The sequence below is a fragment of the Chlorocebus sabaeus genome, chromosome X, assembly GCF_047675955.1.
Source record: "Chlorocebus sabaeus isolate Y175 chromosome X, mChlSab1.0.hap1, whole genome shotgun sequence".
In the NCBI taxonomy this organism is placed as follows: Eukaryota; Metazoa; Chordata; class Mammalia; order Primates; family Cercopithecidae; genus Chlorocebus; species Chlorocebus sabaeus.
The window spans coordinates 33,045,018-33,112,603 of NC_132933.1; the positions used below are offsets into that span (position 1 = coordinate 33,045,018).

The following is a 67,586-nucleotide window of genomic DNA, read 5'->3' on the forward strand; positions in this document are numbered from 1 at the left end:
CCCAGTCACACATGGCTAGTTTTTTGTATTTTTAGTAGAGACAGGGTTCTACCATGCTGGCCAGGCTGGTCTCGAACTCCTGACCTCGTGATCCACTGGCCTCAGCCTCCCAAAGTGCTGAGATTACAGGAGTGAGCCACAGCGCCTGGCCTCGAATGTATTTATTTTTTAAATTTACATGTAAAGTTGTTTATATTTATCGTGTACAACATGATGTTTTTGAAGTATATAAACATTGTAGAATGGTTAAATTCAGCTAATTAACAACTACAGAATCTCACATAGTTAATCATTTTTTTGCAGTGAAAGCACATAACATCAACTCTCTTTACATTTTTCAAGGATACAATATATCCTTATTAACTATAGTCACCTTGCTGTATCAGAGATCTCTTGAACTTATTCCTCCTATCTAACTGCAAATATGTATCCTTTGACCAACCTCCCCCCAACCCTTCTTCCTGTTAATCCCCCTAGCCACTGGCAACCACTATTCTACTCTACTTCTAAGGGATCCATTTGTCTTCCTGTGCCTGGATTATTTCACTTAACATAATATCCTCCAGATTCATCCATACTGTCACAAATGACAGAATTACCTTCTTTTTGGTGGCTGAATAGTGTTCCATTGTGTATACATACTGCACTTGACCCATTCATTCACTGTTGGACACTTAGATTGGTTCCATATCTTGGCTATTATGAATAGTGCTGAAATGGACATGGATGTCAAATATCTCCTCAACATACTAATTTGATTTTTCTTGGATAAATACCCAGTAGTGGGATTGCTAGATCGTATAGTAACTCTACTTTTAATTTTTTGAAGAACCTCCATACTGTTTTCTGAATTGAATTATTTTGAAGTAAATCCCAGACATCATATGATATAATCCAAGATTCACTATATATTTCTAATTACAATTACATACAATTATCTCAACTAAAAAAATATTTTTGAGGCAGGGTCTCACTCTGATGCCCAGGCTGGAGTGCAGTGGCAAAAACACAGCTCACTGAAACCCCAACCTCCTAAGCTCAAGTGATCCTCTCGCCTCAGCCTATCGATTAGCTGGGACCTCAGGTGCATGCTAATTTTTTAAATTTTCTGCAGGGACAGAGTCTTGCTATGTCGCCCAGGCTGGCCTCAAACTCCTAGGCTCAAGCAATCCTCCTGCCATGGCCTCCCAAAATGCTGAGATTACAGGCTTGAGCCTCCATGCCTGGCCGCCTAAAAATCAACATTAAGCCTGTAATGTAGTCAAATATCCATTAAGCATTTAAATGTTCTCAATCATTTACTTGTTTGTTTATAGTTGATTGTTTGAAGTCAGGATCCAAATAAGCAGATTCATTAAATGTTGGATTCTATCTGAAACAGTCATATGGAGATATCAAGCAGGCAATTGAAATTTCAGGTCCAAAACTCAAGGAAGACATAGAGGCCAGAAATACAGATTTGGAAATCATCCTCCCAGAGGGAGTAGTTGAAGCTATTTGACTAGATGAAGCTATTGAATAGATATCACAGGGGGAGAATATAGCAATAAAAATGAGCTAAGGAGAGAAATTCAGAATGACTATATTTGGGAAGAAGAGAAAGAGACACCAAGAATGGGGATGAGGAGGGAATCGTTTGAAAGAAAAGTTGAAAGGTTGGATTGGGTGCAGTGGCTCACGCCGGTTAATTCCAGCACTTTGGGAGGCCATGGTGGGAGGATGGCTTGAGGCCAGGAGTTTGAGACCAGCTTGGACAACGTAGTGTCTCTACCAAAAAAAAACTATAAACAAACAAGTAAATGATTGAGGAAGAAAAGAAAAGTTGAAAACAAGACGGTGGTGTTGTAACTGAAACCAAGGAATGAAATCTTTGCAGGAGGGAAGACCTGATTTCCATCAAAAGAGCCTTGGGCTAGGACTTACTCCCTGCTCTATTGTGTGACTTTCTGGATGTGTTATGTGTAGCAAATTGCCTCCCTACGGCCAAGATTCTTCAGATGTAAAAAATGAACAAAACCAGTCTTTCTGGTTAAAATGTAGCTATGAGGATCAAGTAAGAATGCATGTGAAGAAGGCCCTTGTTGGCTACAAAGCACTGGACAAATATGAGAGACTGTTCATTCATAGACCTTTATTATTATGTTTATAAACAATGTGAAAATGTAATTTAACTGTTGAATGGAGGATTTGAATATTGGAAAATTCTGAATCTGAAAGGCCGTAATTCTTCAAGAATCTCATGAGATACAGCTGGTTTTTATTGAGCATCTACCGTGTGCTAGGCACTGTTTTAAACCCCCTACATACCTTACCTTATTTAATCCTCACGAAAACTTTATGAGATAGGTACTATTATTGTTTTACAGATGAGGAAGCTATGGTTGAGAGAAGCAAACTGATTTGTCCCAGGTCACACAGCAAGGAAGTGGTAGGACCAAATATCAAAACCAAGTCTTTCCCATCTCAGAGCAGGACCTCTTAATCACAACCCTAAGCTTCCTCTTTAAAATATGCCTTGGAAAATTAGATCACCATATTGCAACCCTAGTGAATTACCAGTTTAGATATTGAGCATCAAAGGCAGCTATCATCACAAAGAGAGACAACCAGACATTATGTATCTCCTGAGTGAAACACACACCACCCGCTATGAAGCAGTTTTGCCTTTTAAAAAATGACTATGCGCGGTGGCTCACGCCAGTAATCCCAGCACTTTGGGAGGCCGAGGCAGGCGGACCACGAGGTCAGGAGATCGAGAGCAGCCTGGCCAACATGGTGAAACCCCATCTCTACTAGAAATACAAAAATTAGCCCAGCATGATGGCGGGCACCTGTAATCCCAGCTACTCAGGAGGCTGAGGCAGGAGAATCATCACTTGAACCTGGGAGGTGGAGGTTGCAGTGAGCCAAGATCATGCCACTGCACTCCAACCTGGGAGACAGAGCAAGACTCCATCTCAAAAAAAAGAAAAACCTGGGCAAGTTTGGTGGCTCATGCCTGTAATCCCAGCACTCTGGGATGCTGAGGCAGGAGAATCCCTTGAGCCCAGGAGTTCGAGAGCAGCCTGGGCAATATAGTGAGACCAGGGAGAGTTCGTCTCTACAAAAAATAAAACTAAAAAAATAGGTGAGTGTCTTGGCACATACATGTAGTTACGGCCACTCGGAAGGCTGAGGCAGGAGGATTGCTTGAGCCCAGCAATTTGAGGCTGCAGTGAGCCATGATTGTGCCACTGTACTCCAGCATGGGCAGCAAAGTGAGACCCTGTATCAAAAAAAATATTGATCCTGAATCTAGCATAGCCTTGAGATTAAGCTTAGTGTTGCCAGATAAAATTCAGGATGCCCAGTGAAAATTGAATTTCAAATAAACAAATATATATATATATATATAGAGAGAGAGAGAGAGAGAGAGAGAGGAGAGTTTATTTATATATTATATATTTCACATATTATATAATATATATATATATATTTTAGTGTAAGCACATCCCAAGCAATATTTAGTATGTCCCATACATTATATTTGGGACATGCTTATACTACAAAACCATTCATTGTTTATCTGAAATTAAATTTAACTAAGAGTCTTGCATTTATCTTTGCTAAATCTGGCAACCACACTTTACTTTTCTTTTTCTTTTTGTTTTTTTGAAACGGGGTCTCACTCTGTCGCCAGAATGGAGTGCAGTGGTGCGATCATAGGCTGAAGTTAGCTCACTGCAGCCTCCATCTCCTGGGCTCAGGCAATCCTCCCACCTCAGGTTCCCAAAGTGTTGGGATTACAGGCGTGAGCCACCATCACACCAGGCCCAGCCCTACTTAAGATCCAACTACCTGTTTATGAGGAACACAAAAGACAGAGAAATATATTAAAGGAACCAGGACGAGGCAATCAGCACTAGACTAGGTAAAGGTACAAGAAAACAAGGCTGGGTGCAGTGGCTCATGACTGTAATCCCAGCACTTTGGGATGCCGGGGCAGGGCGATCACTTCAAGCCAGGAGTTCAAGACCACTCTGGGCAACAAAGTGCATTTCTACAAAAAATTTTAAAAAACATCTGGGTTTAGTGGCACAAGCCTGTAGTCCCAGCTACTTGGGAGGCTGAGGCAGGAGAATCACTTGAGCCCAGGAGTTTGAAGCTGCAGTGAGCTATGTTTGCACCACTGCACTCCTGACTGGGTGACAGAGTGAAACCCTGTCTCTAAAACAAACAAAAAAGACAAACAACCAGATTTCTTCAATAAATACATGTCAAGGGGAGAAAGAGAGAGAAGAAACTTATAGACAACAGAGAGCTAAGAGACACAAAAACAATCACAATGTGAAGACTATTTGGATTCTGATTCAGACTGTTAAAAAATCACATTTGTGATATTGGTAATTTGAACACAGACTGAATGTTTGATTATATTGAGGAATTTTTTAGTTGTTCTAGTGGTATTGTGGGTTTTTCTTAAGAATTCCTTATGTCTTATAGAGACATAGAGAAATGTTTATGGATGAAATTATATAAAATTATATAACGTTCAGGAGACACTTTTGAATAATCTAGAAAGGAATGAAATACGGGTACAGGTATAACTAGACTGGCTTTGAGTTGATGATGTTAAATCTACATAAAAAGCGATTTCATTATAGTTTTTTTTCTACTTTTGTATATGTTTGAAATTACCCATAATAAAAAAGTTTAAATAATCTTTAACACAATGCTGGATGTATTGCAAACACTTAATATATGTTTACTGGAGGGTAAATGGGTTTGTTAATTTAAAAAAGAAAGCTCTGGTTGGGCGCTGTGGCTCACGCCTGTAATCCTAGCACTTTGGGAGGCCAAAGAGGGTGGATCACTTGAGGTCAGAAGTTCGAGACCAGCCTGGCCAACATGGTGAAACCCTGTCTCTACTAAAAATACAAAAAAATTAGCCAGGCAGGGTGGTGCACCTGTAATCCCAGCTACTTGGGAGGCTGAGATTCGAGAATCGCTTGAACCCAGGAGGCAGAGGTTGCAGTGAGCTGAGATGGTGCCACTGCACTCCAGCCTGGGCAACAGAGTGAGACTCTGACTCAAGAATAAAAAAAAAAACTCTCAGATGGCCACCAAATAAAAAAATTCTTTTTGAAATGAAATTACAAGCATGAATATGCCTGAGCACACAAATGAGATCCATTTAAAGATTATACTACACACAAATGGAAACAATAATACATTTGTTCAGACAAGAGAGTTTGTTTATTGAACATGAACAGTTGAGAAACTCTGGGCAGAAGAGGTACATATAGATACTTTATTAAGGTAATCACAGAAAACATTTTTAACCCTTCAAAAAGATGTTATGCAGAAAATTCACTGTAGATGTCCTTTAATATTTTTTATTCCAGTGAACTCTTGTGGAAAGCTGTCTTAATTTCCCAAAGGCCTTTGGGCAGATTTGAGTGCTCACTTGCAAGTGAATCACTAATTACTGGAAGTTAATGACCTCTCATGCTGAATAATGCATGCGCTTGATAGAAGAGCCTTACCCAAAATGCAGTGTTGTCAGTTTTTGATGCATTCTTGCCTTGCCTGCTGTGTACATGAAGGCAACCAAATTCAAAGCAACTCTCCCGCACAAGGTGTAGCTTACTGTGTTTAAGGAAGTGTTTAGTGCAGGTTAGTGAAATAAGCTCTCTATTTTGTGCTTAATATTCTATTATATGGATGTACCATAATAAATTCAAACATTCCCTTATTAATGGCTATTTCCCACTTTTGCTATTACAAATAAGAATATCCAGTTTCAATTTTCTGCATATGGCTAGCCAGTTATCCCAGCACCATTTGTTGAATAGGTAGTCCTTTCCCCATTGCTTGTTTTTTTTGTTTGTTTGTTTTGTTTTTTGCTTTTTGTTTTTTTTGTTTTAACTTTGCCAAAGGTCAGATGGTTGTAGGTGTGAAGCATTATTTCTGAGCTCTCTATTCTGTTCCGTTTCTCTATGTGCCTGTTTTTGTACCGGTACCATGCTGTTTTGGTCACTGTAGTCCTGTAGTATCGTTTGAAGTCAGGTAGCTTGGTGCCCTTAGCTTTGTTCTTTTGCTTAGGGTTGCCTTGGCTATTCAGGCTGTCTTTTGGTTCCATATGAATTTTTAAATTGTTTTTTCTAATTATCTGAAGAATGTCATTGGTAGTTTGTTAGGAATGACATTGAATCTGTAAACTTCTTTGGGCAGTATGGCCATTTTAACAATATTGATTCTTCCTATCTATGAGCGTGGAATGTTTTTCCATTTACTTGTGTCATCTCTGATGTCTTTAAGCAGTGTTTTGTAGTTCTCTTTGTAGAGTTCTTTCACCTCCCTGGTTAGCTGTATTCCTAGGTATTTCATTCTTTCGTGGCTATTGTGAATGAAGTTGTGTTCCTGATTTGGTTCTCAATTGGATGTTGTTGGTATATAGGAATACTACTGATTTTTGTACATTGATTTTGTATCCTGAAACTGCTGGAGTTATCAGATCAAGGAGCTTTTGGGCAGAGACTATGGGGTTTTCTAGATGTAGAATCATATCATCCACAAACAGGGACGGTTTGACTTTCTCTCTTCCTATTTGGATGTCATTTATTTCTTTCTCTTGCCTGATTGTCCTGCCCAGAACTTCCAATACTATGTTGAATAGGAGCGATGAGAGAAGGCATCCTTGTCTTGTGCCGGTTTTCAAGGGGGAATGCTTTCAGCTTCTGCCCATTCAGTATGATGGTGGCTGTGGGGCTGTCATATATGGCTCTTATTATTTTGAAGTATGTTCCTCTTCATTACACCATACACAAAAATCAACTCAATGTAATCCCAGCACTTTGGGAAACCGAGGCAGGCAGATCACAATGTCAGGAGTCTGAGACCAGCCTGACCAACATGGTGAAACCACGTCTCTACTAAAAATACAAAAATCAGCCGGGCATGCTGGCGCATGCCTGTAATCCAAGTTACTCAGGAGGCTGAGGCAGGAGAATCGCTTGAACCTGGGAGGCGGAGGTTGCAGTGAGCTGAGATTGCACCACTGCACTCCAGCCTGGGCGACAGAGCAAGGCTCCGTCTCAAGAAAAATAAAATAAAATAAAAAGAAAAATAATTAAACTCAAGATGAATTAAAGACTTAAATGTAAAACCTAAAACTATAAAAACCTGAAAGATAACCTAGAAAATACGAAATGGCATAGACCCTGGCAAAGATTTCATGACAAAGATGCCAAAAGCAATTGTGACAAAAACAAAAATTGACAAATAAGACCTAATTATCCAAACAGCTTCTGCACAGCAAAAGAAACTCTCAACAGAGTAAATAGACAACCTACAAAACGGGAGAAAATATTTGCAAACTATGTATCCAACAAAGGTCTAATATCCAGAATCTATAAGGAACTTAAATGAATGTACAAGCAAAAACCAACACCATTAAAAAGTGGGCAAAGGACAATGATATGGTTTGGCTTTGTGTCTCCACCCAAATCTCATCTTGAATTGTAATCCCCACATGTCCACGGAAAGACCTGGTGAAAGGTGAATGGATCATGAGGATGGTTTCCCCCATGCTGTTCTCATGATAGTGAGGGAGTTCTCACTAGAGCTGATTGTTTTAAATGTAGCACTTCCTCATTCTTCCTCTCTCTCTCTCTCTCCTGCCACCATGAGGAGACATGCCTTGCTTCCCCTTCACCTTCCACTATGATTGTATGTTTCCTGAGGCTTCTCTAGCCATGCAGAACTGTGAGTCAGTCCAGGCGCGGTGGTTCAAGCCTGTAACCCCAGCACTTTGGGAGGCCAAGGTGGGTGGATCACCTGAGGTCAGGGGTTCGAGACCATCTGGGTCAACATGGTGAAACCCCGTCTCTACTAAAAATACAAAACTTAACTGGGTGTGGTGGCATGTGCCTGTAGTCCAAGCTACTCAGGAGGCTGAGGTGGGAGAATTGCTTGAACCTGGCAGGCAGATGTTGCAGTGAACCGAGATTGTGCCACTGCACTGCATCCTGGGCAACAGAGTGAGACTGTCTTAAATAAATAAATAAATAAATAAATAAATAAATAAATAAAAGAAGGAGTGTGAGTCAATTAAACCTCTTTCCTTTATAAATTACCCAGTCTCAGGTAGTATCTTTATAGCAGTGTGAAAACAGACTAATACAAACATGAACAGGCACTTCTCAAAAGAAGACATACATGTGGCCAACAAATACATGAAAAAATGCTCATCACTAATCTTTACAGAAATGTACATCACAACCACAATGGGATACCATCTTGTGACAGTCAGAATGGCTATTATTAAAAAGTCAAAAATAACAGATGCTGGTAAGGTTGTGGAGAAAAGGTAACATTTATACGCTTCTGGTGAAAATGTAAATTAGTTGAGCAATTGTGGAAAGCAGTGTGGTGATTCCACAAAGCGCTTAAAACAGAATTACCATTTGACGTAGCCATCCCATTATTGAGAATATACCCAAAGGAATATAATTCATTCTACCATAAAGACATATGCATGCATATGTTTATTGCAGCACTATTCACAACACCAAAAACATAGTATCAACCTAAATGCCCATCAATGGTAGACTGGCTGAAAAAAATATGGCATGTATATACCATGGAATACTACACAGCCATAAAAAAGAATGAGACTATGTCCTTTGCAGCAACATGGATGGAGGTGAAGTCATTCTTATAAGCAAACTAACATAGGAACAGAGAATAAAAAATACCACATGTTCTCTTTATTTTTTGAGACAGAGTCTCGCTGTGTCACCCAGGCTGGAGTGCAGTGGTGCGATCTCGGCTTACTGCAACCTCTGTCTCCCAGGCTCAAGCAATTCTCCTGCCTCAGCCTCCCGAGTAGCTGGGACTACAGCTGTGTGCCACCATGCCCAGCTAATTTTTTGTATTTTCAGTAGAGATGGGATTTCACCATGTTGGCCAGGTTGGTCTCAAACTCCTGACCTCAAGCAAACCCCCGTCTTGGCCTCCCAAAGTGCTGGGATTACAGGCGTGAGCTACCATGCCGTGCCTTTTCTTTTATTTTTATTTTTATTTATTTATTTATTTATGTTTTTGAGACAGAGTTTCGCTCTTGTTGCCCAGGCTGGAATGCAACAGCGTAATCTTGGCTCACTGCAACCTCTGCCTCTCAGGTTCAAGCAGTTCTCCTGCTTCAGCTTCCTGAGTAGCTGTGATTACAGGCATGTGCCACCATGCCCGGCTAATTTTATATTTTTAGTAGAGACAGGGTATCACCATGTTGGTCAGGCTGGTTTCGAACACTTGACCTCAGGTGATCCGCCTGCTTTGACCTCTCAAAGTACAGGGATTACAGGCGTGAGACACCACACCTGGCCGCATATTCTCATTTATAAGTGAGAGTTAAACGAGAACACGTGACACAAAAAGGGGAACAACAGACACCAGAGATTACTTGAGGGTGGAGGGTGGGAGAAGGAGAAGATTAAAAAACTGACTATTGGGAACTATGCTTATTACCTGGGTGACAAAATAATTTGTATGCCAAACCCCCAAGACATGCGGTTTACCTGCCTAGGAATTGGAGGCTGTAGTGAGCCATGATTACACCACTACACTCCAGCCTGGGTGTCAGAATAAGATCCTGTCTCTAAACAAAAACAAAACAACAACAACAACAACAAAATAATGCATTTGCCCCTATTTCTGTGGGGGAGATTACTAGAATGGGTTTGCTAGGCCAAAAAGTATGAACATTTTAATTTTAATAGATACTAATTGCACATATTTTTAAAATTAGGGCTGAGATAAGGAATGTTGTTTAAAAAAATGCCATTACCGGCTGGGCGTGGTGACTCATGCCTGTAATCTCAGCACTTTGGGAGGCCGAGGCGGGTGGATCACCTGAGGATGAGAGTTCTAGACCAGCCTGACCAATGTGGTGAAACCCCGTTTCTACTAAAAATACAAAAATTAGCTAGGTGTGGTGGCATGCGCCTGTAGTCCCAGCTGCTTGGGAGGCTGAGACAGGAGAATTGCTTGAACCTGGGAGATGGAGGTTGCAGTGAGCCAAGATCACACCACTGCACTCCAGCCTGGGTGACAGAGTGAGACTCTGTCTCAAAAAAAAAAAAAAAAAAAAAAATCGTAAGTCAATCATTTCACTAACTTTATTTAAAATGCTAAGTATATTTATTTGTCAAGCAAAGAACTGGGTTCTTAGACAAGTTCTCATTAACAGCGCTTTTGATGTTGAAAATCCCATGGTTTATTCTGTTTCAGAGCATCTTGTGTCAATTTTTTTTTTTTTTGTGACGGAGTCTCATTTTGTCACCCAGGCTGGAGTACAGTGGCACTATCTCAGCTCACTGCAATCTCCGCCTCCCGGTTTCAAGCAAGTCTCCTGCCTCAGCCTCCGGAGTAGCTGGGATTACAAGCCTGTGCCACCACACCCAACTAATTTTTGTATTATTAGTACAGACGGGGTTGGCCAGGCTGGTCTCGATCTCCTGACCTCAGGTGATCCACCCGTCTCGGCCTCCCAAAGTGTTGGGATTATAGGCATGAACCACTGCACCTGGCCAAAAATGAATTTTACAAGACAGATCGGTGGCTCACACCTGTAATCCCAGCACTGTGGAAGGCCGAGGCAGGTGGAACACCTGAGGTCAGGAGTTCGAGACCAGCCTGGCCAACATGGCGAAACTCCGTCTCTATTAAAAACAAAAAAAATTAACCGGACATAGTGGCGCATGCCTGTAATCCTAGCCACTCGGGAGGCTGAGGCAGGAGAATCACCTGAAACCGGGAGACGGAGGCTGCAGTGAACCGAGATCCCGCCATTGCACTCCAGACTGGGCAAAAAGAGCGAAGAAACTCGGCCTCAAAAAAAAAAAAAAGACACATCACATCAAATATTTAGTGGAAAGAGAGCTCTGCACTTCCTAATTAGAAGATCTGAGGGCCAGGTGTAGTGGCTCACGCCTGTAATCCCAGCACTTTGGGAGGCCAAGGAGGGTGGATCACCTGAGGTCAGGAATTCAAGACCAGCCTGGCCAACCCTGTCTCTACTAATAATTCAAAAATTAGCCGGGCGTGGTGGCGGGCTCCTGTAATCCCAGCTACTAAGGAGGCTGAGGTAGAAGAATCGCTTGAACCCGGGAGGCAGAGGTTGCACTGAGCCAAGATCGCGCCATTGCACTCCAACCAGGGCACTAAGAGCGAAACTCCGTCTCAAAAAAAAAAGAGAGAGACCTGGATTCCAGTCACACCTCTGCCATTAACTTGCTGTGTGGCCTTTTGAAATTTCCTTATCCTTTTTAGGCCTGGTTCCTCAGCTGTAGTTCTACTATTCATTAATTCCACTAATATTTACTGACCACTGCGTGCTGGCACTGTGGTTAAGTACTAGAAATACTGGGGTGAATACTAACAGCCAGTACTTTTTAGTAAACGCTTACTCTAGGCCTGAAATTTTGCTAACGGAGTCATATGCACTATCTCATCTAATTTTCTATGAAATAGGCACTACTGTGACATTTTCTGTACTTTACAAATGAGGGAACTGAGGCACAGCGAGGTGAAGTAACTTTCCCAGAATATCAAAAGGTGTGGTGAAGACAGGATTGGATTCCAGGCAGTGGGGCTTCAGATCTCATTCCAGTAATCATAAGAAACCCCTGATGCCATAATTGCATGACTATTTCAGTGGCCTGCGTTTTGGTCTCAGCCCAGGAGTACTAGGGGAGTGGGCAATATGAGGGTTCAAGGACGCAGGGGTACATCAGAGAAACCATCAAGAGGTCTGATAACAAGCGACACTGGGAGCAAGAATCTCTCGCTCTCGCAATTTCCATGCCAGGAAGATGAAGTAGGAGGTGTCAGCGAGTCGTATGCACGACCTCCTCTCTGGGCGTTCCGTTGGGTAAAGGGGAGCGTACGGGTCACGTAGGCCTAAAGCACGTCTCTGAACTCGGTAGGGGGCGGGGAGAAAGGGCACGCAGTGTGAGCGCAATGTGCGCGCAGCGTGCGCGCCGGCCCTTCCGACGCCTGAGCGGGCGGGCAAACGGACGGCTCCGCCCAGCCGCGGGCTCCTTTGCCCCGCCTTCGCGGCGCCCGTTTCCTGGCCCTCCCCACCTTAAGCGAGACCAACGAGAGGACACCGCCTGCGGCTAGAACATCCCGGCCAGGAGCGCAACCGAGTGGCACGCCAACGTGAGAGGAAACCCGTGCGCGGCTGCGCTTTCCTGCCCCTAAGCCGTTGTAGACGCGGGTGAGTGGCGGGGCCTTGACCCCCACCCCGAGCGCTCCCTGACTCCCCTCCGTCTCTTGGGGGAGGCCTGGGCCCCAGCCCTCTCCCAGCATGCTCCACGCGGGATGCTTGGGCAGGTGCAGCGGGAGGCTTGTCAGCACAGGAGACCGAGAGCCTTCTTCCTGGGGGCGCTCTCTTGGTCCTTCAGAGGGATCTCTAGGTTACCATGTCCTCCCTCTCACTTTTCTTCCCTATTTCGTCTTCCTTTTCCGTACTTCACCTCAACTACCTTCACCCAAAAAGGTTCCTCTAAAAACCATTGGGGTAGTTTCAGTTTCATTTATGCTCGTGTGCAGTTTTAAATTTCCTTCTGCACAAAGTATCCTATCATATGCATCGCTACTGTTACATTTTTTGCCTCTCTGATGGGGAAAAAAATCTCCTTAGAATAATTTTTGCAAATTATTGTGTTTAAAATGTGTAGACTTACTGAGTTTTGATCCCTATTTTTGCAGCCAGGAGTAGGATCGCCATCAGGAAGAATTCTGACACATATAACATAATTGAGCAAAGAAACTGTGTGAATTATGTATTGGCCAGAAATAATGAAAACTGCGTGACATGAAATACAAAAATCCTATATAAATTAATTTTAGGGTACACCTAACAAATTTTTTGTTTGTTTGTTTTGAGACAGAGTCTCGCTCTTGTCGCCCAGGCTGGAGTGCTGTGGCGCGATCTTGGCTTACTGCAACCTCCATCTCCCGGGTTCAAGCGATTCAGCCTCCTGAGTAGCTGGGATTACACTCATATGTCACCATGCCCGGCTAATTTTTGTATTTTTAGTAGAGACAGGGTCTCACCATGTTAGCCAGGCTGGTCTTGAACTCCTGACCTCAGGTGATCCACCCGCCTCGGTCTCCCAAAGTGTTAGGATTACAGGCGTGAGCCACCGTCCACAGCCGACAATTCTAATATTATGCAGCACTTGTTTTCTGTCACTTCTCTTCTTAGAACTGTGTTTATTGACCAAGTTCTGTGAGTGACAGAGGAAAGCCTTCCTGCCTCTTGCGCCACCCACCACTCAGAAATTACATCTGTCAAGCTATTCCACACCTTGTCTTTCTGGTAAAGTCAAAATTCCATTTCCTCTAGAAGAAAACTATAGGAGTGGTTTCCTTGTAACAATATGGTGCTGTTGGGTGCAAAACATCAGTTATGGTCAACAGATCCCACTTTTTTTCCATTTGTATGAAAACAAGGATATTCAGTAACCCATTTATCAAACTCTAATGTGGTAGAAGCACTATGGCAATTATTCTGTAATGGAAAAAAAAACATTAAACTGATTCGAGAAATGTGGTTTCTAATCCACTTCTACCACTGTCTGACTGTGTGACTGAATCAGTTACTTAACCTCTGTGGACTTCCATTTCCTCTCTGTAGAATGAGAGAAGTGACTGACCTTGGGTAGCTTTCTAAGGCTCCTTTCAACCATAAGAGAAAACGGGGAAATCTAAGTAGCTCAATAGATCGCTTTTTTCTGAAGATGGAGGGAAGATTGGAAAATTCAGCCTTTACTAGAATAAATGGTTAACATACAATTTTTTTGAACAAGTGTATTTAATATCAGCTTTTAATTTCTTTTATTTATTTATTTTTTCTGAGATAGAATCTCACTCTGATGCCCTGGCTAGAGTGCCATGGTGAGATCACAGCTCACTGCAGCCTCCACCTCCCAAGTTCAAGAGATTCTTGTGCCTCAGCCTCCTGAGTAACTGGGATTACAGGCACCCACCACCACATCTGGCTAATTTTTTGTATTTTGGGTAGAGAGAGGGTTTCACCATGTTGCCCAGGCTGGTCTCGAACTCCTGAGCTCAAGGGATCCACCCACCTCAGCCTCCCAAAGTGCTGAGATAACAGCCATGAGCCACTGCACCCAGCTCTTAATTTCTAATTGAAATAAAAGTGTAAAGTTTTCCGTTTTTACTTCCCCAAAGAAGAAGAAAATTCGTTTTGAGGAAATAAAAATGTTTATTAATAGGCCCCAGATATGTCTATCAATATTCCTTTTTCATCCAAAAAATGTAACTTTTTATTACAGGCTTCTATTACATCAATAGTTGGGATACTGTATTGGAAACCATTTAGTTTTAGGAACAAAAGGGTAGATATTAACATATATGATGTTATTCTCAAGAAACTTGGTTTAGATTTACTCAGAACACTTAAGGACAGCAGCCATCAGTTAAAGAAAGCACTATGTTGAGAACAGAAATGTCAGCACAATACCATTGGTGATTTGCCATTTATAGGTGGTTTTATCTATTCAATCCAAGGTTTTGGTGTAAAAATCCATTATATTTTTAGAGGTATTTAAATAATGCAAGCTTGTGATGTGAAATTCTTTAAAGAGAACGGTGGATGGATAACCTCTGTAACACTGGTTTCAAGGGTTTATTAAATCCCCATAGATGAAGTGCAAAACAAATTCTCCATAGAGGAGTTGTTGCAAAGTTCCAGTTTATATCAAACAGTAATGAGATTCCATTGGAAGCTAAAGATTTTGAGAGTCTTTTGTACTATATGCAACTAACTTGATTTCAAGCTTGGGAACCTTTAAAAAAAAAATTAAGAGCAAAATGTAAGTATATAAGGAATACCAAATCAAATTTATAGACTAATCCTTTTCTATTAAGTATTTTAAGAGTCTTTTTCTTCTTTATAGGAAAAATGCTTTCTGAAAGCAGCTCCTTTTTGAAGGGTGTGATGCTTGGAAGCATTTTCTGTGCTTTGATCACTATGCTAGGACACATTAGGATTGGTCATGGAAATAGAATGCACCACCATGAGCATCATCACCTACAAGCTCCTAACAAAGAAGATATCTTGAAAATTTCAGAGGATGAGCGCATGGAGCTCAGTAAGAGCTTTCGAGTATACTGTATTATCCTTGTAAAACCCAAAGATGTGAGTCTTTGGGCTGCAGTAAAGGAGACTTGGACCAAACACTGTGACAAAGCAGAGTTCTTCAGTTCTGAAAATGTTAAAGTGTTTGAGTCAATTAATATGGACACAAATGACATGTGGTTAATGATGAGAAAAGCTTACAAATATGCCTTTGATAAGTATAGAGACCAATACAACTGGTTCTTCCTTGCACGCCCCACTACGTTTGCTATCATTGAAAACCTAAAGTATTTTTTGTTAAAAAAGGATCCATCACAGCCTTTCTATCTAGGCCACACTATAAAATCTGGAGACCTTGAATATGTGGGTATGGAAGGAGGAATTGTCTTAAGTATAGAATCAATGAAAAGACTTAACAGCCTTCTCAATATCCCTGAAAAGTGTCCTGAACAGGGAGGGATGATTTGGAAGATATCTGAAGATAAACAGCTAGCAGTTTGCCTGAAGTATGCTGGAGTGTTTGCAGAAAATGCAGAAGATGCTGATGGAAAAGATGTATTTAATACCAAATCTGTTGGGCTTTCTATTAAAGAGGCAATGACTTACCACCCCAACCAGGTAGTAGAAGGCTGTTGTTCAGATATGGCTGTTACTTTTAATGGACTGACTCCAAATCAGATGCATGTGATGATGTATGGGGTATACCGTCTTAGGGCATTTGGGCATATTTTCAATGATGCATTGGTTTTCTTACCTCCAAATGGTTCTGACAATGACTGAGAAGTGGTAGAAAAGCATAATATGATCATTGTATAAGACATGTGTTGTCATTATTTTTAGTAGTAACTACATATCCAATACAGCTGTATCTTTCTTTTTCTTTTCTAATTTGGTGGCACTGGTATAACCACACATTAAAGTTAGTAGTACATTTTTAAATGAGGGTAGTTTTTTTCTTTAAAGCACATGAACATTGTAAATGTGTTGGAAAGAAGTGTTTTAAGAATAATAATTTTGCAAATAAAGTATATATTAATATTATATTTATGTGATAAATTCTAAATTATGAACATTAGAAATCTGTGGCACATATTTTTGCTGATTGGTTAAAAAAATTTTAACAGGTCTTTAGCATTCTAAGATATGCAAATGATATCTCTAGTTGTGAATTTGTGATTAAAGTAAAACTTTTAGCTGTGTGTTCCCTTTACTTCTAATACTAATTTATGTTCTAAGCCTCCCCAAGTGCCAATGGATTTGCCTTCTCAAAATATACAACTAAGCAACTAAAGAAAATTAAAGTGAAAGTTGAAAAATATCCCTAAGAAAAAAAACTGAAAATTACTTACAAAATTGAGTAATTTTCCTGGAAGCTAATTTAGTGTCATTCCTCAGAGCATACGCAATTTCAGTGTAACTATCTGTACTTCAGCATGCAGATACTGACATTGGATTGGTGCCTATGAAGAATGTCATGTCATTTAATTGTGTTGTTTCTCAGTTAATCAAGCTCCCAGCTGCAATCTGGATAAAGATGTGCTCCTGCTGGGTCAGTGAGTTCTGTGGAAATTTGAAGAACTTGTTTTGGCCATCTGGCAATTTCACTTACCTGAGTTGAATCTGTTCTGTATTTTGTTTTGTTTTGTTTTTTTGACACAGAGTCTTGCTCTGCCACCCAGACTGGAGTGCAATGGCACAATCTCGGCTCATTGCAACCTCTGCCTCCTGGTTTCAAGCAGTTCTCTTGCCTTAGCCTTCCAAGTAGCTGGGATTACAGGTGCCCACCACCACGCCCGGCTAATTTTTTGTATTTTTAGTAGAGATGGGATTTCGCCATGTTGGCCAGGCTGGTCTCAAACTCCTGACCTCAGGTGATCTACCCACCTTGGCCTCCCAAAGTTCTGAGATTACAGGCATAAGCCTCTGTGCCCATCCTGTTCTGGATTTTGTTTCCTTGTTCAAGTTTAGGGATTTTTCCCATATTCACGGCTGTACCATATCTGTTTTCATTGTGGAGGTCCTAACCTATCTACTTTGCGTTATCATACCTTTTCCCAAATTTCAATGGCTACTCAGAAACTTAATCTAGTGGTAGATGCAATAGCTCCTGTACTGATAAATGTGTGAAATGCTTAGAGCTGACTTGTTCTATAATCCGGCCAGCACATGCTGTAAGTCCCCATAGAGTGTTAGAGCATGACATTTTAGAGATCAATATTTCCTGTAACGGGCCTCATGATGGTAATGGTCTCCCACAGCTTTAGCAAACCAGAAAGAAAATTTCCTTAAGAAGGCCTTGGGCTTGAAGTTATTGATCCTCAGGGTGGTGTGTAAAACTTTGGTTTATTTCTGATTTTTCTTATTAAGGGTTTTGGTTAAGATGAAGCGTTATTAGTTTTGAAGAATAACAAAACCCCTTTATGAAGCCCCCTAATATGTGGTCTCAGATGCAGTTACTACAATCAAATCATGTTCAGTGTGAGTATAGTAATAAACAGTATCTCTCAGAGTGTGACACAGCTTATGTGTCACCTCGCCCCCAACACCAGTATATTTAAAATTTTTCTATTGCATTTATCATCTTCACTTACATTAGTATATCAGAGTATCATAATAAACATGTCAGAATGCATTACATTATTTGTTCTGCTAATGAGTACTAAGATAACATTGCCTTTTAAACTAAATTGATGCTCTTGATTGTATCTTTATACATGAGTGGTTTTTTTGTTTGTTTGTTTGTTTGTTTTTTGGGGTTTTTTTTGAGACCGAGTTTTGCTCTTGTTGCCCAGGTTGGAGTGCAATGGCGCAATCTCGGCTCACTGCAACCTCTGCCTCCCAGGTTCAAGCTATTCTCCTGCCTCAGCCTCACGAGTAGCTGGGATTACAGGCATGTGCCACCACGCCTGGCTAATTTTGTATTTTTAGTAGAGATGGGGTTTCTCCATGTTGATCAGGCTGGTATCGAACTCCTGACCTCAGGTGATCCACACACCTCAGCCTCCCAAAGTGCTGGGATTACAGGCGTGAGCCGCTGCGCCCAGCCAATACGGAAGTATTTTTTTAACAAAATGTTAGGTGTCTCAAATAATATGCTGTCTCTCTGAACTTACTTGCAGCCAGTCTTGTAGATAAAATCTGAATCAATAACAGAAAATAGTACTACTGAGGTTGTGGTTACAGATTTGATCACCATATACGTCTGTTAGCTTTACGTAGAAAAATAATATATTCAGTAACCAAAAACAATAACCGTAACCCCACTCATGATGAGAGAGCTGGAAAGAATGGAGGTCTGATGGAAATTGATCGGGATTGTGAATATACTCTACATATGGCTAGTGGCTGTCATATTGGACAGCACAGGTCTAAGCAATTCTAAGTGTAAGATCCCACTCCTGACTGAGATGTGAATAAGAGAAAATGTGAAGTTTCCTTTAAAAGTTGTGTTTGTTTGTCTGGTTGTCTCAAATGCAATGGAAACCACAGCATGACTTTTAGCAGGCCCCAGACCATTGCCTTATGTGAGTTAAATCACTGGATCTTCCTTTTCAAAAGTAAAACATTGGATCTGGAGCAAAATATAGATTTAGACCCCTTGGCTGTTTTCTGGGGGCGGTGGGCTGGGGGGGGAGTAAGCTAAAAGGTTGCTTGTGTATCAAATCTGATTCATAATGCTCAGATTTTTCTATAATGCATTTAAACAAACTCAGTTATTGGATGTTCTTAAAGCAGAGCACACCTGTAATAGAAAAGTTGCTGAAAATAGAGTCTGTTGATGATGTACCACTAGTTTCCCTTTCATTTGTTAAGAATATTGTGTTCTGGCTGGGCATGGTGGCTCACGCCTGTAATCCCAGCACTTTGGGAAGCTGAGGCTGGTGGATCACCTGAGGTCAGAAATTCGAGACCAGCCTGGCCAACATGGTGAAACCCTGTCTCTACTAAAAATAGAAAAATTAGCTGGCGTGGTGGCGGGCACCTATAATCCCAGCTACTCGGGAGGCTGAGGCAGAAGAATTGCTTGAACCTGGGAGGTGGAGGTTGCAGTGAGCCAAAATCATGCCATTGCACTGCAGCCTGGGGGACAAGAGCGAGACTCCATCTCAAAAAAAAAAAAAAAAAAAAGTATATATATTGTGTTCCTTTTGGTATGGGCTGACTTTGATGCACTCAGTACTTGCCTGAGTGGTTATGTGAGAAGCATATGTTTATAGAAGTTAGCTTTCTTTTGGCATACAAAGACATTCAGCCATGTTTATCAACTCCCCCCCAAAAAAATATTGCCCCAAATTTTAAAAATAACTATACTTGACAGTTTTTACAAGTTTGAAAAAAATTACAAAAAATTACTCAATAATTCTAATATCCCTAAAAATAAAATACTATAAAGCATTTAAAGGGTAATGGGAAAATGACTTGTTTGGAAAGTATAAAATGATGAAATGGTGTATCTCTAGGGTCTCTACCATAATAAAAAAAAAATCCAGCTTTACTAGTGTGGCATCCATACACTATAATTTTGTGTATATTGGGTGTCTATGAGGTCAACAGTAGGCAGTAGGCCTGGTACTTTGTGGAAAGCAAAAGGAACCCAAACTCATAATTCATCATAGTCAAATAATCATTTCACATAAGCTTTGCATGAGCAGTAAGACAAACTGTAATTTAGTAATGTAGTATTAGAATATAGTGGTCAGCTCTGGATTTGATAGTTTTTTATTTGTTTTTTTGCCCAGACTGGAGTGCAGGCACGGTCTTGGCTCACTGCAGCCTTGCAACCTCTGCCTCCTGGGTTCAAGCATTTCTCCTGCCTCAGCCTCCCAAATAGCTGAGATTACAGGCATGTGACACCACACTCGGCTAATTTTTGTATTTTTAGTAGAGATGGGGGTTCACCATGTTGGCCAGGCTGGTCTCAAACTCCTGACCTCAAGTAATCCACCCGCCTTGGCCTCCCAAAATGCTGGGATCACAGGCATGAGCCACTGCGCCCTGCCTGATAAATGCTATTTCTTCTAACCCACATAGTTCCCATTTCTTTAGGTTTCTACTGATAACATGCAAGAATAGCCACATTAGTTATGCCATTGCTTTGGAAATTTGGCAAAAACCCTAGCAGAAAGAGCAGGACTTAAAAATAAGACTCAGGTTTTAGAGAGATAAATAGGAGGGATAACTGCCTTTAAAAAGTGACAGACTTCCATTAGAAAAAAAGAAAAAATGCTTTGATCTAGTGAGTGAATGATAGAGACATCCACCTAGTTTCCCCAAGTGTTGAATTAATAGAAATATTCCAGTAGTCAAAATACCACCCCTGTACCATCTGAGGGGAAGAGGGAAAAACTTCCTGGCTTGATGGAAGACTGAATGCTGGCACTGATCTTTTTCATACTTAACCACTTTAAAGCACTTGCCTGTAGCACGAAGCTTCAGGGAATACTGCCTATTCTTCAACCCATCGCCGTACAACAGATAAAACATGAGCCATATATAAACATGAAATATAATTTCACATTTTCTTTTTTCTTTTTTTTTTGAGACAAAATCTGTGTCGCCCTGGCTGGAGTGCAGTGGAGCGATCTCGGCTCACTGCAAGCTCCGCCTCCCGGGTTCACGCCATTCTCCTGCCTTGGCCTCCTGAGTAGCTGGGACTACAGGCACCCGCCACTACGCCCGCCTAATTTTTTTTTCTATTTTTAATAGAGATGGGGTTCCACCATGTTAGGGATGGTCTCGAACTCCTGACCTCGTGATCCGCCTGCCTTGGCCTCCCAAAGTGCTGGGATTACAGGCGTGAGCCACCGCGCCCAGCCTTTAATTTCACATTTTCTAATAGTCACATTTAAAAAGTAAAGACACAGGTGAAACTACTTTTAGTAATATATTTTATTTAACCCAAATATATCCAAAATATTATCATTTCAACATGTAACCAACAGGAAAGAATAGTTTACATTATTTATAAAGTCTTTGAAATCCAGGGTGTATTTTACAGTTAAGCACATCTTAATTCAGACTAGTCACATTTCAAGTATTCAGTAGCCACATACGGATGGGCAGTGGCTACCATATTAGATAGCATAGGTCTAAGCAAGTCCAGAAGTATGAGACCCCAAGGGCTAAATGTGAATGGGTGAAAACTTAAAGTTTCTTCTAAAAGTTTATTAATTTTTTTGATTTTCTTTAATGCAATGCAAACTGCAGCCTGACTTACAGCAAGCCCCAGGCCATCTCCTTGCATGAGTTCAATCACTGGATTTTTCTTCTCAAAATTAAATCATTGGATCTGGAGCAATATATAGATTAGGCCCCTCAATGTTTTTTCCCTTAAATTATAACTGAACCCAAACTCTTCCTGTCATTAATTTTAATATCTTTTTCTTTTTTTTTTTTTTTAGACGGAGTCTTGCTCTGTTGCCCAGGCTGGAGTGCAGTGGCACAATCTCAGCTCATTGCAACCTCCGCCTCCTGGGTTCAAGTGAATCTCCTCCCTCAGCCTCCCACATAGCTGGGATTACAAGCACACGCCACCACACCCGGCTAATTTTTTTTTTTTTTTTTGTATTTTTAGTAGAGACAGGGTTTCACCCTGTTGACCAGGGTGTTCTCGATCTTCTGACCTCGTGATCCACCTGCCTTGGCCTCCCAAAGTGCTGGGATTACAGGTGCGTGCCACCATGCCCAGCTAATTTTCTCTTTTTTTTTTTTTTGCGACAGAGTCTCGCTCTGTTGCCTAGGCTGGAGTGCAGTGGCATGATCTCAGCTCACTGCAAGCTCCACCTCCCAGGCTCATGCCACTCTCCTGCCTCAGTCTCCTGAGTAGCTGGAACTACTGGTGCCCACCACCATGCGCGGCTAACTTTTTGTATTTTTAGTAGAGATGGGGTTTCACCATGTTGGTCAGGCTGGTATTGAACTCCTGACCTCATGATCCACCCACCTTGGCCTCCCAAAGTACTGGGATTACAGGCGTGAACCACCGCACCCGGCCTTTCCCAGATATCTTCAGAGCAACTGCTAGTCCTATTACACTCTACATTCTCATTGCCCCACTTAACTAACCCTCCCTCATGTCCTTTTCTAAAGATGTAGAAAAGACTTTGAAATAGCATAACATTTAAATGGTCACAAATCCCCTGGCTTGAAAGTGACTAATAATAGGAAAAGCAGACCTCAGGACTGAGTTCAATTTCAAGATTCTCCTACTCTACTTTGCTATTTAAGAGGGAAACAGAAAAACATTACTCCAGCCGCACAAATATGATACTGTGCAAGCATCCCACTCTTACCTCATTCAAATCCTACCCATATTTTCCCATTGTGGAACACAGCCTTGCCAACTTATACCTCTCTCCAGTAACCCATAAAGATGGTGATTTGAATTTGGGCCAAGATTTAACATTTTATGAAATACAAGGGGAGTTTTCTGCAAAACACAGGATTTACATACAAGCAGACTTAGGTTCAAATTCCAGTTCTGCCATTTATTACCTCAGAGAGGTCATACAACTTTTCTGAAGTTGTATGACCTCTCTGAGCCTTAGTTTCCTCGTTTGTAAAATGAGAATTAAAATCTACCTCATGGATTCATTTCTAAGATTAAGCAAGATATATAAGTAGAGCTTGTGCACATGGTAGGTACTTGGGGAATGTTATTTCTCCTTCCCTCTTACTCATCTGGACAACCTTAGCATTCTAAATAGTTAAATATGTATCAATCTTTTGCATTAAATATCTTGATGGTAAAATATTAAAATATTGATGTGAATAACAGCTGGTATTGAATATTCAAATTAGGGGAACTCTTTCATTGTTTTAAGATAACATCTGTACATTTAATCTGTGCCATGCAATAAAACAGCTTTTCCTGAAATAGCCTTTTAAAAACTATTTTTAAGAAATTCATAAGTTACTTTTAAGAACATTAGCTTAGAACATCTTCCCCTTTCACAACAAATTAGACATTAGAGCCAAAATTGCCCAAATTGTTATGGTTTCTATCTCCCTACACTTTAATCAAGATATCTGTCTTTATATCAGCAAAAACCACTGCTTAAGTGAGATTCCTGCATCCCAATAACTGTATCTGGGCATTTGGTACTTGAGAGGATTGGGTTTGACAACACCCAGAAGCTAATGAGGCCATGTGCCTTCTCTCAGACCTTTGCATTCAGGAGCAAGAAAGCAGAAACACTTTGTGGGCTCCTTTTCAGACACTTTACAAAATATAAAATTTTAACCTTGTGAAACACAAAATAAATGCAGGATAAATGTCCGAACATTTTAGCCCCTGCTATTTTTGAAACTGAATAAAGCCATGCTAGTGAAAAATATTTTCCCGTCAGTGCTTTTTGGAAGCTATTTAGTAGATATTAATTTGATGGGTTAGAGATTGCTATTATCCGATTAAATGAAGCTGTTTCTACTTTATATTCAAATATATTTCAACTTGAACTTGCTTAAATCTAAAATGCTTACACAAGCAAACTGTAGAAATAATTTAGTCATGCAAAAGAAAACTTTTTCTTAATCCTAGATAAGTCAACTCTCTAAGAAAGCTGTCCAGGGCCTACAGAGCAAAAAGGACTTTCCTTCCAGCCTCCTCACCATGTCCAATCTAGTCTAGATGTGAAGAGTCAATTTTGGTTTTAAACAAAATTTGCATGCAGCAGCATTAGAACTAATGAAAACAGTATCCAGACTAAGATGTGCATACAAAATCTTTCAGATCTTGAGAAACTAAAAATGTGTTAAAACATCAGTAGGCAGGAACAGACATCTCAAGCTCCACTGATAAGGAAGCAAAACTGGAACTATATGCTGCTTTTACAAGGGTCTCAAATTTAAGCTCACTCAAGGACTTAATATTAATAGACAGTGTCAAATTAACATGCAGTTTCATCATTAAATCATCTTATTGGTTTACAAGTTTCCAAGCCTCAGGGCTTCATTATGCATCAGCATAGGACAACCCTAGAATTTGGGGACAAAGACAACATCGCTTTTTGAAAGAGGTGGTAAGAATAATAACAGGTTGGCCAATCTTGGAAGTCACCCCAATACGGCTTCCCGTGAACCAAAAAGGGAATTGAATTTTACTTGTTTTCAAGGCAGATGTTTAGAAAAATAGCACTTTCTCCAAGCATGTGCTTAGTTAGAACAAATGATTTATTGCTTAAAACCCAGTCTTTTACTCACACGCTTGTGAAAATAAGAAATTACCTATTTCACCATAGATTATTAAATGGAAGTTAATAGTTATTGACAATCGAGCCTTACAATAAATTAAAATTATAAAGAAAAAGTAAATATTCCTGTCTTTAAATTCTAGGTGGTAGAGTTCTGAGAACACTTACAATGAACTTTAAGGGAGTAATTGATTATGCCTTTGAAGTCTCCTATAGTCACATATTGGCTGAAAGTAAAGCATTTTAAAATTGGAGAATGAAATGAAGAGCAATAAAATTTGTTATATGAAAACTGTGGTTTTACTTTTAAAATGGGATTTTAAAAATGTATTAGTTGGGCCGAACACGGTGGTTCACAACTGTAATCCCAGCACTTTGGGAGGCCAAGGCGGGTGCATCACCTGAGGTCAGGAGTTTGAGACCAGCCTGGCCAACATGGTGAAACCCTGTCTCTACTAAAAATACAAAAATTAGCCGGGTGTGGTGGTGCACACCTGGGATCCCAGCTACTCGGGAGGCTGAGGCAGGAGAATCGCTTGAACCCGGAAGGCAGAGGTTGCAGTGAGCCAAGATCATGCCATTGCACTCCAGTCTGGGCAATGGAGCAAGACTCCATCTTAAAAACAACAAAAAATGTATGAGTTGGATGAGTTTGATTTTTTGCTTTCTGTTTCTGCCTAAAGATAAACCAATTTAGCATATGTTGATATTAAGATGTCTGTCATATTTTGAATATTAGCCTGTTGATTTACAGTCTTCCACATAAGACTGATGCCTGAAGCTCAATTTTTGGTTAACTGCTTCTGTTAGTTACACACCTTTTCCTACTTTCCTCTAATCCAAGTCTGTTTAGTCATTTGAAATATCAGTTTTCACCTGTTAGTATCACTAGCTATGTTTGCTGTATTTCACAAATACATTTCTAAAACAATCCATTTAATTAGAATTGGACATTAATAGTGAGATGTCATTCTCTGTAACAACTAAGATTTTAAGTAGAAATTATTTCACTAATTCATCTTTCATTTCTTAAAGTGTTCAAGGCTAAAATTTGGAGTTAATTTTCATTCTAAGAGGCAAATATTAATTATACTAATGAGTTTGGATGTTTTTATTTCTTTTTCCTCCCAATGACCTATTCTTAATGAACATGGTATTATTAAGAGAAATTCCAGTGAATCATCTCCTGTATTTTTCCACATGCATAAATTATATCCCCTAAGGAGAGCCTCTTAAACAGACAAATGAACCTAATAGTCTCAACAATGATTTAAAAACTGGCCCTCAATTTTGTTCATTCATTCCTGATCTGGTGGAGCTGTGGTCCTTTACTTGGTTTTAACACAATATTCAACAAATTTGTTGTTATAGTTGATAATATCTACTCATTCTTTTACCTGCCTTAAAAAGTGTAATAAAAGTATACAAAGTATAAAATACATACAAGTATAAAAAAGTATAATACATTTAATTTACATGCATCAGTCTCTATGATGACAAGTATGATTTCTTAGAAACTGATGCATACATTTTCACTGTTTTTCTTTCATTATATATCAGTTTTAATGGATACTCCACAGAAATTGGAATCATTTTGAATTTCTTGAAGAGCTTTGATAATTATATTCTCAAAATTAAGGAACCTAGATAAACAAAGTTAAAATATTTACCACATTTTGCTTGGGCATACATTCATATTTCTATTAATATATAATTGCTACATTATTAATAAGTGAAATATTTATTATAATGAAACACTTCCACGAATTTAGTGAATTGTAATTCTTATCTCTTCCTCTGAAGTATTATACTTAGAAATACTGTATCTTCAGTTACTGATTTGTGTACAGAGGGGGAACCTGGCTGGATATCATTATTATTTGATATATGCCATATAACCTTCTGTTTGGGGAATATAAAATCCCTCAAATTGGAAATGTTCATGACTACCAATGGAATAAAGCCAGCTGTTTTTGTTTGGGGTCCAGAGCGTAAAAAAAGAAAAGGAAAAATGCAGCTTCCCAACAGACCACTACCAAACCACCATAACAGACAGTCTGCTGGAAGAGAACTGATCAGGCCATTATGTCACCGGATAACAGGACAATCATCTGAGTTGGAATGCTGAATCACGGCAACTCCAGGACATCTGGGATTTTTTTTTTAACCTCACATTAGATACAATCTATGGCACATTATTACATTTAGTTCATTTGTAATTTACAATTTTTGATGACTAAAATTGGAAAAGTATTAGTACATTCCTACTGGCTTTACATATTAGTATTGGGCTGTCACCATTACCCAGATTATTTAAAATGTAAATTTTCTTTACTCACTAGATTGTGAAGCTCCTTAAGGGCAAAGGCTACTTCTGTATTACTCATCTTCATGCCACGTCACTTGGAATCTAGTAGATACTCAATAAATACCTGTTGAGCTGATCTTGTCTGAGTAAAAGTGAGTTCAATACACAAGTTGCTAGATTGTAGGTTGGTTTGACACAAACTTCATTTTGAAACTAAAAATGAATGAAAGACACACTGCCTGAGAGAAGCAGGCTCTCTATCCCTGTATTCTTATTCTCAGGAATATGGGTAAACTAAGTTTCCATTAAGCATGGTATCTAAAGATGCTGACATATCTGCTAGTTTAATCTCTTTGAATTGCCTTTCATGCATGACCTAATGTTTAGAAAATGACCAGGATCACACAGGTAGAGTGACATCCCGGATTAACAGTGATGAGCAGAGGCCTTAGACTCAGGGGAAGCAGAGAACATACATATTTAGTCCATATCACCAAGGCAACACAGTGTACCTCAGCACAGTAGAAAAACAAGCACAGATGTTGATGTTGAATATTTAAAAAGTGTTCCTTACACCCACTGTAACAGTGGTTAGACACAAAGATGAATTATTTCAAAAACCAAGCTATTGAAAGTTTTTACTTTTCTAATGTGTGTATATGTGTGCTTTGTTTTTCATTGCTAATACTCCATAGGCAATCTTGGTCAAATAACATTATCTTAGCACCAAAAATAAAGGGTCAAAGTTTGATTTTGACATAAATGACTTATATATTCCTTTTAAGAACATAAGGAGCTACAGGCCTCAAATAGGGTGCCTCCTCCCCCAAATAGGGAGACATCTGAATTTGAAGCCAGTAAGTCAGCAAAAAATGAAACTATCTGTTGAAGAAACCTCCCTGGGAGATGACTTAATGAGTTCCTGATGAGACTATTTATACTTTTATGGATCAGGAATAAATACTATGGTAAGCTGCAGAATAAAACTGTCATAACAAAAGGAAAAGTACATGGAACTTGGAAAGGATATAGGAAATAAAATATCAGGGCACCTCTATGGGCTAGGAAAGAGACGAGATTTTGGCAGAGATAAGCATTCTAATTAATGATGAAGCAGGAAAAATTCTCCAAGTTTTACCTCAGCACAACTGAAATATTACCCCAATTTATCAATCTTCCTTTGCTCATACCTATGTTTACCAAGTAACTTCCTGTTTCCTAATTGCTTACCACAGGCAGACCTATCACTATGAATTAATACATTTATATTCTAACTGAGGAATCTCCAAGTCTTACAAGTTTCATCAGTGGGAAATGGTTTCTCAAGCTGAGGGTCAGACCGTGGATCTATGTCCACCTATGTTACATCCTGGGAGACCCAGCTGGAACAGCCAGCCAAATGATCTCTCTCTTTTTGCTATTCACCCTCACCTTTCTCACCAACTTCTAACTGTAACACAGGTCACCACAATCTTGTATATGTCTGTATCCATCTGAAAAATAAAATCACATGTCGTATATTGGTAAACAACCAAATGAAGATGGCTAAGACACTAGAATAACAGCAAGGTTATCAGGAAGAAAAATGGTCTTTATCAAAAAAAAATCCACAACTGCGCTTTTAACTCCCCAAACAGATTACTGTTCTTACTAAAGCAGGTCCATGTCCCTCATATTCCACTTATAGAAGATATACATTATTTGAAGAATCTAGTGAAGACCCAAATCCAGATGTTCTGGGCATCTGTTTGGTATGACTTTACTCAAAAGAAGGCACTAAAAAAACTGAACCTGAATCTGATCAATCTTACTTGTTTACAGGATACACAGGAGGCATACAAACAAGTTAATGACTTCACGGTGATACAATCAACAAAATCCAGAATATGTGTGGAAACTTTAAAGACAAAACAACTAGATTTCTTAAATAATTTAAGGGGGAAAAGAAAAGAAAACTTATAAATTAAATAGACTTCAATAAATAACCAAATGCAATGTATGAACCTTGTGTGGTACCTATTTCAAGCAAACCAACAGTTAAGAGACAAGAGAATTAACAGTCTAGATATTTGATCATATTAAGAAACAGTTCACCTTTTTAGGTGTGATAATGGTATTATGGGGTTTTTCTAATTTTTAAAGATACATACTAAAGTAGTTATGACGCCAGGCATGGTGACTCATGCCTATAATCCCAGCACTTTGGGAGGCTGAAGGGAGGCAGATCACTTGAGGCCAGGAGTTCAAGACCAGTCTGGCCAATATAGCGAAACCCCATCTCTACCAAAAATACAAAAATTAGCTGGGTATGGTGGCACATGCCTGTAATCCCAGCTACTCAGGAGGCTGAGGCACAAGAATCGCTTGAACCCAGGAGGTGGAGGTTACAGTGAACCAAGATCACACCACTGCACTCCAGCCTGGGCAACAGAGCAAGACCCTGTTTCAAAAAACAAAACAAAAAAAAGAATAAAGTAGTTATGGATGAAATGATAGGATGTCTGGAATTTGCTTCAAAATAATTGGGGGGGGGGGGGTGGGGAGAAATAATTGAGGTATAGATGAAATAAGACTGACCATAAACTGAAACTGGGTGATGGATATGGAAAGGTCCATTATACTATTCTCCAGACTTATGAATATGTTTAGAATTTTCCATTGAAAAGTTTAAAAAAAAACAATCAACAAACAAAACACACACACACACACACACACACACACGAGAGGGAGCACTGCTGGTTCGCCTGGAGTAATAGAATAAAATTCCTAGTCTAGTTTCTAGCCCCATTTAACTAGACAGTTTCTCTAGAGGTCTACCATAAAGTGGCAATCCATTAACCAAGTCCTGCTCTTCACTCTTGTATCATTAGCCTAAGAAAGGACGTTAAGTTGTCTGAGTTTGGTTACTTACCAGATACCTTTTAATGTCCAAGTTTGCTACCCAATTTTAACTTGAGTTTAAGAAAACTTAAAATAATTTCTGAAGCTAACAGAATTTTAGCATCTGGTGAATTTATTCAGCATAACCACAGGCATTATCTTCATGCTGTCACACACAGACACAAACACAGATACAGCACAATATCCATATTTAGCCCAAGTGCATTCCTTCTGAGGCTCATTTATATGTCTTCATATGCCACAGCCCATCATTTAAATAATGGATATTTTCAATGCCAATTCCTTTGTTGACTTTCTCACTGTAGAAGGGAAAAAAAACACATAAACATACTTTTATGCATTTTTATAGTCTTGTGATAAATATAATTCAAAGTATATTGTTATTTTTTAATTATTAAGCCACAAGGAAATAACTTATTGCCATCACAATTACATTGTTGTTTATATTAAACTACATTACTCTGTGGCAACTTATATCTAAAAGTGATTTTAGTGATCTAACTAGTGGGTCTATAGAACCAGAGTAACAATGTCACAAGACTAGGGGAATATCAAAGTGCTACATTAACCCTGAAACAAAATTAATACCACTAATTTGGTCATCAAATGGGTTCTAAAGTTTTTAAATATACTGCCTATGTTTTAGTAATATATCTTTACTAGTTCTCTAAATATTCTACATTTCTTGTACTACCAGGTCACAATATAAGATAAATACTGTGTGGTGGTGAGATATATCAGTTTTTAAAACTAGCAGTAATGACCAGGCACAGGTGGCTCACACCTGTAATCCCAGCACTTTGGGAGGCCAAGGTGGGTGGATCATTTGAGGTCAGGAGTTTGAGACTGACCTGGCCAACATGGTGAAACCCCGTCTCTACTAAAAATACAAAAATTAGCTCAGCATGATGGCGCACGCCTGTAATCCCAACTACTTGGAAGGCTGAGGCACGAGAATCGCTTGAACCCGGGAGGCAGAGGTTGCAGTGAGCCGAGATCGCGCCACTACACTCCAGCCTGGGCAATAGACGGAGACTCCATCTCAAAAAAATTTAAAAAAATAAAAATAAAAATAAAATGAAGATAGCAGTAAAACATCTTCCCTCCTCCCCCAGTTTAAATTATATTAAATAAGATTCCTAAAGTACCACACACACACATATAAAACAGCTGTGTTGGTACATGGGTTCTTTTCAGTGCTTAAGAAAGACTACAATCCTGAAGACAAAATAGGTTTCACTGGCTTCCTAAGTGTTAGGAAATATCAGAAATGAAGCTTCTGTGCTTGGATATTTGTGTAATGTGGTATACATGACAGCAAATTTCACCTATAATTCTGATGCTTCCTGGGTTGGTTACCCATATATCAAAAGTTAAGGGGGCCTAAAGTAAGACTTACATGTCTTCTGCAGACATCTTCATGACTCCAACACATAGAGCATGCTGTTTTCCTTCTGCCATGATAGCCTGAAAGAACACAGCTAAGAAAACTATTTATCAAAATGCCTTGGGGCCTCCCCATCAAGGGAAAGGTGTCAAATAATGATCACGTTACTAGTTAAGCCACTTGGAACACCTCTTGTGTCTTCTCCTAGACCATTAACTCCTTGAGAGCAGAGACCTAGCAGAGTCTGTGGGTATACTGTACTCAGTAAATGCTAAATGAATAAATCTAATAACCCCTTTTCTTTCAAGTCAAACGTTAATACTATAACCCATGCCCACAAAACCAGAATAAGTCACACAAAAAAAGGAGTAAAATTTCTTGCACATAAATACTAAAAGCCATGAAATCAATAAATATTAATTGTTCTGATTAATTATTCTGATCACTGAATGCTGGGGGTTTTTGTTTGTTTTTGAAACGGAGTCTCACTCTGTTGCCCAGGCTGGAGTGCAATGGCGCAGTCTTGGCTCACTGCAACCTCTGCCTCCCAGGTTCAAGCAATTCTCCTGCCTCAGCCTCCCGAGTAGCTAGGACTACACCACACCCGGCTAATTTTTGTATTTTTAGTAAAGACGGGATTTCACTATGTTGGCCAGGCTGATCTTGAACTCCTGACCTCATGATCCGCCTGCCTTGGCCTCCCGAAGTGGTGGCATTACAGGTGTGAGCCACCATGGCCAGCTGTTTGTTTGGTTTTTTGAGATGAAGTCTTGCTCTGTCACCCTGGCTGGAGTGCAGTGGCATGATCTCGGCTCACTGCAACCTCTGCCTCCTGAGTTCAAGCAATTCTCCTGCCTCAGCCTCCTTAGTAGCTGGGATTACAGGTGCACACCACCCCACCCGGCTAATTTTTGTATTTTTAGTAGAGACGTGGTTTTGCCATGTTGGCCAGGCTTGTCTCAAACTCCTGACCTCACGTGATCTGCCCGCCTCGGCCTCCCAAAGTGCTGGGATTACAGGCGTGAGCCACCACACCCAGCCTGAATGGTGGTTTTATGTAAAGGATGTTTTAAAATAATAGTTAAATTCCCAGTCTATCTTTAAGAGCCCGATATAACAGTTTCAACCTTTCTAGAAAAACCAGAGTGGTCTTGATTAACATTTGAAGTTTCTGGAATATTAAACACTGCAGTACATATTTTTAAAAGTCAAGATTCAGGGTACACAAGACCTCTCTGTACCATTTTTTTTTTTTTACAACTTTCTCTAAATCTATAATTGTTTCAAAATAAAAATTATTTTTAAAAGTAAAGACTAGGTACTAAGAAAATTTTCCATTTAAGGTTAACTCCAGAACTAAAAACTTACCAACACTTAGAGGAATCATAAATATTACAAACAAACAACAACAACAAAAAAAAAACCCGTCCTCACTTTTCTCCCTTGGTTTTCAATTCATTCAGTGTTCCAAATATATGAGCATCTATTATGCAAAAAGCATGTCAACATAAACTGTTCCTAGAATATAAACATACAACTTATACTACCCCTTCACTGTAACTGCCCCAACAGAGAATATCTTTTTTTTTTTCTTATTCTTATTCTTAAACACACCCCTGCCCAGGCGTGGTGGCTCACACCTGTAATCCCAGCACTTTGGGAGGCCAAGGCGGGTGAATCACCTGACCTCAGGAGTTTGAGACCAGCCTGACCAACATGGTGAAACCCTGTCTCTACTAAAAATACAAAAATGAGCTGGGCATGATAGTGGGTGCCTGTAATCCCAGCTACTCGAGAGGCTATGGCAGGAGAATTGCTTGAACCCAGGAGGCAGAGGTTGCAGTGAGACAACATCGCGCCACTCCACTCCAGCTTGAGCGACAGAGCGAGACTCCGTCTTAAAAAATAAAATAAGAGAAACACACTCTAAAAGTAATTTCCCTATTCCCACCAAGTACCATTCCTTTTCTATACCTGAGGCAAATGGCTACTTTGGCTATGATAAAGGAGAAGATGTTCTCCTGTCCAGAATAGTCACAAAAATCTATTTAATCCAGAAAATAGCTGAAACAACATGGTAGAAATGGAAATAATGCAGAATTATTCAGGTATGTCATAAGTTGAATCGATCTTTAAGGACTATCTGGGACTCTGACATTTCTCTTTGAGAAAACGTGCTCTGAGGCCCCCAAACCCAACTTTTCAAATAATTAATTTTCAAAATAAAAGTTGGAGGTTGCCAATATTTCCCACTATTCACTTCCAACACAAAATTGTTGCTTAGGAAGAGATACCTATACCTGGTGACTAAATTCTTTTCCCTTTTGAGAGGTTTTACTCCAATGTATGTCAGTAAGTCAAAATGAACATTACAGTGGCAAGTTGATATCCAAAAAGCTGATCCAATTATATCATCTATATCCTTTCCCCTCATAATCAAGAATTCCCTATTGTGTCCTAAGTCTGATAACAGTAGGCCCTGACTGGGCTGAAATGCAGCTGAGACTCTTTTGTAACTTATTCTCATTTAACTTCTAAGAAACGACCTAAGATGAGATAATTTAGTAGCAACAAATAAAATTACTCTATACAACTTCAAATGTAACCAGAAAAGCATGAGATAACAGTAACAGTAACCTTCAAAAAGTACATCTAATGTTCTCTTGAATGATACACCTTTCGCAGTAATGATAAGAGCACAATGAATACATTTTTCAGCAGTTTTAGCCTGGGAAGGATACAACAATGGTATCTACTGCAGCAGGGTAAAGCTTAGCTCCAGGAGAAGTTAAGCCTGGACACATGATATTTGCTCCACTGAGTACAAATTTGATGGCTCCTTTATCAACCTGCTGGTGTGGCAGGATAAAAGGATCTATAAGAAAAGAAATACAATATATTAATAATAACACTAATGACTCGACAGAAAAAGGCAAAGGATCTGAACAAATATATCCCCAAATTACAGTAATCTAACAGATACAAAAGAAAACTCTGAAACACTATCATTTGTTTACCAAATTGGTAATCTTTTTTGTTTTTGTTTTTGTTTTTGTTTTTGTTTTTTTTGAGGCACGGTCTTGCTCTGCCACCCAAGCTGGAATGCATTGGAGCAATCATACATCACAATAACCTTGAACTCTTGAGCTCATGCAATCTTCCCACCTCAGCCTCCCAAGTATTCTCCAAATACCATAGTTTCAAAACTTATACTACCCCTTCCTCCAAAAACTATGGTTTTTGGAGACTATTTAATATGCTGTGGGAAATTTTCGTGATATAATGTTAAGTGAAAAATGCAAAGTAAAAAAACTATTAAAAAGATCAGTGGTTACCTGGGGTTGGGGAAGTAGGGGGAGGAAGGATGAATAGGTGGAGCACAAAGAATGTTACGGCAGTAAAACCATTCTGTATGATACTTAACAGTAGATACTTGACATTAGTATTTGGGAAAGCCCATAAAAGTGTAGAATACAAAGAGTAAACCCTAATGTAAACTAAGGACTTGCATTAATAATAATGTATCAATACTGGTTCATCAATTGTTACAAATGTATCATTCCAACACAAGATGTTATTCATAGGGGAATCTGAACTGGGGAGAGGGAACTCTGTTCTTTCTCCTTACTTTTTCTGTAAACCTAAAACTGCTCTAAAAAATAAAAGCCTGTTAATTTAAAAAAAAAAAAAAAAAAACTACAAGGGGATGAAGAGAAGTTGGTTAAGGGGTACAAAAATACAGGTCGATAAGTTCTAGTATTCGAGAGTACAGTAAGGAAATTATATTTAATAATGATTTACTATATATTTCAAAATAGCTAGAAGAATGGTAGTCTTCTCAACACAAAGATAAACGTTTGAAGTGATAGATAACCTAATTTGATCATTACACACTCTATAAAGGTATCAAATATCACATGTACCCCTAAAATATGTACAACTATTATAAATATATATAGGTGGGGGGGATACAGGCACCACAACAGCAGACAATGTACAGCTATTATGTATCAATTTTTAAAAACTATGTAACAGAGAGCCCAATTTAAAAAAAAAACATGCATTTACACACATCACAGGAAATAACTGGATGGAAGAACATTTAGTCAATGCTTTCTCATATATTGACTTTTCTCTATTAGGCTAATAGATACAAATATAAAAGATGAAAATGCTCACAATGCTTATCACAGTTTGTAAATACATATTTGTGTAATTATCTAATTGCTGTTTATTCTCCAAACTAGACTATTAGTTTTGTAAGGACAGAGACAATGTCTTTGCTTCCCATTGTATTCTCAGCACCTAGCTGAGTGCCTAGCACATAGTAAGTTCAATAAATATTTGTGTTTGTTTGTTTGTTTTTTTCCTTTTTTTTGAGACGAAGTCTCACTCTTGTCCCCCAGGCTAGAGTGCAATGGCGTGATCTCGGCTCACTGCAACCTCTGCCTCCCGGATACAAGCAATTTTCCTGCCTCAGCCTCTCGAGTGGCTGGGATTACAGGTACCTGCCACCAAGCCCGGCTAATTTTTGTATTTTTAGTAGAGACGGGTTTCACCATGTTGGCCAGGCTGGTCTCGAATTCCTGACCTCAGGTGATCCGCCTGCCTTGGCCTCCCAAAGTGCTGGGATTACAGGCGTGAGCCACCGTGCCTGGCAATAAATATTTGTTGAATGAATGAATAAATGATCTTTCTTGGGCTTTCTGGAATGCATGAGAGAATTTGCATTTTTCAGATTTACCACAAGATGGGCATCTCTTTAGTTTTACATTCATTATTACCTAGTACTAATAAATAATGAGTTAATTATCAGAAGTCACTTTAAACTTTTTGTGTCTTTCAGTATCCCCAAATGCATATTTGTTTTTCTCACCCAGCAGTATCTCATCTGATTAAATGCATATTTCTTACAAGACTTTACATTTGAATATTGCAATAAGAGTAAAATTTCAAAAAATAAAAATAAAAAACCTTACATTTGTGAAGTAATCTTAGGGTTGGATAAAAAGGCCCTTCTCTTTGTCTAAAAAAGAGTAATTCTCCATTTACTGTAAGAATTTCTATATGTTCATGGCTGTAAGACAAATGTCACAAAGTACCAAGTTAAATATTTTCTTTCAAAAATTCACAACATAAAACACACATATACAGTGATAAAGTAAACTTTTTTAAAAAGTCAGTAAAAATCCTGGCCAGAAAAATATTGTTTACATTGTTTTTCCTATCATACAAGTCCAGTAGAGAAAAAAAGAAAAATATTACCTGCTAGAACCAATTTTATTTCACATTTTATTAATTCTATTGTTAGATTCAATAAAACAATTATCTAAAGAACAAACTGAAATAAATTAAATCCAACTCTGAACTAAAACATTTAACTCTTTACTAAAACAATCAATACACAAAGCCACATTTTTTCAGGGACATAGATAATCTTTGAAAATGCAAATATTGGAGTTTTAGAGTTATTCTGTGTCTACCCCATTATTAATCTATCAATAGTTAATCTGAAAATAATTCCATTTAGTATGAGTGCAATCTAATCATTAAATATTCAGCTACAACAAACTTTATACAGACAAAAACAAAGACTTACCATCGGACTATTTTGACAGGATCTTTCTTAGGCATGATTTGATTAAGCCATGGTTCAATACCTGGAAATTGCTCTATCAATTGATTCTTAATACCCTTAATAACAGAAGTTTTCAACTGGATGCAGTTGGACACATTTTCTTTTTCATCAAATCTGCCAAGTAATTTTTGCAAGAAAAGAAACAGGCATTTCTAAGTAGAGGTATCAGAATACCTAAAGGTATTGTTCTAATTAGTCATTTCTTCCCAACCAAGTAGATACTAAAAATAATTATGAAATAATTTTTTTTTAAATACCACTTCCCTTTTACTCTGTCCAGCACAAAACCAATGTCTTAATACAATATTGAAATAAACTGTCAAGTATACAGCAATTAGCTGGGGTTGTGGGAAGGAATATGAGACATACTTTGCACCATAATCTGTAATTAGCTACACAGATGCCTTTCCTGGAAAATCTTATTCAATTCTACCCAGGAAGAAACACAGGTTCCCACCAATAATGAAACCTGTGATCAAAAAACAAAACCCTCAATTGTTGAGATACAAAAGACCAACCTAAGCATAACATAGAAAGTTGGTCCCTGCTAGGCTATGTAATCTGCTGAGATTTTTTTTTAAGTGATGACAATAATGATTTCTAAGATCCCTATTTCATTTTTGCTCAAAATTTCATGCACAAAACCCACCTTCCTTTGCCCATGCTCCCCCTTTGCTTTTTGCGTCTACCAAATCTGGAAGGCAAACCCACTAGTAGGTTCCCAAGGAATTTTTGTCTTCCTTATACTGAATAGCCTATGGGGCAATCACGTTATTTTCAAGGCAAGGTTAATCTGGCAGCTAGGCAATAGGCATGACAGGCCGCTTGCTTCCTGTCACCCAGACTCCTTCACTCCCATGACCCAGGAAGTCAAGCCTTCCTTTATTCAGTTCATAACTAATAAACATATGGCAGTGAGCGCAGGGCTCCCCTCTCAGCTACAGAGGATATGCCCCTAAATCACAGTGCACGGATGTGATTGGTAGAACCCTAGGAATGGAGACAGAATTGGGGGAGGGGGCAAAAGAGAAAGAGGGGTAAGGAGAAAAAACAATGGGAGTGGAGGGACTGAAACCCGATTGAGGACTACGGATGGAAAGCTTAAAGAAGTGTTCAAGTTGGGAGTGAGAGCATAGTACTATAGAAAACCTTAGGGAGTCAGGATGGCAGGGGCGGGGGAGAGAGAAAGAGGATCTTAGCTCTCGCCCTCTTCCCCACCCCCACCCCACCGCCTTTGTGAGCAGCCGATGGAGGCCACAGCATGTCCTTACTTCTTGAACATGATCCAAGGTGAAGGGGGCGACGATAGGGAAGGGCCCGGAATGGGAAAGAAATTGAATTTGCAAGGGTCCGGCAGATCCCCTCACACGAGGAAGGCCGGCACTGACAGTCGGAGCTGTAGTCGTTATCCGGAAAACGAGAGCCAGCCGCGCTTTACGGCTCTCAGTCAAATCTGACTACTTCCGCTCCTCTGGACTCCACGTAGGCGCTTTTGCCGGCTCCTTTTAGGCAACCGGTTCCTCTGCAGTTGGAGGTAGCTGAAAGGGCGGGACTTGACAGGGAAGAAGTGATAGAGCAATTGCAGGAAAAGAAGAATGGAGGGGGCGGGGAATCAATCAAAGTAGCATTTATGGCACTTGCGTCAGTTACGGGTTCCTCAAAGGGTCAAGATTCTTCCGTGCTTCGTTGCTACCTACCGTCAAACTAAACGATTTTTTTAGGGGAAATGGCTTTTGTCCTGTCTGAGGCAACCGAAGGATTGGTGCTTACCTACCAGCATGAATCCAGGCAACCCGCATGGCTTCATGTGAAAGTGCTGGTAGGATTGCCAGGTTTAGCAAATGAAAATACAGGATGCCTATTTAAATGTGAATTTCAGGTAAACAATGAATATTTGTTTTAGTGTAAGTACACCTCATTAATATTTTGGATATACTTGCACTAAAAATATACAGCCCTTGGTTAGCTGAATTTCATTGAACATCCTGTTTTTTTATCTTATAACCTTATTCACTGGCAACCGTACGATGCACCCATAGTTTTTTGCCGGTTTTTATTGAGACAGGTCCTCACTCTGTTGCCCAGGCTTGAATGTGGTGGTGCTATAATGGCTCACTGCAGCCTCTACCTCCTTGGCTCAAGGGATCCTCCCACTTCAGCCTCCCAAGTAGCAGGGACTACAGGCACACACCACCATGCCCGGTTAATTTTCTTATTTTTATTTTTATTTTTTTGTAGAGATGGGGTCTATGTTGCCCAGGCTGGTTGCAAACTCCTGGGCTCAAGCAGTCTTCCCGCCTTGGCATCCCAAAGTGCTGGGGTTACAGGCTTGAATGACTGTGCTCCAGTAGAATAATTCCCATAGAATTGTTACAGAAGGTAATCTGATTTAAGAGATAATAGCTAAAGATACATGTTTTACTTCAGTATTTTTTTAAAAAAGAAAGCTGATGGAGAAACAAAATTATGCCAATCAAGAGTTTCACTTTGTTTTTTGTTTTAGAGACAGCATCTCACTCTGTCACCTAGGCTGGAGTGCCGTGGCATGATCATGGTTCATTGGAGCTGCAACTTCCCAGGCTCAAGTGACCCTCCCACTTCAGCCTCCCGAGTAGTTGGTACTACAGGCATGCACCACCACACCTGGCCAATTTTAATTTTTTGTAGAGACAGGCAGGGTCTCACTAAGTTGCCCAGACTGATCTTGAACTCCTGGCCTCAAGCAATTCCCTGAACTCAGCCTCCCAAAGTGTTGGGATTACAGCCATGAGCCACTGTGCCTAGCCTAATCAAGGGTTTTGATCAGCCAAGAAATAATGGAAAAATTTAAAAACCTGAAAAGGCCCTACTCGGGAGGTGGGGTGAGTAGGCACTGACATCCAAAACAAATACACCAGGCTCCCCAGGGAGTAAATACTCTAGTCCATATTGAGGAGACGGGCCATTAGAGCAATTATAACACAAACAGTACTATGCATTTAAATGATCCAACTAACTCACTTTGTCTTGATTCTATGGTACAAACAATATTCTGATTATAATTTGGCTTCCCATGAAGATCTGCCCACAGGGAAAGAATTAACTATGTTCCAATCAAATCTGCATGAACAATTATGTTTGCATTTGTAAATTAATAAATTAGCATTCTGGTTTATACGACACTCTCTTGTGAACATCCTTAGTGAGAATCCACATTCCCAGCATCCATCAACTCTGCAACATTTAGAATACTGACATTATGAACATGTGAAACTGATGTCCAGACCCCAAGCTGTGGTTAGTGCCACACTGGCAGGATTCTTTTTTATTTTTTAATCTTTATGGGTACATAGTAGGTGTATAAATTTATGGGGTACATGAGATGTACAGGCATGCAATGTGAAATAAGCACATCATAGAGAATGGGGTGTCCATCCCCTCAAGTATTTATCCTCTGAGTTACAAACAATTCAGTTATGCTCTTTAACTTATTTTAAAATACAGAATTAGGTTATTATTGACTATAGTCACAGTACTAGTTCATTCTCACACTGCTAGAATACTCAAGACTGCATAATTTATAAAGGAAAGAGGTTTAATTGACTCACAGTTCTGCATGGCTAGAGAGGGCTCAGAAAGTTTACAATCATGGCAGAAGGGGAAGCAAACACATCCTTCTTCACAAGATGGCAGGAGAAAGAAGTGTGTGGAGCAAAGGGGGAAGAATCCCTTATAAAACGATTAGATCTCATGAGCACTCACTCACTATCACAAGAACAGCATGCAGAAAACCACCCCCATGATCCAATCACCTCCTACTAGGTCTCTCCCCAGACACGTGGGGATTATGTGGGTTACAATTCAAGATGAGATTTGGGAAATCCAAACCATGTAAGTCACCCTATTTTGCTATCAAATAGAAGGTCTTAGTCATTCTTTCTATTTTTTATACCTATTAGCCAACCCCACCTCCACTACCGAACCCCCCCATTACCCTTCCCAGCATCTGGTAACCATCGTTCTATTCTCTGTGTCCATGAGTTCAATTGATTTGATTTTTGATTCCACAAATAAGTGAGAACATGTGATGTTAGTGTTTCAGGGCCTGAGTTATTTCACTTAACATAGTGATCTCCAGTTCCATCCATGTTATTGCAAATGACAGGATCTCAATTTTTTATGGCTGAATAGTACTCCATTGTGTATCTGTACCACATTTTCTTTATCCAAACATCTGTTGATGGACACTTAGATTACTTCCAAATCTTAGCTGTTGTAAACACTGCTGCAAGAAACATAGGAGTGCAGCTATTTCTCTGATATACTCATTTCCTTTCTTTTTGGGTGGATACCCAGCAGTAGGATTGCTGGATCATATGGTAGCTCAATGTTCAGTTTTCTGAGGAACCTCCAAACTGTGCTCCATAGTGGTCGTACTAATTTACGTTCTCGCCAACAGTGTACAAGTGTTCCCTTCTGTCCACATCTCACCAGCATTTGTTATTGCCTGTCTTTGGATATAAGCCATTTTAACTGGGGTGAGATGATATCTCATAGTTTTGATTTGCATTTCTCTGATGACCAATGATGCTGAGCAACTTTTCTTTTGCCTGTTTGCCATTTGTGTGTCATCTTTTGAGAAATGTCTATTCAAATAGCTTGCCAATTTCTTGATTGTATTATTAGATTTTTTTCCTATAGAGTTGTTTGAGCTCCTTCTATATTCTGGTTATTAATCCCTGGTCAGAGGGGTAGTTTGCAACTTTGGTGATTGTATCCTTTGCTGTGCAAAAGCTCTTTAACTTTATGCAATCCAGTTTGCCCATGTTTGCTTTGGTTGTCTGTACTTGTTGGGTATTGCTCAAGAAGTCATTGCCCCGACCAATGTTGTGGAGATTTTCCCCAATGTTTTCTTGAAGTAGTTTCATGGTTTGAGGTCTTAGATTTAAGTCTTTAATCCATTTTGAATTGACATTTTTATATGTCAAGAGAGAGTCTCACTCTGTCACCCAGGCTGGAGTGCAGTGGCGCTATCTAAGCTCACTACACCCTCCACTTCCCGGGTTCAAGCAATTCTCCTGCCTCAGCCTCCTGAGTAGCTAGGATTACAGGCATGTGCCACCACACCCAGCTAATTTTTTTTGTATTTTTAATAGAGATGGTGTTTCACCATGTTGGTCAGGCTGGTCTCAAACTCCTGACCTCGTGATCTGCCCACCTCTGCCGCCCAGTGTGCTCAGATTATAGGTGTGAGCCACCGCGCCCGGCCAGTGTATTTTACTTTTCATTATAGAGACCTTTCTCTTCTTATAGTTCATTTAATTCCTAGGTATGTAATTTTACATGTGGCTATTGTAAATAAGATTATTTTTTAAATTTCTTTTTCATATTGTTCACTGTTGGCATATAGAAATGCTACTAATTTTTGTATTTTGATTGTGTATCCTACAATTCTAATGAATTTATCAGTTCTAATAGTTTTCTCATGGAGTCTAGTTTACTCTAAATATAAGATCATATCATCGGCAAACAAGGATAATTTGACTTCTTCTTTTCCAAATTGGATACCCTTTGTATCTCCCTCTTGTCTGACTGCTCTCGTTAGGACTTTCAGAATAACAGTGATGACAGTGGACATCCCTGTCATGTTCCGGATCTTACAGGAAAGGCTTTAAGTTTTTCCCCTTTCAGTATAATACTAGATGCAGGTCTATTGTATATGACTTTTATTATGTCAAGGTATGTTTTTTCTATCCCTGGATATTGAGGGTTTCTATCATGAGGAAATGTTGAATTTCATCAAATGCTTTCTCAGCATCAACTGAAATGAAAGGTTTTTATTTCAAACTGTATCACATTGATTGGTTTATGTATGTTGAGCCATCCTTGAATCCCAGGGATAAATCCCAGTTGGTCATGATGAATGATCTTTCTAATGTATTGTTGAATTTAGTTTGCTAGTATTTTGTTGAGGATTTTTTTTTTTCTTTGAGACGGAGTCTCGCTCTGTCACCCCAGCTGGAGTGCAGTGGGGTGATCTCGGCTTACTGCAAGCTCTGCCTCCCAGGTTCAGGCCATTCTGCCTCAGCCTCCCAAGTAGCTGGGACTACAGGTGCGTGCCACCATGCCCAGCTAATTTTTTTGTGTGTTTAGTAGAGATGGGGTTTCACCGTGTTAGCCAGGATGGTCTCGATCTCCTGACCTCGTGATCCGCCCGCCTTGACCTCCCAAAGTGCTGGGATTAGAGGTGTGAGTCACTGCGCCCGGCTGAGGATTTTTGCATCAATAGTCATCAGAGATATTAGCCTGAGACTGAGGCTTGTTCTGTCGCCCAGGCTGAAGTGCAGTGACGCGATCTCAGCTCACTGCAACCTCCGCCGCCCAGGTTCTAGTGATTCTCCTGCCTCAGCCTCCCGAGTGGCTGGGATTACAGGCATGTGTCACCACGCCCAGCTTATTTTTGTATTTTTAGTAGAGACAGGGTTTCCCTATGTCGGCCAGTCTGGTCTCAAACTCCTGACCTCAGGTGATCTGCCTGCCTCAGCCTCCCAAAATGCTGGGATTACAGGCAGGAGCCACCGCGCCTGGCTGTGGTTTTCTTTTATTGTGTCTTTAATCCATTTTGAATTGACATTTTTGTCTGGTTTTGGTATCAGAGTAATGCCAGTCTCATAGAGTGAATTTGGAAGTATTCCCTCCTCCTCGATTTTTTGGAATGGTTTGCGTAGGATCGGTATTAGTTCTTCTTTAAATGTTTGGTAGAATTCAGCAGTGAAGCCGTTGGGTCCTGGGCTTTTCTTTACTGGGAGACTTTTTATTACAGCTTTGATCTCATTACTTGCTTTTGTGCTGTTCAGGTTTTGGATTTCTCCCTGATTCAATCTTGGTAGGCTGTGTGTGTGTAGGAATTTGTCCATTTCTTCTAGATTTTCCAATGTATTGGCATATAGTTGCTCATAGTAGCCTCTAATGATCCTTTGAATTTCTGTAGTATCAGTTTTAATACCTCCTTTTCATTTCTGGTTTTATTTTATTTTCTCTTTTTTTATTAGTTATTCAGGCTAAATGTTTGTTAATTTTCTTTAACTTTTCAAAAACTATATTTAACTTTATATAAAACTTTAACTTTTCAAAAACCATATTTTTGTTTCATTGATCTTTTGTATTGTTTTCTTCATCTCAATTTCATTTATTTCTGCTCTGAACTTCACTATTTCTTTTCTTCTACTAATTTTGGGTTTGATTTGCCCTTGCTTTTCTAGTTTTTTGAGATGCATCATTAGATTATTTATTTGGAGTTTTTCCTTTTGTTTGGATGTAGGCACTTAGAGCTATAAACTTTCCTCTGAGTACTGCTTTTGCTGTATCCCGTAGGATTTGAGAGTTTGTGTTTCCATTATCATTTGTTTCAAGACATTTTTCCATTTCCTTCTTAACTTCTTCATTAATCCACTGGTCATTCAGGAGCATATTGTTTAATTTCCCTGTATTTGTATAGTTTCCAAAATTCCTCTTGTTTTTAATTTCTAGTCTTATTCTATTGTGGTCAAAGAAGATGCTTGATATTATTTCAATTTTTGAATTTTTTAAGATTTGTTTTATAACCTAAGATATAGTCTATCCTTGAGAATCATCCATGTGCTGAGGAAAAGAATGTGTATTCTGCAGCTCTTAAATGAAATGTTCTGTAAATATCTATTAGATCCATTTGGTCTACAGTGCAGATTAAGTTTGATGATTATTTGTTGATTTTCTGTCTGAAAGGTGCTGAAATTGGGGTGTTGAAAATGGGGGTGTTGAGGTCTCCAGTTATTATTGTTTTGGGACCTGTCTCTTTCTTTAGCTCTAATAATATTTGATTTATATGTCTGGGTGCTCCAGTGTTGGGTGCATATATATTTAAAATTGTTATATCCTCTTGCTGAATTGACCCCTTTGTCACTACATGGTGACCTTTTTTGTCTCTTCTTTTGGTTTTTGTCTTGAAATCTATTTTGACTGATGTAAGTATGGTGAATCCTGCTCTTTTTTGGTTTCCATTAGCATGGAACATATTTTTCCTCCCTTTATTTTCAGTCCATGTGTGTTTTTATAGATGAAGTGTGTTTTTTGTAGCAACAGACCAATGGGTCTTGTTTGTTCATCCATTCAGCTGCTCTATGTCTTTTGATTGGAGAATTTAGCCTATTTACATTCAATGTTATTATTGATAAGTAAGGACTTATTCCTGCCATTTTGTTATTTGTTCTCTGATTGTTTTGTGGTCTACTCTTCCTTCTTTCATTCCTGTATTCCTCTAGTGAATGTGATTTTCTTTGGTGATATGACCTAATGTCTCTATGTTTTTTTATCCATTGTATGTTTTTCAGTTTGAGGTTACCATAAGTCTTGCAAATAATAACTTATAACCCATTATCCTAACCTGATAACAACTTGACACTACACACACAAAGGAACAAACAAGCAAAACAAAACAAAACAAAACAAAAAACTAATAAAAACTCTACACATTAACTTCATCCCCACTGCTTTTTAACTTTTTGTTTATATTTACCTCCTATTGTATTGACTATGTCTTGATGAGTTGTTGTAGTTGTTATTTTTGATTGGTTCATCATTTTGCCTTTCTACCTAGTATAAGAATAGTTTACACACCACAGTTACAAAATATTCTGTGTTTTTCTGTGTACTTACTATTACCAGTCAGTTTTGTACCTTCAGGTGATTATTGCTCATTAATGTCCTTTTCTTCCTGATTGAAGTACTCCCTTTAGCATTTCTTGTGGGACAGGTCTGGTGTTGATGAAATCCCTCAGCTTTTGTTTGCCTGGGAAAGTCTTTATTTCTCCTTCATGTTAGAAGGATATTTTCATCAAATATACTATTCTAGGGTTACAGTGTTTTTCCTTCAGCACTTTAAATGTGTCATGCCACTCTCCTGATCTGTAAGGTCTCCACTGCTCCCAAATGTATTGGAGCTTCATTCAATGTTATTTGTTTCTTTTATCTTGCTGTTTTTAGGATCCTTTCTTTATCCTTGACCTTTGGAAGTTCGATTATTAAATGCCTTAAGGTAGTCTTTGGGTTAAATCAGTGTGGTGTTCCACAACCTTCTTGTACTTGGGTATTGATACCTTTCTCTAGGTTTGGCAAGTTCTCTTGTTATCATCCCGTTAAATAAACTTTCTACCCCTATATCTTTCTCTACCTCCTCCTCAAGGCCAATAACTCTTAGATTTGCCCTTTTGAGGCTATCTTCTAGATCCTGTAGGTATGCTTCCTTGTTTTTTATTTTTTCTTTTGTCTCCTCTGACTGTGTATTTTCAATTAGCCTGTCTTCAAGCTCACTAATTCTTTTGTCTGCTTGATCAATTCTGCTAATAAAGGACTGTGATGCATTCTTTAGTAGGCCAGTTGGATTTTTTTTAGCTCCAGAATTTCAGCTTGGCGCTTTCAAATTATTTCAGTCTCTTTTTAAAATTTATCTGATAGAATTCTGAATTCCCTCTCTGTGGTACCTTAAATTTTTTCTTTGTGGTTCTTGCAGACTCATGGGGTGCTGCCTTGATGGTCTTGGACAAGATCTGGGAGAATTCTCTGCATTTCCAGGCAGAGAATCTTGTTCCCTTCCCTTACTTTCTCCCAAACATAGTCTCTCTCTCTGTTCTGAGCCACCTAAATTTGGGGTGGGGTGACACAAGCACCCCTGTGGCCACCACCACTATGACTGCACTGGGTCAGACCTGAAGCTAGCATAGCGCTGGGTCTCACCCAAGGCCTGCTGCAACCTGTCCCTGGCTACTGCCTATGTTCGCTCAAGGTCCTGGGGCTCCACAATCAGCAGGTGGCAAAGCCAGCCAAGTCTGTGTCCTTCCTTTCAGGGCGATGAGGTCCCCAAAGTCCCAGGTGGGTCCAGAAGTTCCATCTAGGAGTCAGGGACTAGAGTCAAAAACCTTAGATGTTTACCTGGTGTTCTATTGTATTGTAGCTGATCCAGCACTCAAACCACACCATTCAGTCCTTCCCACTCTTCTCTACCCTTTCCAAAGGAAGAGGAGGTTCACCCCATAGCCATTGCCACCCCAGGCCACAAGGAGTACTGCCAGAATATTGCAGATGTTCCCTTAAAGCCCAACATCTCTTACGTCAGCTTGTCATGCATGCTGCCTGGCCTGGGATTCATGCATGCTTCAGGCCAGTGGGCTTCCCTCTGGCCCAGGGCAGGTCCAGAAATACCATCCAAGAATCAAGTCCTAGAATTGGGGATCCCAAGAGCCCACGTGGTGCTCTACCCCCTATGGCAATGTTAGTATGTAAGGTGCAACACAAAGTCCCCTTTACTTTTCCCTCTGCTTTTCTCAAGCAAAAGGAGTTTTGTCCCATAGCCACCACAGCTGGTAATGTGCTGAGTCTCACCTAAAGCCAGGAAGTCTCAGAGGTTCACTCAAAGACTGATGCAGTACCTGGGTATTGCTGCTGGTTATTTAAGGCCCAAGGGATCTTCAGTTAGCAGGTGATGAATGCTGCCAGTACTGGATCCTTTCCTTCAAGGAAGTGGGTTCTCTTCTGGCCCAGGGTGTGTCTAGAAATGTCATCTGGGAGGTAGAACCTGGAACAGGGACCTCACAACTCTGACCAGTGCCCTATCCTGCCATGGCTGAGCTGTTATCCTAGATGCAAAACACAAGTCCTCCCCACTCTTCCCTCTCCTCTCCTCAAGTGGAAGGAAGGGGTCTCTTTTGGAACCATGAGCCATGCAGCCTAGGGTTAGGGGAGGGGTGATGCCAGCACTCCCTTAGCCACGGCAGCTAGTGTCTCAGTATGGCGTGTGCCCCCATAGTCCACTGTCTCTGGGTTTAATTCAGCGCTAGGACTCACGACGAGTTGCAGTCCTAATGGCCTAGAATGTTCTTCAAGTTTACTTGGAGACACAGAGTGCTATAGTCCTCATTGGCGAGGTTTGTGAAAACTCAAGTTCCAAACACTGAGACTGGTGATTCCCCTCTGGCTAGGGCTACTTTAAGTGCTCCCTCCATGTGCAGGCATCAACTGAGTTTGATCTGGGTTTCCTTTCTGCTCTAACAGGACAGCACTGAGTTCAATGTCTCACAATTGCTGTGTTCTCCCTCCCCCAGCACCGGGAGATGCTCTTCCCACCAGGCTATTGCTGCTGGGGATGGGGAGGGGTGGTGTAGGCAATTCCAGGCTGTTTTTTAATCTCTTCGGTGCCTCTTTTGGCAATATGAACATGAGGGTTCACCTGATTTTTGGTTCTTATGAAGGTGTTTCTTCTGTGTAGGTAGTTGTTAACTTGGTGTCCTTGTGGGGGCGGAGTATGATCGGTGGAGCTTTCTATTCTGCCATCTTGCTTTGCCCTCCCCCAGCTTTTGTCTCTCAGGATTCTTGCCAAACGGCCTTCCTTTCCTGGCAACTCTCAAATCACCGTGGGAGCCTACCATTTAATAATAAATACATTATAAACAGCAATAAGCCAGGCACATTGGCTCACACCTATATTCCCAGCACTTCGGGAGACTGAGGCAGGAGGAAATTGCTTGAGCCCAGGAGTTTGAGACCAGCCTGGGCACCATAGCGGGACCCCACCTATAAAATAATTTAAAAATTAGTCAGGCCTGGTGGTGTGTACCTATAGTCCCAGCTACTCTGGAGGCTGATGTGGGAGGATCACTTGAGCTCAGGAGGTAGATTGCAGTGAGTCGGGATCACACCACTGCACTCCAGCCTGGGCAACAGAGTAAGACCTTGTCTCAAAAAAAAAAAAAAAAAAAAAAAAAAATGACAAAAGTATTACACTGAAAATCTGTAGTGGTAGAAGTAATAGTAACAGTTAACTTTTTTTTTTGTTTTGTTTTGAGACAGTCTCGCTCTGTCACCCAAGCTAGAGTGTAGTGGTGTGATCTCAGCTCACTACAACCTCCAACTCCTGGGTTAAAGAGATTCTCATGCCTCAGACTCCCGAGTACCTGGGATTTCAGGTGTGCACCAGCCTGGCTAACTTTTTTTTTTTTTTTTTTTTTTTTTTAGTAGAGACAAGGTTTCACCATGTTGACCGGGCTGGTCTCAAATCCCTACCTCAAGTGATCTACCCGCCTTGGCCTCCCAGAGTGCTGGGATTACAGGCATGAGCCACCAGCCAAGAAATAATAAATTTTATTTATTTATTTATTTATTTATTGTGAAGGAGCTTTGCTCTTGTCGCCCAGGTTGGAGTGCAACAGCACGATCTCAGCTCACTGCAACCTCTGCTTCCCAGGTTCAAGCGATTCTCCTGTCTCAGTCTCCCGAGTAGCTGAAATTACAGGCACCTGCCACCACGCCTGGCTAATTTTTTGTATTTTTAGTAGAGATGGGGTTTCACCATGTTGGCTAGGCTGGTCTTGAACTCCTGACCTCAGGTGATCCACCCACCTCGGCCTCCCAAAGTGCTGGAATTACAGGTGTGAGCCTCCACGCCCGGCCCATAAATTTTAATTCTATAAAAATTTCACATATGCTATCTAAGTTATGACAGATCTTACATGCATTGGAATTGATATATTAGCACATGTACAAATATATTTTAATCTACTTTTGTACACTCTGACAATCACAGAAACTAAATCTGAATGATGACAAATACCACGTTTGGTCATTAGTATTAATGTGCTACTCAGATCTGTACGTGTGTATAAGTACCTTCATTAATAACCCATCTATACAGGTACATATAAGCAGGGCCCACTTTTCACTGCAATGCATTTATGGATATTGTGTTGTAAATGGTATCATGATAAAGTGGATTCTGTTTTTCCAAGGCTGTAACTGAGGGTTTGCTCCTGACAAAGAACTTGTGTTCAAATAAATAATTGCTACAACTAACCATATGTCATTAAAAAAGAAATGCTTCAAAATAAACTTCTTCAAAAATTAAAACAATGAACTTCATTTAGTCATGTAATAGTTATAAAGGACCTTTATGTTTTAGACATACATTTTCTCTGTCCTGTAACTTGTACATAAATGTTCTGTGAAATTTATCTTACAAGGGTCCTCAAGGTACATGTAGCACAGGACACAGAAAACCCAAGTCTATCATACATTATACTAAAATAAGTAATGTAGATGTAATAAGCATTAAATATTTAACAATTGTGTTTACCTTCTTAGAATTCTGAAAGGATTTTATAGGGTCATCTTGACACAAGGCTCTAAAATGCTCCCAGGGAAGTTTGCAATAAAGCCTCCTGTTCTTTTTTATAAACTTCCTTGAGCACCAAGCATGGCACCCAAACCTTTCAGTAAACAAAGGTTTCTTTAGGAGCTAGGCCAAAGCTTTGAACACTGAAGGAGATGCTTTCACTGCAAAAAATTTGGGCCACTGCCAGACCCCTGCTCAGCCTCACATCTCTCAGAATCTATAGCCTGTGAAGTCCTCCAGTAGGTTCACATTTTCCACAAACTGCCTCTCAGCCCTTATACCTTATAGGCAGCTGCAGTCTGGCTTTATATATCCAACTAGGGCAAGACGCACCTAAGAACCACACCACTGCCCCTACCACCAATCACTCTGCAGAGCACAGGTGAGAAAATGCACTGGTCAGGCCACTGCCTGGATCCTTCTACACCTAGCAATGTAAGGAACACCAATAAAACAGCAACTCCTGCCTCCAGGTCCAAATACATCTAAATCTGGGGAGACCTGAGAGCCCCCTGTTTATCAGAAAATAGGAGGACTAACCATCTAACCAAATTTGTGATGAGCCGAACCCACCATACCTCATTCACATCCCTGTTTTCCTCTGTCATAATTCAACATGTAAGCATCCAGTTTGACATACCTGCTTTGTGACCTTGGGCAAATCACTTGAGTTCTGTGTCTGTCTGCTCATCTGTAAAATTAAGGTCTACTCTTCATGAGGTTTTATGAGGATTAAATGAAATAATCTATACAAAGCCCTGTTAGATTATTATTGTTATTATTAAGTTATGTTTAATTATTGTTGTTCTTGTCCTCTAACTGCATTCCCATATTGCTCTGTGCTTCTTCTCCCTGAACTGGACCGCCCACTTTTTTTTTTTTTTTTGCGATGCAGTTTTGCTCTTGTTGCTCAGGCTGGAGTGCAATGGTGGGATCTCGGCTCACCGCAGCCTCTGCCTCCCAAGCAATACTTCTGCCTCAGCCTCCCGAGTAGCTGGACTTACAGGCATGTGCCACCATGTCCGGCTAATTTTGCACTTTAGTAGAGACGGGGTTTCTCCATGTTAGTCAGGCTGGTCTCAAACTCCCGACCTCAGGTGATCTGCCTGCCTTGGCCTCCCAAAGTGCTGGGATTACAGGTGTGAGCCACCGTGCCCGCCCCTGACCTCCCACTTCTACCTTCACTCCTTACATGCTTCGGCTGTGCCTCCTGGAACACTATTCCATGATTAACAAACTCTTCTGCCATCCACAAACTCAACCCTGAATATCCACGTTTCTAGGTTTCCCATGAGGACGGAGCTTCCTTTACAGCCCTTTCCAGTGAAAGTGATCTATACCAACACACCGCATGTACTGCATAGGGAGGAGGTAAGGTACGTATCCTCTTCCAGCCACACTGCACCTTTCAAACCATTCCTCCTCCACTCTCAGGCAAAACCCCCTGATCCTTCTTCCTCTGAGTTTCATGATATTTGACTCCACCTCTTTGCTGTCCTGTACTCATTCATCAAAGATGCTGGCATCTGGTTCACAGCCTTTCTTCTCACTCCTACCCCCAGGGGTGTTAAGCACTGCAAGAGAAAGTCACATAGATGAACAGGTTGGTACCACTCTGAATTCGTGGTCACCAACATCAAGTGGACCTTCAATATTTCTGGGGATTCCTGTCATGTTTTCAACTCACTCTCTCATTTTCCCAACTGATACTTCTCAATCTTCTTCATTTTCCTCAAAACTACAACTCCTCAGCTGCCCCAAAGAACTCACCTCTTAAAGATAAGATAGAAGTCTCCAGATGGAAACCAACTTCCTACTACCAAACTAGAAATGTATTCACAGCCATCCTTTTCTGCTGTTAAAATGAAAGATATCCCTCTTCCAATCTAGGCGTAATTCCTCCATGTGCATTGTAGAGCCCATTCATGTACAGGTCTCCTCACTAGCCATACTCAACCTATTATTACCTCTTTTCTATTTTCAACCTCTCACTCTCTACTGGCCCCTTTCTCTTGGATTTTTCAAAGGAAGTACATGAATATTCCAACATTATATAACATCCAAACAACATAATAGCTAATGTTTATTGAGGACTTACCATGTACCAGGAACTGTTGCAAGTGCGTTGAGGTATTAACACATTTAATTCTCAGAATTACTTATAAAGTATATACTATTAGTATTTTCTCTTTTTTTGAATTAAGAAACTGAGGAAAAGGAAGTAACTTGCCCAAGATTAACGAGATATGAAATACCAGAATCTGGATTTGAGCTCAAGTAGTCACAACACTGTGCTCTCTAAATGACCACATTTAAAGTGCCCCTGCTGTGTCCTGCCCCGTCCTGCCCCACTCCACCTCATTCTCCCTCCCCTCCTTAACTCTTCCCTTCCTTCCCCATAGGTAATGACTGGCAATAATTTTGTGTGTATATTGTGTGTACATTCGTGTGTGTATCTTTCCAGAAATTTTTGGCACATTTATATACACAGTACATACATGCTTTTTATCTCTACCCGTTCAGAGAAACTTCTCTATTAACAAACTATAGAAGTGACTCCTGAAAGTATAGTCTTACACACATGCTTTTAAATTGATACATAATATTTGTATAAATTTATAGGGTATATGTGGTATTTCGTTGCATGCATAGAATGTGTATTAATGAAGTCAGGGTATTTAGAGTATCCATCACCTTGAGTCTTTATCATTTCTATGTGTTGGGAACATTTAAAGTCCTCTCTTCTTGCTATTTGAAATGTACAATGCGTTGTTGCAAACTACGGTCACCCTACACTGCTATCAAACATTATAACTTATTTATTCTATGTAATTGTATGATTGTACCCATTAACCAATCTTTCTTCATCAACCCCCCACCCACATACACTTCCCATCCCCTCTGGTTTCTATCATTCTACTCTCTACCCCCATGAGATCAGCTTTTTTAGTTCCCACAGATTAGTAAGAACATGTGATATTTGTCGTTTTGTCCCTGGCTTATTTCACTTAACATAATGACCACATATGTTGCTGCAAATGACAGGATTTCATTTTTATGGCTGAATAGTATTCCATTGTGTATAAATATCACATTTTCTTTATTCATTTGCCTGTTAATGAACATTTAGGTTGATTCTGCATCCTGGCTGTTATGAATACTGCTACAATAAACACGGGGGTGCAAGTATCTTTTGGTTATAGTGATTTCTTTACTTTTGGATAAATACTCAATCGTGTGATTGCTGGATCATATGGTGGTTCTATGTTTAGTTTTTTGAGAAATCTCCATGCTACGCCCCATAGTGGCTGTACTAATTTACATTCCCACCAACAGTGATATGAGTTCCCTTTACTCCGCATCCTCACCAACATCCGTTATTTGCTTTTTAATAACAGTCATCCTAACTGGGGTCAGACGATATCTAATTGTGGTTTTGATTTGCATTTCCCTGATAATTAGCGACGTTGAGCATTTTTTATGTATCTTTTGGCCATTTGTGTGTCTTCTTTGGAGAGATGTCTATTCATGCCCTTTGACCGCTTTTTAATAGAATTACTTTGTTGTTGTTGTTGTTGTCGTCGTTGTTTTTACTATGGTGTTGAGTTCCTTATATATTTTGAATATTAACCCCTTATCAGATATATAGTTTGCAAACGTTTTTCTCATTCCATAGGTTGCCTTTTTATTTTGTGTTTCCTTTGCTGTGCAAAAGCTTTTTGTTTAATTAAGTCACATTTGTCTTTTTTGTTTGTTTTGTTGCCTGTGCTTTTGAGGTCTTAGCCATAAAATATTTGCCTAGATAAATGTCCAGAAATGTTCCCCCCATTTTCCTCTAGTAGTTTTATAGTTTCGGATCTTATGTTTAAGTCTTTAATCCATCTTAAACTGACTTTTGCATATGGTGAGAGATAGGGGTCTGGTTTCATTCTTCTGAATATAAATATCCAATTTTCGCAGGACCATTTATTTGTGTGTGTGTGTGTCCCAATATATCCATGTAACAACACCAGCACCATTTATTGAAGACAGTGTCTTTTCTCCATTGTATGTTCTTGGTGACTTTGTCATTAATCAGTTGGCTGTAAATACATGGATTTATTTCTGGATTATCTATTATGTTCAATTGGTCTATGCGTCTGTTATTATAACAATACCATGCTGTTTTGGTTACTATAGCCTTGTAATATAACTTGAAGTCATGTAGTATGATGCCTCCAGCTTTGTTCAGAAGGCTGCTCCTTCAGAGACTCTTTCACTGATTCCTTCTTTTCTCCCAGAATGCTATCCTTGGTAATCTCTTCTCTGTCCCCACTCCCTCTCTTGATAATCTCATCTTGTCTCCTGGCTTTAAACACCATTTATATTTCCATCCTAGACTTCTCCCTTAAACTCTAGACTTGTATGTCTAAGTGCATATTTGACTTCTCTGCTTGAATATCTAAAAGACATCTCATAGCACATGTCTAAAACTACCACCTGTTTCCTAAAAACTACTGAAATAAAATTAAAAATAAATAAAACATTACTTCTAGTCTCTCCCCATTCTGCCTCCCCACACACATCCGAAAACTTATATTACTGACAGCCTTCAGTCGATGACAATTGCATCCTTTCCTGTGCTTAGATCCAAACTCTTTAGTATTTCTTTGACTCGTCTCTTTCTCTCACATTCTATCTTCAAATAATCAAAAAAATCCTATTTACTCTTCAAAATATATCAATAATTCACCCACTTCTCACAGCTCTCACAGCTACCATCCTGGTTCAAGTCATCATTATATGTTGCCTGGGTTATTTCAATAGCCTCCTAACTGGTGTTATACTCTGCCCCCTACCACAATCTACTCTCAACATGAGTCAGATTTTCCTATTAAAAATGAAAGTTAAATTAAAGTCTCTCCTCTGCTCAAACCTCTCCAATGGTTCCCCATCTCATTTAGAAGAAAATCAATGTCTGTACAATAGCTTACAAGGTCTTTAATTGTCTGGATTTCTGTTATCTCTTTAACATCATTTCCTACTACTCTCCCCTACTTTCTCTGACTCTTCTCTAGTCACACTAACTTATTTGCTATTTTTCTTTTCTTTTCTTTTCTTTTCTTTTCTTTTCTTTTCTTTTCTTTTCTTTTCTTTTCTTTTCTCTTCCTTCCTTCCTTCCTTCCTTCCTTCCTTCCTTCCTTCCTTCCTTCCTTCCTTCCTTCCTGTCTTTCTTTCTTTCTTTCCTGTTTGTTTGTTTGTTTGACGGAGTTTCGTTCTTGTCGCCCAGGCTGGAGTGCAATGGCATGATCTTGGCTCACTGCAGCCTCTGCCCCCTGGGTTCAAGCAATTCTCCTGTCTCAGTCTCCTGAGTAGTTGGGATTACAGGCGCCTGCCACCATGCCCAGCTAATATTTTTGTATTTTTAGTAGATATGGGGTTTTACCATGTTGGCCAGGCTGGTCCTGAACTCCTGACCTCCAGTAATCCACCCGCCTCGGCCTCCCAAAGCACTGGGATTACAGGCGCAAGCCACTGTGCCCAGCCTCCTCCTTCCTATTTTTCAAACACACTAGCCATGTTCATACCTTAGGGTCTTTGCACTGGCTGTTCCTTCTACCTGGAAGGCTCTACTCTAGATCTCCAATGACTACATCCCTCCCCTCCTTCAAGTCTTTGCTCAGATGTCACCTTCTCAATGAGGCATTGCCCTAGTCACTCCACTAATAATGTCATTTGCCCTCCCATCCCTTTTGCTCAGGGATGTAATTTTTCCATAGCATGCATTACCTTCTAACATACTATAAAATTTATTATATTATTATTTATTGTGTCTCTTCTCAACCAGACTGTAAGCTCAATGAAGGCAAGGATTTACCTGTTTTTGTTCACTGTTGTATCCAAGATCCTGGCACAGGGTACACATTCAATAAATATTTGTTGAATGAATAAATGGAATACCACATTAACTACCATTAAAGTTTCCTATTCCTCATTATAGCAGCAATCCTGGAAATACTTTTCTATATTCACAATCAAGGTTAACATCATCAGTGATAGGTCATGTACCTTTGATATAATATGATAATGGCACTTTACCTTCCTGATCTTCCTTCCAGAAATCCATAACCCCTAACTATGAAACAAGCATCAGACAAACCCAAATTCTACAAAATACCTCAACAGACTTTTTTAAATTGTCCAAGTCATCGAAAACAAGGAATGTCTGAGAAACTTTCACAGCCAAGAGAATCTAAGGAGACATAATAACTGAATACGATACAGTATCCTGGATGAGATCCTGGAACAGAAAAAGGAACATTAGGTAAAAAACTAAAGAAATCTGAATAAAACATAGACTTTAGTTAACAATAATCAACATTGATTCATTAGTTGAGGCACATGGCCTTTCCACTTTCTCTTTCTGTGTAGCCTAATCCCTCTGTTCTTAAATCTGGGCTGATCTTAGGGACTTGCTTAACCAAAAGAATGCAGCAGAAATGACATCCTGGGATTCACAAGGCTAGTTCATAAGAAGCCTTGCAGCTTCCACCTGGGTTTATTGGGACACTCCCTCTTGGACCCTTGAGGCACTATGTAACAACTCTGTCTACCCTGAGTCTGTCATTCCGTAAGGAGACCCTAGTTAGCCACATGAAGGGATGTCTGGAGAGAGAGAGGTGACCAACTTGCCCCCAAGTGGTCTAGTCCTTCTTCCTCCTTTCCCCAAAACCAAAACCAAAACAAGAACTTGGTCCTCTTGCAGTATTCTGTAACTCAGTAAATGGCACCATCATCCATCCATCTGCACAAGCCAGAAACTAGGAAATCATCCTTGTTGTGTCCTGTCCCTCATCTTGCCCACTAAATGTCTCTTAAAAGCTTGCTTAGGCCAGGCGCAGTGGCTCATGCCTGTAATTCCAGCACTTTGGGAGGCTGCGGCGGGCGGATCAGTTGAGGTCAGGAGTTCATGAACAGCGTGGCCAACATGGTGAAACGCCGTTTCTCCTAAAAAAAAAAAAATTAGCCGGGCATGGTGGCACACGCCTGCAATCCCAGCTAGGTGACAGAGCAAGACTCCATCTCAAAAACAAAAACAAAAACAAAAAAGCTTGCTGCTTCTTTCTCAATGTCTACCACTCCTCCCACTACTTCTAGCTAAGATATCTTCTTTTCTCAGTAATAGCTTTTTAATTGATCATCCTGCTTTGACTTTTGCCCCTCATCCAATACTTTTTACAGTCAGTGTGGTCTTTTTCACTTTTAAACTTTTTTTTTTTTTTTTTTTTTTTTTTGAGACAGGGCCTCACTCTGTCACCCAGGCTGAAGTGCAGTGGTGTGATCATGGCTCACTGCAGCCTTGACCTCTTAGGCTCAGGTGATCCTTCCACCACAGCCTACCAAGTAACTGGGACCACAGGCGTGCACCACCACGCCTGGCTAATTTATTATTATTATTATGATTATGATTATTATTATTATTATTATTATTTGTAGAGATGGGGTCTCCCTATGTTGCCCAGGAAACTTTTCAATGATTCCTATTACTCTTAGGATAAAAACAAAATAATTAATATAGCCTCTGAGGCCCTGCATAGCATGGCCAATATCTACCTCTTCAGCCTCATAAAATTATCCACTTGATGTTTGAGCCCCAGCTACACTGGCTTTCTTTTGTCCTCCATATGCACTGGGCTTCCTCCTGCCAGAGGGTCTTTGTACGTGTTTTTCCCTTTGCTTGGAATGCTTTTTTTTTTTCCTGCTTCATCTGGTTAACTCCTGTGCAGTCTTCAAATCTCTGAAGAAGTTTTGCTTGGTCAGGAAAACCTCCCTGACCTCATAGTTCTGTGTGGCTCTCCTACAGAATAATTAATTGAGTAATTAATAGAGAACTCATCACAGTTGTAATTTTACATGTATTTGAATGAATATTTGAATAATGTCTATCTCCCTCACTAGACTATCAGCTTCATGTGGCAGGCGCCAAGATTGTTTTGCTTGGTACTGTGCCCACAGAATCTAACACAATGCCTAATACATACAAGGTGCTAAATATCTATTTGTTGGAGGAAGGAAGAGGAGAAAGCAAGAAAAAGATAAGGAGAGAAGTAGGGAAGGAGAGAAGGGAGAGCAAGGGAGGGGGATCTCCCCCCATGACTGAATATTTGTAAATGTTTATTCTCCTTGTATTTCTAACAGAGTTTGCTTTATATTTCTTATTCATGTCATTATGTGCATAAAGGTCCATGACAGTCACGTGTTCTTGGTGGAGTGCACCTTTTATCAATATTAAATATCCCTTTGCCAGGCATGGTGGCTCATATCTGTAATCCCAGCTACTCGGGGGGCTGAGGTGGGAGGATCACTTGAGGCCAGGAGTTCAAGATCAGCCTAGGCAACACAGTGAGACCCCCGTCTCTACAGAAAATACAAAAATTAGCTGGGTGTGGTGGCATGCACCTATTGTCCCAGCTACTCAGGAGGCTGAGGTGGGAGGATCACTTGGTCCCAGGAGTTCAAGGCTGCAGTGAGCTATGATTGCACTCCAGCCTGGGTGATAGAGCAAGACTCCAACTCTTAATTTTTGAGACAGAGTCTCACTTTGTCACCCAGGCAGGAGTGTAGTGGTGAAATTTCGACTCAATGCAACCTCGGCCTCCTGGGTTCAAGTGATTCTCCTGCCTCAGCCTCCCAAGTAGCTGGGACTACAGGCATGTACCACCACATCCAGCTAAGTTTTTATATTTTTAGTAGAGATGGCATTTCGCCATGTTGGCCAGGCTGGTCTCAAACTCCTGACCTCAGATGATCTGCCCACCTCGGCCTCCTGTCTCAGCCTCCCAGCATGCTGGGATTACAGGCATGAACCACTGTGCCTGGCCCCCCTTGTCTCTTTTAATACTGTTGGCTCTAAATTTATTTTTGTCTAATTCAAAAATTACTCCTTTTTGCTAGCATTTGGAAAACTCAAAGCTTTACTGTTTCTTTGCTCACCGCTATTTCTTATATTCCACATGTTCCTCTTTTTTGGATTCATTTTTCATTTTGCTGTACTACATACTTGAATAATTAATAGAGGCTCTGAATATGTGTGAACATTATAATCTGAAAATTGGAGTTTTGTTCCTTGCATTATTTCCCCTCCACCACCTCCATGCAGGGTCAATTGTGCTATTTATTCATTTTGGTTCTTCTCTTTTATGCTATAGTTTTTCTCCAAATATTTATCATAATCCTTTGATATCTATTTACACCAGTGAATAAGGGATAAGTCAGTTAACAAAGATAGCTTACCTGGGTTTCCTCTGCAGTTACATTGGTCTGTGTCCCCTTACTGGCCTGACACTTAAGTAGAGGACTTTGTGTAAGTGTGTTGAGTGTCTTGACCCATCAGACTTCACTTTAAGGTGGGTGGGTACAGAGGAGACACAAAGGTTGGTCCTTTCCCTCCCTACGAATTGTCAAAATAATTTTACTCTAGTGTAATCACCCAATGGACTCTTCCTGCACACTGCACAGACAAAATTAATTTACTGTAATACGAAGGTATTACAGTAAAGAAAGAGATTAATTGACACTAGGCTAGCAATACAGGAGACAGAGTTCTAACACAAATCAGCCTCCTTTAGAATTCTGAGGTTAGGGTTTTCATGGTCAACTTGGTGGACAGCGGGCTAGGGAATGGGTGCTGCTGATTGGTTGGGGATGAAATCACAGGGGTGTGGCAAACGGTCCTCGTGGGCTGAGTCCACCTCTGGGTAAGGCCACAGGACCAGTTGAGACATAAGTTATGGGTCCAGGCAGAGTCAGTCGGTTGCCGGAAAATCTGAAAAAAAGTCTCAAAACACCAATTTTAGGCTCTACAATAGTGATGTTATTCATAGGAGCAATTGGGGCAGTCACAAATCCTTTGGCCTCTGACCACATGACTCCTGAGCAGTAAGGGATTATACAAACTACACCTACATTTTTGCAGTATTCAAGTCCCTCCCATAATCCTAATCTTGTCACCTTTCATTAGTCTTACAAAGGCAGTTTTCAGGCCCTAAGCAAGGAGTGAGTTAGTTTTAGTGAGGGACTATTATCATCCTTAATTTTAAGTTAAGCTATAAACTAAATTCCTCCCGTGGTTAGCTTGGCCTGTGCCCAGTAGTGAGCAAAGACAGCTTAGAGGTTAGGAGCAAGATGGAGTTATCCATGTCAGACTTCTTTTACTGTCATAGTTTTGTAAAGTCAGTTTCAATCCCCGCTTTGGATTTCAGCACACTTCAATCCTGAGGTGTGAGTTACAGAGATAGGAAAAGGTGGATGACTATTCCAACTTCTTCCTGCTGATGGGGCATAGTTGGAGTAGGATTTGCCCCAGGGTAAGAAGAGTGAAACTGTCTTGCAGTTGTTTGTATGTATTCACAAGTGCCTAATTAGGATCCCAAGGTCTGTATAACAAAACATTAGCACTTTTATCTACAGCTTTAGTACAGTTCTTAAGTGAACAGCAGACTTAAAATCAATAATAAGCCCTAACATAAGGAGTAAAAATCCTAGCTTCAGGTGTTGCTGTAGAAATGATGTGAAGCCTTGAGGGACCTAGGTGAATGACCTTGAGAACCAATCATATATTGGGTCATCAGCAGAGACTCAAAAACAATGGGCTGGAATCCAAAAACAATTAGCTGGAATCTAGTAACAGGGATACTATGTTTTTCCAAAACATAATTTTTCTCTGTCCAGTTTTTCAATTCTACCAAAGACAAATAAATCATAGTAAGACCAATTTATTTGCAAAATAAATATGAGTCTTATTACACTTAGCTTAATTATTTGCATAAAGTACAGCAAGAAAAATTATTTGCCATAAAGGCTTAAAAAAAAAAAAAAAAAAAACCTGGTTTTGCTGGAACTTCTCATAAGGAATCTCAGATTAGACCTTTTAATAGCCTCTTGAGCCCAGCCAGGGATTTATTTGTACCTGCAGATAACATGTGAATTGGGTGAATTGCTCTCTTCTCAAGGTACCAAAATAACTTGGGGTTCCTGGGCCTGGCAGAAAGTAACATTCTTTACTTGCCACAGGTTTGGAACCCTGTAAAGGACAAAGTATGAGGCCAGTTTTTCTAAGGGGCTCTTATCAGCTCTATAGGTAAACCTCAATTTGCCAATACAGTCTGAAAACATGTCATTCCAGTAAAAGCCTTGGTAATATAACCAGTGTCCCCAACTGTGTTCTGTTACAAAAGAAAATAGATTCTTATTGAACTTATACAAATAACTATATTGCCATAAGTTAATAATAATCACAAATAGTCTGCAAATTCTGGAGAAATCAGGTAGAGAGAAAGAAATATGCTCCAAATTTTGTTCACAGGAGTATACTTTACTCAATTGTCAAAAGCTGTCAAATAGCTCAAAAGAAAAAAAAAAAAAAGTTGGCCAGGCATGGTGGCTCTCACCTGTACTCCCAGCATTTTGGGAGGCTGAAGTGGATGGATCACTTGGGGACACGAGTTCGAGACCAGCCTGGGCAACATGGCGAAACCCTGTTTCTACTAAAAATACAAAAATTAGCTGGATGTGGTCACGAGTGCCTGTAATCCCAGCACTTTGGGAGGCTGAGGTGGGTGGACCACTTGGGGACAAGAGCTTCAGACCAGCCTGGGCAACATGACGAAACCCCATTTCTACTAAAAATATAAAAATTAGCTGGGCGTGGTCACGAGTGCCTGTAATCCCAGCTACTTGGGAGGCTGAGACAGGAGAATTGCTTGAACTGGGAGGTAGAGGTTGCAGTGAGCCAAGATCACACCACTGTACTCCATCCAGCCTGGGTGACACAGCGAGACTGTCTCAAAAGAATTTTAAAATGTTTAAAAAGAGAAAAAGCTTTCTTAACTCTGAAAAGCAAAACAAAAAGGATCAGCAACATTTTAAGCAAAAAGTCATAAAAAGATAATTTCAGTCTTCTATTAGTACAGTCCACATGATTAACTCCCGCACTAGTTGATATTGGGTCAACAATCCTTATGGACACATAAGCTCTCCATGAGAGTCCTGGAAGTTTTTTTCTCTATTCCAATGACAATTTCTAAAGTTATCAGGAAATTGCACTCAAGAGCCCCTGTCAGAGTCCTATAGCTGAATATAAAACCACCTTTTGAAAAGGATCAAAGCAAATCAATTGTAGATGACAAGAGAATCAGAACACCCATGGTTAAAGACACAATTAACAAAGAAATTTGGTTATTTTGTGGCATACAACAATCTAACATAATAATCATAATTATTACTGATAACATACGTAAGTCATTTTAAAATTATAGGAGTCTCACATAATTCTAGAACACATATTAATAACACATTCATAAAAATACATCCCAAAGAAAGCCAAATGCCATTTCACACATGACAGTGTTCCATGTATGACTGTAACACACCAAATAAGCCAAATATGTCTCTTTTGGACATCAGGGGACCCAATATCTTAAAAAAAAAAATTAATGAGGACAAAAGGACTGAATTTAGAACTTGAAACTTGTATTTTGGAAGATCTGTCAAATATCAAAGATTTAAAACACTTGATATCACAAAATAGGATTACAGGTCATTCAATCAGCCAAAGTAATAACTGAAAAAATTTCAAAAAGGCAAAAATCTTTACTCATTGGGAGACCCAGCTTTCCAAACAACAAGACCCAATAAAGACAGCATGGGACCAACTGAATCTGTCTCTTCTCTCTCCTTTCTTTTTTCCTTTTGTCCTGCAGTTTACCCAAAAGGCAAACACAAATCTTTATTATTTCAGTATTACATGGAAATCTTGTTCAAAAGAGAAAAACAAATTTTGCCTTTGCATTAGTATACTATTAATGTTAAACCTATTTTAATAAAACTTTATACACAAATCTGTCCAATCTTAATCAGTTTGACCATAAGTTAAAATTTTTGTAAACCTTTTATAACTCTTTACAATTTCCTATTAAAGAGCAGATCGATGCTCCAAAGAAACCCTGTTATTCTGGCACATGGACCCAGATATGCTTTTTATCTTTATGTTTAATTTATAGAAAAACTAAATAATACCCTTCAAATTGTGTCCAACTTGTTCACATACAGAACTTCCTTTATCAGATCAATATTTTACAAACTTCTACAACTTGCTTAAGGCTTCAGTTTTGTCCTATCATTCTTTTAACTTAGGACAATCCATAAAAACCTCTAAACTAGACAAAATTACTTTCCTTTTAACAAAAAAAGTATTTCCATGCCTTCTTATAACCTCTTACCAAAACACATTCTACTTTCTTTATATGCCTTACATGTAACTATTTTGCCCGTAATCTCAATTACATATGTTACAATGTTAACTCTCAGCAACTTTTATTCTAGTGAGAAACTTAGTAAGTAAGCCACTTTGACAATGTATCAGATTTCAGAGCCCAGGACAAGGACACAGCTGTAGACAATGTCTGACTCTTTCCAGACTAGCTAGGGGACACAGTTAACTCCATATGTCCCCAGGCCTTACCTAGAATCTAATGGCTGTAAAACAGACAAGTCAAACAATTATTAAAAATGTCATAGTAGCAGTTTATGACCTTAAAACATCTGCCAGAGACTGTCTGACTTGCCTTATTCAGACTAAACATCTAAATTCTGAAGACATCTTTATTTTATTTTACCAAAAATCTTAAAACTATATTTACTAAAGATTACTAATGCCACATGAACTAAAAAGCATTAAAGTTTCTATTTTTTCAAGTGTTTATATTTATTGAAGCCAATTAATTAGAGCTCTTTCATATATTTTGGTTATTGAAACATCACACACAGGACACATACAAATATACAGACAGACAAAAGCAGATCTGGTAGAGTTATAAGATTCTTCATTTGCCAGTTTTTAAATTTCTTTTCTCCATTTGAGACCAGTCTCTTCATTACTTGTTCCCTGCCCTGAACAATTGTCAGCTAGGCAACTCTAAATTTGCATTTCTAAAGGGACAATTCTTAGGTGAAACAAGATAGAAGATTCATATTTTACTCAAACCAAGGAAAAAAATGGTGCGAGTAGAAGTGCAGTTAAGACATCCAGGAAAAGCAGACATCCTTACATGTGGACATTTCCTTAAAGATGTAAGTTTCTTCTTTGGACTACTGGCTTTAAGATGGAGCCTTTTCAGGAACAGCGTCAAGGAGGCATGCAGTTTCTAGGGCCTAACAGGCAGTCACAGCTGGAAGGCAGAACAAATCCCCAAAAATCAAGGATCCCATTTTCACACCAAAGTCTGGGTCCCCCCGAAAAAGTAAATACTGTGGGATGACACAACACAATGCTTTTACCTGAATCCCACTGCAAGGGCATTCCTCTGAGGCTGGTGGCCAAACCAAAGCCAATCAGCCCATTCTATAATCAGGCCATCCCCCATGGGAGCCCATATTAGTTCGTTCTCACGCTGCTATAAGGACATACCTGAGACTGGGTAATTTATAAAGGGAAGAGGTTTAATTGACTCACAGTTCCACATGGCTGGGAAGGCCTCAGGAAACTTGCAATCATGGCAGAAATGGAAGCAAACACGTCCTTCTTCACAGAGCGCAGGAGACAGAAGTGCAGAGCAAAGTGGGGAGAAGCCCCTTATAAAACCATCAGATCTAATGATAACTCACTCACTCTCATGAGAACAGCATAAGGGAACCACCCCCATGATCTATTCACCCCCCACAAGGACCTTCCCCCAATACGTGGGGATTACAATTTTGATTACAATTCAAGATGAGATGTTGGGTAGGGACACAGCAAAACCATATCAGAGCCTTACCTCTCAGTGCGGCCTGGGAATGTTTCCATACTTCCAGGTGACCAAAAGCATTATTTCATTATCCAAACATGCAAAGAGCCGAGTATCCCCCCACAACTGCCATTTGCCATCTCTAAAAGTATTAGCTATTACATACCAAGGCTAAAAGCTATCTCAACATGTAAAATAAAAAGGTCAGGTATTACAATGCAAAACAGAGTAGAGCCTTATATCTAATCTGTCTGCTTACAACTCCCGAGGTTCCATGAGGAAAACAGAGGTTCCACCCAAAACAGAGTCTGTGGTGCCTTCTGTTTTTCCTGAGGGGTCCTACACTGTTAGGAATCATCTTAGGTCCTCTCATGTGGGCATCAAGGGTGGCAAGAGGGCAGACAGAAGTAAATGGAGAAACAGAATTCAGTCAATTGGGAAGAAGAAAACCTTTTTCTCAAAAAACAAGATCCAAGAAGGGAAAAAGCACAAAGGCCTTTTACTGTCATAATTTTGCAAAGGCAGTTTCACTGGTGTGTATTACTCGGAGTGTATTTCTCTCATGATCAGAACTGCTTCTGTTTTTTTCCCTATATTTCCTGAAAGTCCAGATTACACCAAGGTCTGTTCTGTTGTTTTCGTTTTTCTAGGATCCTACGCTCACATTAGCAAACTTTTGGAAGCGAGTAGTTTGCTTTCTTTAGTGTGAAATTCTCGGTTTTAACCTTGGAATATTTGAGGGAAGGAAGGACAGAAACAGCCACAGAAGTGACCGTTCTTTTCTGAATAAAATTCTTGTTTTTTGTTTTTGTTTTTTAACTGCTCCATTCCAATTGTAGTGAATGCAATTCTTTAATTATCTGGAAGTTCCCTCTTCCCATGCTTTTGCATTTATTTATTCTGAAATTTGATTTTCTCTGGATTTACTCCCGTAATCTTCTCTTGCAGGTTTTGGACCAGGCTTCTCTTCCTCTCTTATCAATATAATTCTAACTGATTTCTATCCTCAGGGGATTCTTCACAATTTCTGAACTGATGATCGTACACTTTCCTTTAATTATACTGCTCTTGTTTATTTTGCCATTGTAATGTTTTAAGGGATTTGGAGTGGGGAGAATGAGAACAAAGTTACAGGTGCGTAGGCTGCCATCTTGATCTAATCTGATCAAAGTCATTTTCTTATGTCAACTTGCCTGAGACGAGGAGACCGGCCACAGCTCACTCAGAGAGGCAAGGAGAAAGGGCCTCTTCCAGGGAAGGCTTCTGATTACTCAGGATTTCTTCTTCTTCTCCTCCTTCTTCTCTTCTTCTCTTCTTCTCTTCTTCTCTTCTTCTCTTCTTCTCTTCTTCTCTTCTTCTCTTCTTCTCTTCTTCTTCTTCTTCTTCTTCTTCTTCTTCTTCTTCTTCTTCTTCTTCTTCTTCTTCTTCTTCCTTTCTTTTTTAATACAATATTTATATTCTGATTACTCAGGACCTCTGATAAAGGACCATTAGGACTTAAGGACCTAGAATCGGCATACCAGTGTTTTAGAGAGAGCAAAGGCTACAGCTAGCACATAAGACCCCTTCGGGGAAATTAGAAAAGGGCATGACCTTCAGAGCAGAAACATTGCAAAAAATAGTCTCCCCTTGAGGTAGATTAATTAGAAAAAGGCACCTCTTGGCCGGCGCAGTGGCTCATGCCTGTAATCGCAGCACTTTGGGAGACTGCGGTGGGCGGATCACGAGGTCAAGAGTTTGAGACCACCCTGGCTAAGACGGTGAAACCCCATGTCTACTAAAAATACAAAAAATTAGCCGGGTGTAGTGGCAGGCGCCTGTAGTCCCAGCTACTCAGGAGGCTGAGGCAGGAGAATGGCGTGAACCCAGGAGGCAGAGCTGGCAGTGAGCCGAGACTGCGCCACTGCACTCCAGCCTGGGTGATAGAGCGAGACTCCATCTCAAAAAAAATAAAAAAATAAAAAATAAAAAGGCACCTCTTTGGATAGGCCAGTTTTAAGAAACTTTGCCTTCCTCTGCTGACCATGGCATCCCTGAATTAGGACACGAGGCTTGGTTGACTAGTAGAGTATAGGCTAGATTTCATTTCCCCACACATAGCTGTGTGGGAGGCATAGGCTGCAGAACCATATTACCCATTACAGTGGCCTCTGCTGGTGCTAATCACAACGCCCAGAGACAAGGCCTCTGCCTTCTGGAGTGTCTCCCAATTCCACGCACAGGTCTGAAAGGTCATTTGAAGCTCAGAGAGACTTTGCTAAAGTAGGCCTTCTATGACAACCGTCTTTGCTCCCCACTTTCCACTGCACCAAGAGACAGCCCTGAATCCCTGAGCCCTAGTGGAGCCAACATTGCAGAGCAGCCCACAGATCATCCTTCTAACAACCAGGGAACTCTGGTTTTAAAGACTAGGCTCTCCTCACTTAGGCTTCTAACAGAGTCACTCTCAGCACCAAGAGGAGAGGTTTTTGTTTTGTTTTGTTTGTTTTTTGAGATGGAGTCTCAATCTGTCGCTCAGGTTGGAGTGCAGTGGTGCAATCTCGGCTCACTGCAATGATACCACCACACATGACTAATTTTTGTATTTTTAATAGAGACGGGGTTTCACCATGTTGGTCAGGCTGGTCTTGAACTCCTGACCTCGTGATCTGCCCATCTCGGCCTCCCAAAGTGCTGGGATTACAGGCGTGAGCCACCGGGCTCGGCCAAGGAGAGGTCTTTAATGCAAATGCCACTAACAACTCTTAGAGACCATCAACTACCACTAGGACTCCCTGGGATTGTCCTTAGAAATTAGAGACAAGGCCGCTATTGGACATGCTACAACCTCTCCTCTACAATTTACTTCACTCACTCACCAGGGACATCAGCAGATACAGCAGAATGCATATACCTTTATTTATATATTTAAAACAAAAATAGGATTAGTCAATAGACATTGGGCTACAACTGGTTTTATGTCTCACTTAATGTATCACAGACACCTTTCGGATGGATACATACAGCGCCATCATTTTCTTTTTAATGGCTGCAGTGTTCTACTACATGGATGTACCATAATCTAT

At 40.0% G+C, this 67,586-nt stretch overlaps 2 protein-coding genes and 1 pseudogene across 4 annotated transcripts; 1 reads left to right on the top strand and 2 right to left on the bottom strand.

Moving 5' to 3' along the window:
* The first annotated feature begins 12,092 nt into the window (after positions 1-12,092).
* Positions 12,093-16,347, top strand: C1GALT1C1 (C1GALT1 specific chaperone 1). Of its 2 annotated transcripts, XM_008019468.3 has the most exons (3): positions 12,109-12,262; positions 13,256-13,369; positions 14,973-16,347. In XM_008019468.3, exon 3 carries the CDS (start codon positions 14,978-14,980, stop codon positions 15,932-15,934), a length of 957 nt encoding a protein of 318 aa, XP_008017659.1. In that variant the 5' UTR covers positions 12,109-12,262; positions 13,256-13,369; positions 14,973-14,977; the 3' UTR covers positions 15,935-16,347. The 2 variants fall into 2 exon arrangements, with proteins under 2 accessions (XP_008017658.1, XP_008017659.1); XM_008019467.3 differs by lacking the exon at positions 13,256-13,369 and having other exon boundaries at positions 12,093-12,262.
* A 13,301-nt stretch (positions 16,348-29,648) lies between these two features.
* MCTS1 (MCTS1 re-initiation and release factor) lies at positions 29,649-38,174 on the bottom strand. Of its 2 annotated transcripts, none has more exons than XM_008019466.3 (6): positions 37,851-38,174; positions 36,541-36,693; positions 35,921-36,018; positions 33,683-33,816; positions 30,954-31,021; positions 29,649-29,853 (listed from the first exon to the last, which is right to left on the bottom strand). In XM_008019466.3, the coding sequence occupies exons 1-6, from the start codon at positions 37,859-37,861 to the stop codon at positions 29,772-29,774; spliced, it is 546 nt and encodes a 181-aa protein (XP_008017657.1). In that variant the 5' UTR covers positions 37,862-38,174; the 3' UTR covers positions 29,649-29,771. The 2 variants fall into 2 exon arrangements, with proteins under 2 accessions (XP_008017657.1, XP_008017656.1); XM_008019465.3 differs by lacking the exon at positions 37,851-38,174 and adding an exon at positions 37,229-37,399.
* A 14,074-nt stretch (positions 38,175-52,248) lies between these two features.
* LOC119621040 (small nucleolar RNA U3) lies at positions 52,249-52,331 on the bottom strand (annotated as a pseudogene).
* Between the last annotated feature and the right edge of the window lie 15,255 nt (positions 52,332-67,586).

What these genes read in the sequence shown, in the direction of transcription:
- MCTS1 (XM_008019465.3), bottom strand. An exon ending in CCTGTCAAAATAGTCCGATG is followed by an intron (nt 36,019 to 36,540) that starts GTAAGTCTTTGT and finishes TTTGTCTTACAG; the next exon opens with CCATGAACATATAGAAATTC. An exon ending in CTGCAGTAGATACCATTGTT is followed by an intron (nt 31,022 to 33,682) that starts GTATCCTTCCCA and finishes GTGTTCTTTCAG; the next exon opens with GCTATCATGGCAGAAGGAAA.
- C1GALT1C1 (XM_008019467.3), top strand. Translation starts at nt 14,978, where the DNA reads ATGCTTTCTGAAAGCAGCTCCTTTTTGAAGGGTGTGATGCTTGGAAGC.